The 72089-nt window shown below is 45.8% G+C and overlaps 1 protein-coding gene across 3 annotated transcripts; it reads right to left on the bottom strand.

Moving 5' to 3' along the window:
- Positions 1-12598: 12598 nt before the first annotated feature.
- On the bottom strand, positions 12599-45473 carry LOC135372508 (uncharacterized). 3 transcript variants are annotated; one of them, XM_064606110.1, is made up of 6 exons: positions 45341-45473; positions 41276-41343; positions 40861-41149; positions 30875-30930; positions 29052-29194; positions 12599-14944 (listed from the first exon to the last, which is right to left on the bottom strand). In XM_064606110.1, exons 2-6 carry the CDS (start codon positions 41306-41308, stop codon positions 14938-14940), a joined length of 528 nt encoding a protein of 175 aa, XP_064462180.1. In that variant the 5' UTR covers positions 41309-41343; positions 45341-45473; the 3' UTR covers positions 12599-14937. The 3 variants fall into 3 exon arrangements, 1 of the variants encoding a protein (XP_064462180.1); XR_010416013.1 differs by lacking the exons at positions 12599-14944; positions 30875-30930; positions 41276-41343 and adding an exon at positions 21902-22134; XR_010416014.1 differs by lacking the exons at positions 12599-14944; positions 40861-41149; positions 41276-41343 and adding an exon at positions 21902-22134.
- Between the last annotated feature and the right edge of the window lie 26616 nt (positions 45474-72089).

Below are 72089 nucleotides of genomic sequence, written 5' to 3'. Positions count from 1 at the left end.
GCCCATTCGGAGCAAAACCGCCGGTTGACTCAGGAAAGTGAGGGGGAGTAAATGACAGTTTGGAGGTTGTGACCGCCATGCAAGCGAACACAGAAACTGATAGGGGAGACGCCAATGTCACCGAAAACTCGGAAAATGGCGGACGGACCCCGTACGCACAAATAGCAAGACTAGGTCAGGGAGCTGGGAGAAGGAGTAACATGCCTCCCAAACACTCGAATGATCTAGGTCAAGACGCCCATTCGGAGCAAAACCGCCGGTTGACTCAGGAAAGTGAGGGGGAGTAAATGACAGTTTGGAGGCTGTGACCGCCATGCAAGCGAACACAGAAACTGATAGGGGAGACGCCAATGTCACCGAAAACTCGGAAAATGGCGGACGGACCCCGTACGCACAAATAGCAAGACTAGGTCAGGGAGCTGGGAGAAGGGGTAACATGCCTCCCAAACACTCGAATGATCTAGGTCAAGACGCCCATTCGGAGCAAAACCGCCGGTTGACTCAGGAAAGTGAGGGGGAGTAAATGACAGTTTGGAGGTTGTGACCGCCATGCAAGCGAACACAGAAACTGATAGGGGAGACGCCAATGTCACCGAAAACTCGGAAAATGGCGGACGGACCCCGTACGCACAAATAGCAAGACTAGGTCAGGGAGCTGGGAGAAGGGGTAACATGCCTCCCAAACACTCGAATGATCTAGGTCAAGACGCCCATTCGGAGCAAAACCGCCGGTTGACTCAGGAAAGTGAGGGGGAGCACTGCCGGAATGTCCGAAAAGTTATCCTAGTGTGAGACTCAAGCGTAAATAGAATTAAATCGTATTATCAACAAGTCAGGAAAGACCCGACAGTAAAGGTCATTATTCAACTGCATGGGCAGGGGAATCAAGGAAGCAAAGGAAGCCGTAGAAACAGAAAATCCAGATGGAGAAACAATGGTGATTCTACACACCACGCCGAATGATTGTCTAAACAAAGAACGACCAAAGACATATGTGCGCAGTTGGAATGCCTCATAAAGAAGTTCCCAAACACAGGCTTTCACTTGTGTACTAAGCCAGAGACGCCACACCTAGGGGAAGCAGTAACCAGAGATATAAGTACAACGTACAATGATGTGTAATGTGTAATATGTATAATGTATGTGTAATAATAATGTGTAATGAGTACAATGAAATGCTGGAGGAAATGGCGGCAGAGAACGATAATACGGAACTAGTGGATATGAGGTGGATAGCAGAGAGAATCAGATACTCCTATAACCTTATTCACTATACGAAGATATCCAGCGAGGCAGCGGCCACGCAGCTTGCGAAGCGTACACTTGCTTTTTTAAAAAAAGGACACCGAAAACAAGAGACGGCCCAATGCCCGACTCACACGTGGATGGAAAAGGCAGACGCGATACCACCGAAATTATTGATCAACCCAAATGAGTCGGCCACAGTGGTTACATGCCGAAACCCCGTGGACGTACCAGAAACCGACTGCATACGGTCCTTGCCGAACACCCTGGCTGTGGTAGTGCAACAAAACTCGCAAGCAGAGAGACATCACCAAAATGCAAAACGTACCAAAAAAACGCAGAAGAAATTTAGGGGGAACCACCCGGGAAAGTATAATCATGGGACGACTAAACCTACAAGGATCAAATCCTCTTAAATGGAAGGAACTACAGATGAATGCAGACGAAGAACAGATCGACGTATATGTGCTGACAGAAACACACCTACGAAAGCACGAAAGACCGCAGCTAGAAAACTGATGGGCTGAATTAGTATAAACCGTAATAATGAAGAAAAAAAAAGGTGGTTGAATAGGAGTTATGTTTAACAGAAGAACCGTAAAACTAAAGAAAGCCACACAAGAATGTGCAGAGCACCTGTGGGTGGTGGCTGAAATAGACCGACAAGAATTCTTAATATGTGTCGTACAGTCAAACTCGTTTACAACGAAACCCAGGGGACAGCAAAACAAATTTGCAGTAAAGGTATTTTCGTTAAAAAGGATGTCCATTATTGGACCTATAGGGCTCCAGCGGGACCGCAAAAAAATTTGCTGTAGTGGTATTTTCGTTAAAAAGGTGTTCGCTATAAAGGAGTTTGACTGTATATATGGCGACACAAAGTGAGGCACCAAACTGGAACCAATCCATCTACAGTTGCATTAACAAGGGTCTAACAGCCATGGACATGTCAAAGCCCATCATAATAGCGGGAGACTTCAATCAGCACATAATGGAGTAGTTCGACGGCAAGGAGGAAAAAAACGTGCTTTGTCAAGAAACTCAGCGCAAAGAACAACCTACACATCCTGAACTTGATGGACACCTGAGTAGAGAAGTACACATGGAGTAGAAAAGCTCATTAGACAGCCATTGACGAATCCAAACACTATAGTTGTACAAGTGACCATCACAGAATGAAAATTGTGATTGAGCCAGTCAGAAAAATGAAGAGATGCAGCAGAACACGTCGTCCAAAATCAAAACGAATAAGAAAATGGGGATTGGATTCTGACACCAACGTGGAAAACTTCGCCGCATGAGCACTTGGTTAAGGCGATAAAGGACACAGCAAAAACGAACAGTGAAAAACCTAGTTGCGAGAAAAAAATTAAAACCTACAATAAGGGGATCGAGGACATGGTTTCAAAATGTGGAAAAAAATCAGAAGAATATTTTCGGAAGTACATCACCTCCCTGCAAGACCAGAAAGAAGAGGAGGTTAGTGAACGCGTCATAATACCGGAAAAGCGGAAAGTACGGAAAATCGAAAACTGAAGCAGCAGCTTGCTGAATATTTTAACTAACAACAAGCAATGCTAAACGGTAGATTAAAGAGAAGAAAAGAAAATGAGCAGCAAGATGACAGGAAGACAAACTGAGACAAGGGGTATGCTCTCAGACTAGACGACACAATTACTGTCGGTGAACTTAAATCTCACATTTAAAAAATTCAAGCTAGGAAAGCATCAGGCTCAGATAACATCCCCAATGAATTCCTAAAAGCATTAGAAGGCACCGCTCAAGAAACGCTTAGACAGCGCTACAATGACGTCCTTTGTTCAAGATCTATTCCGAATGACTGGAATATCTCGAGAACGAAGCTCCTATGCAAGCCTGAAAAGCCAAGCTCCCAAATTGACTCCTATCGCTCCATCGCAATACAGAGTAACATGTGTAAGCTGTTCGCTTCCATCCTGAATACTCGCCTCCAAAGCTATTGTGAACACCACAGGATAATTTGTGAAATACAAAACGGCTTCAGAAGAAATCAGCGCGCGAGCGACAATATATTTACCCTAACTCAAATTATTGAACTGTAAAACAGAAGAAAGGAAAAGTTATTTCTGGGCTTTCTTGACCCCGAAACAGCATACGACGCCGTTGACCAAGGAAGGATAACGGATGTATTTTCGTTACCGTTTCCATTTTCATTTCCGCAATATTTTTGTTTCTGTTATCCGTTTCAGATTTTCCGATACCGGCCTTTCAATTTCATTTCCGTTATGTTTCCGTTACTGTTTCCGGTAATGAAACGGCTGTTACAGTGCTGCAGGAGGACAGCCCATCCGGCTCTATTAGCACCATGTTTTGCTCAACTGCTGCTTCGGTGTCACGCGTACACACTACATAAGTAATTTTGCGTCGTTGGGATGCGCACATCCTGGAAGTCTTAAAATAAATAATGTAGGAACATGTCTTTGGTCACTCGGAGTCCAGCAACTCAAGATGGGTGTAACCTTTATCCAATGTCGCATTCATAAGCGGACGCTCTCAGTGGTAAATAGTACTGCCATGGTCACGGTGAAATGAAAAAACAGTATGAAATAAGTAACTAAAAATTGTAGGTTCTCATCCTCGTGCTATGGTGGAGTATAGCCATGTGTTGATGCCATGGAGTTACGATGATTGGGACGAGGTAAATGAGGGATGCACCATCGAGATCCATTATTGTGCCTTCTTTCCATGCTCTCGTGTACTATGTAGAGATTACAGGGAATGGAGTCATCAAAATGCAAAAACAAAAATGAAAAGTCACTCATATTCCACCGAACAACAGGAATAGCCATTACCCGAATTCAATACCGGACAATAATTTTCGTTTTCGTTTCTGTTTCCGATAGTGGAGGATCGTGGTATGAATTTCAGTTTCCGTTATCGTTACCATCTCCAATTTCGGAAATATACCGTTTCTGTTTCCGTTAGCATTACAGTTACCCTTCCCTGCCGGTGACCACCAAATTATGACTGGAAAATCAAGAAGAGCAGGACTACAGAAAGAAGAGATTACTCTACTGGGTAAACTTTATGAAGGCATGGAAACAATCTACGAACTCGGCTGACAAAAGTCGATCCCAGTCCCAATCAGAGTTGGTCTAAGACAAGGCTGTCCTCTCTCTAAAAGCGATAAAAACCCCAGTGCAGGGGACATGGACAGACAAAATGTTCTTGGAGCAGGTGACTAGGCTTGAGGACGCTGGATATCCTAGAAATATAATCAGTGATGTCATAAATAGGTTGGTAAAGGAACCTTGTGATCCTTACGTGCGATGTGAACAGAGGGATTGGAGGGGGGTTGGAGTGATTACGTATGTTCATCAGGTCTCCCATCGCCTAAAAAAGGTAGCCTGTAGGCATGGTGTTGATGTGGTTTTTAAAAGGGGTTATTGGCTCAGGTCTTTGATGGCTAGGGTTAACCGTACAAAAACTGGGGGTTGTCATGTAAAACACGTAGATCCTTTTGTGACTTGCAGTGTTGTTTATTCAATTCCTTTGTCTTGTGGGTGCCAGTATATTGGTCAAACTAAACGTTGTGTTAATGTACGTATGATGGAACATAGAGCTTCGAGAGGAAAGGGTTATCGTATGCTGGCCGAACACTTAAGAACCTGTTCCGGGTGCGAGCCGCTGTTAAAAAAAACGAGTGTGTTGTTTAAAAGTCATAAGTTAGGTGTTCGTCTTTGTAAGGAAGCTTTATTAATAAAACACGGTGGAGATAGTTGTATTAGCGTGCCTTCCGTGTTGGTGACGGATAAAATTCAGCAGTTCATTGATAACTAACTCGAATTCTGGTTCTCGGGGGGGGGCCTTTACTTGGTGCTCCTGTTTGCGTGATAACTGTTGTGATTACAGCATGATGGCCTTGGCTACCACTAGGGGTCGGTTGTGTGCAGTTGGTGTACTTAAGCGATGTCTCTGCCATTAAAGGTGTTTGTCAGTCAGTGCTTCGTCTGTGTCCCCTGCACTGGGGTTTTTATCGCTTTTAGAATGTACCACGAAACAGCCCAGTTTTTATCACTTTTTGTCCTCTCTTCCCGACCTTGTTTAACCTATACATTAATAACCTACTACTGCGACTGGAGGGGGAGTCGGGGGGATCAGCCTGAAAACACTAACGTCAACTGGATGAAACAACAGTGTCACCTCTCGTTCGCGGACGATATCGTTCTCATTGCTCCATCTGAAGAAAGCCTACAACGCATGCTAGACACATGCACAGAAGAAGCTGAAAAGGACGGATTTAAATTTAACACGTCAAAAACACTTTGGATGCAATACAACGGCGAAGAACCCACTACCGCACAATTTACCCTTGAAGGACACCAAATAGCCCGTACCAACGAGTATAAGTACTTGGGTGTAACTATTCTTAGCAAAGAACAATACCTGGAGAAACATGAATTACACATCCTTAAGAAATCAAATCGACTCAAAGGGCACATATGGAATTTGGACAAACACTTTATAACCAATATACAGTGGGAAGGATACTATAGAAATCGACAGCGATACCAGCCCTCACTTATGCGAACGATAGTCCAATTTTCTCAACAGACACATTCAGATCCCTAGACTGCGATCAGTGAGAACTGGGGAAATGGATACTCGGAAATTTCGCGACAACGAATGCAGCCATTGAAGAGGACCTGGCTGGTCGATATTTTCAGCGCGGGACGCAAGGTCGAAGACGCACTACCTTGGACGACTAATTCACCTACCAGCAACTTCAATGGCAAAGAAAATTTTTCAACGTATTCGCTTTCTCGGCCTAAAAACCAGCTGGATCAACAAAATGAACCATTACGACAGAAGGTACAGCGGGGGAACCAGAAGACGCAAAGCCCGAAACGAAAAAGAATAGACAAAAATCACCACTGAAGAGAACAACCGGGCAGAAATCGACCAATGGAAACAGAACTTAAAGAAGAAACAGAGTCTCAAATGCTACAGCAAGCATAGAGAAAAACCAGAATTATGTCCTGAATACACAGGAGGTAGAGAAAGTGCACTCCTTTTCCAAGCACGAACCGGCTCCTGACTAATACTAGGAGGTACGAACTGTTTGACCAGGTAGACCCTACTTGCCAACTATGTGGCAAAACACCAGAGACCCTGAACCACATCCTGACAGAATGCGATGCATTGCCAACACATGAGTTGAACAAAACAGCGGAAGACGGCAAAAACATCATCGACAGGCTATATTGGAAACCAGAAACCGAAAAAGAAACAACAGAACAATCCACAGAATGGCTGCGGCGTATGCAGCGCCATCTGGAAAAGTGGGAAAAGCTGAAGAAGAAAATCGCTGAAAACTCCGGAGGATACTACCTGAACTGAATGCCAAACATAAAGTCGTGCTATGTTTTATTTATTTTTACACTGCACCTATGATTCCTCCTACGAGGCATTTAGTGTCTTTTTTTTTTATTGCGCCGCGAAGCAACTGTGGCTATGAGCGGCGTACAGATGTGGACAGACGGAGAGAGGACAGCAGGAAGTAGTGGGAGACGGGGAGTAGTATGCTTCCTGGGCCGACTTCAGGGGGAACTGTTCCGACATTCGTCTGGAAAGTCTTCGGAAAACCCAGGGAAAACCTCAGGCAGCACAGTCGGAGGTAGGATTCGAACCCACCACCTCCTAGTCTTCAGCACGACCTTGGTTACCACCAACGAACGGACGCCTTAGTCCACTCGGCCATGCCGCTGGTGACTTTAGGTGTCACTACTCTACTCTACTCTACTCTACTCTACCCCCATAGAGTTACGGAGAAGCTGCATGACCAGGAAGCTATCAAGGCACCGTGCCATAACTGGACTGTAACTGAAAACCGCAAAAAAAGTGGTATGTTTTGCTAAACCGAACCGTAAACATTTTTTCTCTCCACTTGAACGAACAGGAACTGAACCAAAAAAATATGATGCTGTAACCGATTCACCAGTCGGTACAAACACCTATACCTTCCAAGACGATTGCCGCGCACCAGCTCCCTGCATCACTCAGAATCTTGCCGAATTCATACAGCGGACAGATTGATAAACCAAGAAGTGGTGCATCTATGCACCTCCTACAGCCTCACGTCCAAAAGGTTCACGACATCCCTGTACATTTTTGTGAATCGAGGTACAAAAAAAAAGATGTGCTACACGATAGCTACACTTTGCATTGTTGCCTCGGCTGCTTCCTTTCATTCAGCATCACAGTGTGAAGGTGAGGTTAATAGTTCACAGTGACATCCACAAGCAACGCAGAACTCTAGCGACCACAGGAAAGAGGTTGACGTGTGGTCCAGAGCATTGAGGAAGGAAACACAGCAGCAGCCTTTCGCCCTCTTTTCAACAGGAGCACCGTGCCGGCCTGTGCGTGGGGGGGGTCTGGGATATTCCTATCTACCACGTTACTTTTTTTTTTCTTTAGAAATTGGCGATAGCTTTTTGCAATGTAGTTCAATGGTATGCTGTACGCCATTCCCTGCACTTTTCGGTACAGTAAAGGAAATTCTACTTTGAACTCCATGGTTCATTGTACCTATGAAGTGTAGAGGCAAGGGAGTAAGAGAAAGGAAGGAAGAGCAAGCCATCGCCGCAACATTATGTTACCTCTCAGATATGGTTAGCACTGAGCACTGATTACTGATTAGCACATCACACATATGGCAGTTGTAATCTATTAATATCGGTTCAAACCGTTACTTTGGTTGCGCTGAACCCAAACCGAACCGATAACCTTGAACTGGAACTTGAACCGAACCCCCAAAGAATAATTGTTCCCAGCCCTGGTCTTGATAATATATAATATGCAGGTTGAATCAAGAAGGATCTCAACGATGGAAAAACTTGTGCTAAGCACAAAGACGAAAATGTTTCCTATATACCACGAGCTCAGCAAGACCAAGAGAAAGTCTAATTGATGTGATAGTAAAAGGGTAAATGTAGTTGTTAGACATAAAGTGTGCTGCATGAGGAGTACAGTAAGGTTAGAAAGGTGAGGTGAGGGTCCCAAACACTGCCAGCATACTCTAGCTTCGAGCGAACAATTGTGGTGTACGCTAGCTGTGTAACAGAAGATGGAGGGTGCATCAAGTTCTGGGGAAAAGAAAAGCAAGCCTACAATCAGCATCGCTTACTATGGAGTTAATCTGGTTTGTCCAGCCGAGATTGGGAGTGATATGCAGCCTTACTTAGTATATGAAATTGGTTTATGAACAAAGATGACCAGTGAACCATCGAGAACGTGAAGAGGGGGTGGTCTCGGGAAAGAGACAAACGGAGAAAATATGCAAAGAAAAATTGGGAGTTGGTTTACAGTTTATGTGTGCGTTTATAGTTTATTTTATGTGAAAAAAGATATTTGTGAGAGTATTTATAGGTTCAATAATTGTAGTGGGCCTGCGTGGGTGTTCAAACCGTGAGTTGAACTGGAAAAGTCTTCAGAGACTGAAATTTTGCAATTAAAAAGGATTCACGATTTTCACGCTTCATGTCATTGTTATAACCCGATTCAAGAATAACAATTTGAGGTTTGTACCTAAAGTGTGTCCAGGAAGGTTAAAATGTGTAGAAACTAGGGCTGTGCCAGTAGCAAAATTTTCGAGTTCGAGTCGAGTTCGAGTAGTTGGCGTTCCATTAAATGATAGCTAATGTGTAGAAGCAGGAAGGTAGAAAATTTTAAGATGCTTTAGCGTCGCTTTTTGTTCAACTTCCCCTTAAAAATGTTCTTTTGTGCTACAGTTGACAACAAAAAATGAAATGAATGAAGATTATAAGAGCTTTATAAAACAAATGTGCCACCTAATGACAACATTGCTAAATGAATATTACAACCATAAAACATTTACAAGTTATGGGTAGGAAAACTGGTCTTTCTACAACAGTGCGGTTTAACACTTTCCTTACCGCCACAAAAATAGCCATTTGTGGGTGGTTTTACAAATATATTTTTTGTGGGTGACAGTATCACTTCAAAATATGTTGCTATATGGGAAAATGTAGCCAAATCAATGCCCTATCTAATGATGTAAGTTTCATAAACCAAGCTATCCATGTATTTCCAAAATTAATTTTGGGACACCAAAAGATTGGTGCGAACAGCAGAAACCCTTATGAATATACGCCTGTATCTTGAACAAAAATATCAATCTACAAGTTCTAAAATATTCAAAATGTGGCAACCTTTGTCAGAAATAATATCTGGAAATATCAACTCTCTGGATCAAGAAGTCCATGAGTTGTGAAAAATAACATGAACACTGCATGCTGTCCATGTAACTGAGTTCATTGAAGGAGTAAAACAGAAATTAACATCGTAATTTCCGCTGAAAACACTAGTTTCAGGCTTAACTTTCCTGTTGTACCACATATTGCTATTGCGAATCAGAATATGCTTAAAATGGGAGTATTGCGCATTTGTGAAAGAGTCCTGCCGGGGGAGCGCCACGCAGCAAGCAAGATAACGTCTCCACACTGCCTCCTTGGCGCAGGGCCAACTTCATAAATCGCTACCACAAAGAAAAGATAAAAGTGAAAATTTAACCCATTCTGTAGTGTTTATAGTATCCGACAAATGTGACCACTTGTACGAGTATACTTTAGGGACCGAGTAGCGACGCTCATAAAACGTCAATCACCGGTGATCGACTCTCTATGGGCGTGGTAAGGAATCGTTCGTACTGGAAATTTTCGTAAAGTAGTCCTACACAAGGCTTCCAGCCCTTTTCGGTTTTGTGGAGACGCACTTTCTTCACTCTTGTCAGACGTCTCCGTATGAGCTAGGAGAACCGAAACAGACTCTCCCGCCGAAGAAACGAAACTATGAAATGCGCTCCTCCCATGTCGGATACGCTTCCGCGCGCGCGACGCCTCCATGGCCAGCAGTAGCCAGTTGAAGCCACTTTGCCATTCATAGCCACTACTCAGTCTGTAGCCAAGTCGAGGTTAGCCGAAGCTAATACTGAAAACAAGATGGCGGAACTGTGACAGCAATCACGGCTGCGCACAATGCGTGTTTCCAAACGGTGGAATCGTTGTGACAGGTTATATCTTACATGTGATGGATTTTAATGTGGATCTAACGCGAACTCGAAACGATATCGAGTACTCGAAAGTTGTCGAGTCGAGTTCGAGTCGAGTACGAGATCGACTCCACTCGAACTCGAAATATCCATATCAGCATACTGCAGCAATAGACGCGGACAAAGGAGTTAGAACATAAAAGGGCCAAACTACCTGCAGACTCTGAACTAAGTGAAGTTTAAGAAAGAGGTGTATTCTATCCCGCTGAATTGCGGTAAGATCTATGTTGGGCAATCTGGTCCATGTCTTAATATCAGATTAATGGAACACGCGTCTTCCTTAGGTTGAGCCCCATCTAGTAACCTTGCACTCCATTGTAGGCAATGCTCATGTGCACCTATGTTTCACCAGGCTTCAGTGCTATCAACACATAAAGACGAAAACTGTGCGTGAAATAACGGAGGCCTTTGCCATCCACATGTTTGGTGAAAAATGTGTCAGCTCCCCTTCCTTATCACAAACTAACCAGGAAAATGCATTTCTTAACGGTGTACGTAATTTGCTGAATCTAGGTGAATCTGAAGCCTAGGTGATGTAATTATCCAATTGACACGCGGAAAAAAGTAGGAGACACCTTACACAAAGAAGAAGAGGAATAGAAAAGAAACTAACGGAAGAAAGTAAAAACCCCAAAAAGTGACCGGAAAACACTAAAAATTCGGTTTAAAAGTCACTACATCATCAAAACAGTACAGACTACCTCAGACAAGCCTTAACTGGATAGACTCATGCTGGAGTTACCCTCTACTAGAGTCAAAGCATAGATTCAAACCAGGAAAACAATCAAAAATGCCCAAGATCAACGGAGATGATAAGGGAAGGAGACAGGAGTCCGAGGAAGCAGGAAAAGAAGCCACAGGCACGGAGGTCGATGGAGACTCCAGTTCGGAGGAATCAGGAGAAGACCCGACCACGACCACGCACCAACCAAAGACCAGAAGCAAGAAGAAGAAGCATAAGAAACAAAAAGCAGAATCAAAGGAGGAAAAGGAAGACCACTTCCCCTCTCTTACCCAAGACCATACTGAGGAAATAGAGCAAATAAGCCTAAACACCCAAGAGGAAAACACTAACTCTGCAATGGAAAATTGACCAGACATCAACGACACCCTAAGAGACCTCTGTGACAACTACATTGACGCAGAACATGAACTACCAAAGGAAAAAAGACCCGCCATGAAAGCAGTTTTTCATAAGTATGAGGCTCTTATACGCTCTCTGGATCTCCAGAGGGCAACAGAAAAAGCCAGACGCAAAGAGGTTGAAAGCAGCCCAGGCACTCAGCCAGACACTACAGAACCTGGAGTCCCAGGGCAGCAACGTACCAATCTCATATGCAGAAATAACCAAAGGAAACAACGACAACCAAAAGAATAAAATCTTCAAAATCTTATCAGCAACCATCAGACCTAAACCAGGGGAAAGTTTGAGAAACCTCTCCAACACGCTTAAACAAGAACTCACCGAGGCAGAGGTTCTTCTAACTGATGCTACGATCCGACCAACAAAGGCAGGACTACTCATTGTCGAAAGTCGTAAAAAGGAAGATATAAACAAGATAGAAAAGATCTTCAACGACAGCGAGAATTTGACAGAAGACGGCAACTTTAAGGTCAAAAGACCACCACAGCCAGAAGTTAAAATCAAATTCATAAAAGAATGCATGGAGAAAAAAGACAAAGAACGAACTAGTCTACGGTAACGACCTCCAGGAATACTTGGACCAGATCGATGTTAAATATGTTCGATCTGAAAGAGATGGAATGCAGACTGCATTCATCTCACTACCCAAGGAAGCGTATGACACACTAACAAAGGAAGGAACCATTAAAATCGGTTGGTCTAGATGCATTGTAGAGGAACACTACAATGTAAAACGCGGTACCAAATGTCTAACATACGGACATGTGGCGAAGTACTGCAAAGCAACGCAAATATTCTGCCCCTTTTGTGGTAATAACCACAAGGAAGAAGAGTGTAAATCAGAAGAACCAAGGTGTAGGGCCTGTTTACAAAGCAACATGAACAGCCGCACCCTAGTAGACTTTGACCACAAATACTATGACAGGAATTGTCCAACTTACACAGCTCAGGTACAACGTATTCAAGAACAATGGTAAAGACAGAATACCACAAACCCATCACTTCAATAACACTTAAATGGCTTTATCCATACTACAATCAAATCAAGCACACTCAAAAGCAGGGGCCTTTACTCTCATAAAGACCCTTGCACAGAAAAATCCGAACATTGTTTTAATTCAGGAACCATATTATCATGACACAAAAATCCTACAATTGCCAAACAAATACATATTACAAACAACCGAAAAACCAAAAGTAACTACTCTAATAAACACAGACTTTTATGACATTTTACCCTTAGTGGTCCAAGACAGTCTAATAGCCATAAAATTAAAAAACAAAAATTGTTCTATAATTATTGTAAACCTTTATCTTTCACCAAGCAAAGATATCAATGACTGTCCAACAATTAATCTATAAGAATAAAAACACAGAAGTCTTAATAGGAGGCGATTTTGATGCCAAACATCCTCTATGGGGTGGTGGTCTAGATACAGATCAGCGAGGAGAGGATCTTGTAGACTTCATTTTAGCGAACGATCTAGCTATTGTAAACAACCCACACTCTAACCCAACATTCCATGGACCAAGAGGCCAATCCTGGATAGACATCACCGTAACCACACAAAAAATATATGAACACGTTACAGATTGGACAGTACTTAATATAGAAACAGGAAGCGACCATAACTATATAACCTTTAAAATTTTCAAACAAGAAATATGCAAAATAAGAAAACTAACCAGAAAAGGACAAATCAAACTCAACAACATAATAAAAACAGACCCGTGGTTCCAACACATTTTAAATAAATACACAACCACTACCCTAAAAGTCAACAAAACACAGTCACAGAATTAAACAAAAGAATTCAACACTGGACCAATTCCTGCAAAACAACTATAAACAATCATCATCAAACCGTTCCCTGGTGGAACGAGAATTTAACTGAATCGAGGTCAGGAGTATGACTGCAACACTTTCTAGGCTACCACGTGGTAATCCCCGAATTTCATGACGTATGCTGGGTCTGATATGCCCTATGATGACGTACAATGTTTCTTCTAGACGTACTTCTGCTTTGATTAAACTTCACTTAGTTGAGAGTCTGCAGGTGGTTTGTCCCTTTTATGTTCTAACTCCTTTGTCCGCATCTACTGCTGCAGCAAGCCGATATGAACTTGTACCAACTGCCCCGCTTTGTCCCTCTTGTGAAACCGATATAGTATGGTTATTAACAATATCGGATTTATGGCTGTAAAACCTTTCCCTCATAGTGTTCAAGGTTTCTCCAATATACTCCATACAGCATTTAGTGCACATAAAAAAGTAACATATGTTAAAAGAGTTGCAGTGCAACCCCTGTCAGATTTCAAAAGTAAAAGAATTTGAGGTGCTACAGAAAAATGTACATGGGCTGATGAAATGACATGTTTGACAGCGTTTGATACTACAATGGGAATACCCAGGATTTGGTCGGAATAGATGGGATGAACCTAGTAAGTTACGAACGTTACATGATCGGAATGTGATACTGTGGGCAGCAGGAAATATTAAGTCTTTCGTCACTGTGAAGTATGTTGAGATGGCAGGTGAAGATGGATCCTGTGCTACTCAGCGCTTTGTTATGAGCCGTAACAAAGGATAAAGCATTATGTTTCTGCCATGAAAGGCGAGACATGCCACGGTGGGAAGAGAAGCAAGGACCATCTGACACTGTTATGTGCGACCAACATGGATGGTTCCGACAAACGGAAGTTGGTCATCATAGGGAAGTCAAAGAATCTGCGATGTTTCAAGGGGATTCAGAGGCTGCCAGTCCAGTAGTACAGCGCCAACAAGAAAACGCAGCTCGCATCACAGCTGTTTGAGCAGTGGGTGATCGCATTTGACCGCGACATGCAGAGACAACACAGGCAAGTGCTATTGCTCTTGGATAACTGCGCAGCCCACAAAATCGCAGCGCCGTTACTGTCTGTTTGGCTGCTGTTCCCTCCAATGAATGCCATGTCGCTGCTCCAGACTCTCAACCAGGGCATAATTTGGTCCAGGGCATAATAATCATAATAATCCAGGGCATAATAAGGGTCTCAACCAGGGCATAATAATAAGGCTTTTACCAGAAACGACTTGTCTCCAGGATTCGACATGTACCAGAAGCAGGTGTCTAAAGCCATAACAGTAAAAACAGTGATAGAGATGTTGTATGGAGCGTGGAACGAGGTCACCACGGCTACAGTGAGGAACTGCTTTGTGAAAGCTGGTTTCGCTTGTGATATAGCGGCTAGAGGAAGAAAACCAGCAGCATCTTGATATGGATGTGTGGAAATGTCTGCAAATGGAGGACGTTGCCGTCGATGAGTTCGTGTCGGTTGATACCACCGTCATGGTGGTGCTCGCACTGACGAACAGTGACGTTATTGCTGGCATCAGCACCAGCGGCGTTGAAACACAGTGTTGACGACGGAGGCGCCGACGACAAAGGTGTTGCCCAAATCATGCTCTGCATGAAAAACGAAGAAGTGCTCAACGTGGGGCACACACTGAAGGACTTTCTGTCGGTGCACGCGACAGCGTCGGCAGAAGCCGTTTGCGAAGCCTTTCATGCTGACAAGATCACACTGTTTATTAGATGACTGTTAAACAGCAGAAAATAACAGATTTTTCACTGTTTGAAAAGGCCATCATGTACAAATTATCACATAAATATACCATCCATACAGCGGCACAGCATTCCTGAGTTCGATGGTCGTCTTTTGTCCTTCTTTACAGCGAAGTTTGGATATAAAGAACAAAGTCGTAGTTCCCAAGACACTTCGTTATAACGAGGTTTGACTGTATATATGTGCCTGTACCATGTTCATATTTTTGTGACATGAAGAAGTGCAGTCTTGTGCACGAAAGTCTTGTTTACCATGTGTAAACGGATAAATTGCTGCTACCATCTAATATCACTCTTTGATTTACTCACCACCTGCAACTTGACATCGCCCAGTTTTTTTTTTTGCCTTCGCAATTTGTAGTACAGTCGAGCCCGATTATAACGGTCTTCAATATAACGATAACTCTGATAATACGATCCATTTCTCGGTTCCTGTCAGACCGCCCATTGAAACACATGTAAACAAAGCTTTGTTTTGATGACCATCGCGAAAGCGTCTGCTCGGGTACAACGATCGGAATTCACTCATGTCACTGATAACATCACTACAATCAAGAACCTGTTTTGTTCGGCAGTGACACCAATGCAGCCTAGAACGCTTTTATGATCCACCTTGGCCGTGCACAATGCATGAGTCGTTCACAGCACAGGAGATAAACCTTGCGCGCGCTGCAAACCGTGCCAAGACGAGGAGAATCTTCCCTCCTCGCCCTCTTCCTCGAGAGTATGTACCGTACGTACCACTGCCACTTGGCGACCTGACCTGCCCCCACTGTTTTGGAGTACAGCTGTTGTGAGCAAAACATGTTGGCGGCAAATTCGGGGCATGTTGCGAAGAGGAAAGGCATCAGCTTGGAAACGAAGTTGTGCATCCTTGATGACCACCGATCCGGTGTTTCCGTGAAGCGCCTTGCAGAAAAGTACAGTTTGTGCAAGTCAACCGTCTCCACAATCATTAAGAGCGAGCAGAAACTTTGAGCCACAAGTGATGCAGCCTCCACGAAACGAAAGCGACTACGCGGTGCGGCATTGCTTGACGTGGAAGAGGCCCTCTGCAAGTGGTTTGTGGATGTACGAGGCAGGAACATTCCGATAAGCGCCGCGGCGCTCACCTCGAAGGCATGACAGCTGGCTTTTTTGTTGGGGCACGAAAGACTTTAATCCGGGAAACTGCTGGCTGCACCGCTATAAAGCAAGGCATAACATCAAGTTCAAGAGGATAGTCAGTGAAGCTGCAGCGGCGCCGGACGATGCGAAGATCGAAGAATGGATGGACAACAGTGCCGCAAAGATTCGGTCGTACAGGGAGTGCAACGTGTATAACGCAGACGAGACGGCGCTATTCTTTCAACTGTTGCCCTCACATATGGATGCAATGAAGGGCCAGACATTGCCAGACGGCAGAAAGCACAGCAAAGTGCGTGTGACGGTTTTGTTGTGCTGCAACATGGACGGAAGTGATCGTCGAAAACTTGTCGTCATTGGCAAGTCCGCAAAACCCCCCCGAGACTGTCGAAGCCTTTACAGCCTTCCAGTGCGGTATCGCAGCAATACGAAGACATGGATGACAAAGGCATTGTTCGAAGAGTGGCTGCTCGAGCTCGACCATGAAATGGCTACAAAGCGGCGTAAGATCCTGCTCATACTGGATAACTGCAGCACGCATCGTGTTAACCCATGGTTAACAAACGTCGAACTGCTGTTTCTGCCAGCCAACAACACTTGCAAAATGCAGCCACTCGACATGGGCATCATCGCAAACTTCGAGTTGTGCTACAAGTGCAGGGTTATAGAAAGGATACTTCATGGTCTTGGACCCAACCCATTGTCAGCAGACGCATAGGTGTTAAAGATCGCACTTTCCATGGCAGTGCAAATGATGTACGCATCGTGGCACGAAGTAAAAGCCTAAACAGTGCAAAACTGCTTTGCAAAGGCAGGCATACTTGTTCCGGATGAAGACTCAAATCCGTGTGCCGATGCCGTGGACGCTGCTTCGACAGAACATGTGAAAGCAGTGTGGAAACAGTTAGCGACAAGTGAACGAGTTCACAGTGAAAATGACTCTCTTGAGGACTTCTGATGGCAGACGGTTGTCCCCTGACTCGTGAAGAGCTGTCTGATTCAGCGCTTGTCGACGAGGTGCGCCATCATGAACCAGGATCTGAGGCTTCCGACAACAGCAGTGACGACGAGGACGAAAATGGCAACCAAGTGACTCTACAACGTGCTATGAGCGCGATCACTGACCTCAAGCGATTCGTCGCATCTCATGGCCTCGGGGAAGAGCTCGTTCTCTCATTGGACGCACTTGAAAACGCCTCTTTGCAAAGCAATCCACAACTGAAACAAGCTAATATATCTTCGTTTTTTAAATAAACATGCGTGTTCTGTTCTACTGTGCTTGTTGCTGTGTGATTCCTCGATAATGGTGATGTCGATCACCGATTTTGCTCGAACTTCAGTATAACGATAACTCTGATATAACGATAGAATTTTGCTTTCCTGTCAATATCAAACAGGCTCGACTGTACATTGATGTTCCATCACCGGCTGTGGTGCGCAGCTACAATAGTTGTATGGGTGGGGTGGTCAACTGATTGACTACCACAAAATTTCACTGAAAACAAGAAAATAGACATTGAAAGTCATGCTACATCTGTTACACTTGGCAGCTGTCAATGCCTGGCTGACATACAGAAATGACACCAGGGAAAACAGCATGAAGTTCTTGAGTCACCTCAATTTCAAGTTGAGCATCGGAGAAGCCCTGACAGCTTTTCTCAAGAATAAAAGGGTACCCTTACAGCATGGTGAAAACGTCCCAAGCCCTTACAAGCCTGCAAAAGTACCATGCGTATATAAGCGCCTGTATGGATATGACCACTTGTTAAACTTGGTGGCCTGTGGCCGACGACATACCGAGTGCACGGTTTCGCAGACTGGAAGTCTGCAAGGGAAGAACCCACACAAGATGTGAGAAATGCAATGTGTACCCTTATTTGTAAAAAAACAAAGGAACTGTACGAACTCTGTTTCACTAGTTCCCAAATCTCGGACCAACCGTAAAACGTGTTAGAACGCACGTGCGATGCACGATTTTCGTATTTTTCCGATTTTGTGGGTCCATGCTACCTTCAAGCAACGCTGTGGTGCCATCTAAACACGCCTTGTTGAAGCCTTTGAGAAAAGGAAGTGGAGATAAGCCATGCTTACTGAACAGCCTCTACTTCAGGTACAACCATCCAAAATATGCACGTAAGATATAGATTTTCGCACGGCATTACTAATGTGGATTACCGTACATCAGTTATAATCGTTCAGTAGTGGCATCCTAATGTTCTGAACGTTACACTGCGCACTACATGTTGTAATTGGTTGGTACCAACTTTCGCGCCCCGTGCGACTACACCATTTTCTTTGTTGCTTTCAGTGGAATGCATCCTTCGATGTTTTACTCGCAACATCGAACTGCTGTTGTGAAACCACCACCGGATAAAAGTGATGACTTGAACTTGGATGATTCCGACGCGATGATGTGGACTGTAAGTGGATGAGCACGTTGTTTACAAATTATGCGATAGTTTGTTGATTATTTACTGCAAAAATGTTGGCATAGGACAAGAGCACATTGTGTTCCCTGAACCTATCATGCTTGATTTTGTTTGATTTCTTCCATGCTCTTGATGCTCTGAACTGCTAGATATGGTGAAAGACCTGAAGACACCATTGCAGTTCTTCAACTACCTGTTTCCTCCCCCACTTCAGAGTGAAATTACTCTGCAGACAAACCTGTATGCCACACAGAGCTGCCTGGAAAGGCAAGCTTCAGGGAGCCAGAAATCAAGGCATTCATCAGATCTCTCATGTGGAGGGCTGCTGAAGAAGTGAAGCTGTCAAAGCAGCCAGATAATGACGGCTTTGTTGAATGTGGAGTTTCAGTCGATGGAACCTGGCAAAAACGAGGATATTCATCACTAAATGGTTGTGTTACAGCGCTGTCAATTGAAACAGGAAAGGTACTTGACTTGGAAGTTATGTCGTCCTTCTGTAATACATGCCGCAAGCTTGAAAGGCTTCCAGAGGACACTGAAGAGCGCCTTGAACTAGAACCTCATCAGTGCTCATCAAACTATAAAGGTTCTGCTCCAAACATGGAGCCTGTAGGAGCATACCGAATTTTTGAAAGAGCTCCCAGCAGGCACGGTATACGCTACATGGACTACTATGGTGACGGCGATTCGAAAAGCTTTCTTCGGGTGAAAGACGTATACGAAGGGAAGGAGGTAAGAAAGTTGGAGTGCATTGGGCATGTGCAGAAGAGAGTTGGATGCAGACTCCGCAAATTGAAGAAAGCCGTGAAAGGACTGGGGGGGAAAAGGCAAACTGACTGACATGTTCATTGATCGGCTCCAAAACTATTATGGCATAGCGATAAGGAGTAATGTTGGAGATTTGAATGGAATGCGGCAGGCAGTAATTGCTGCATTTTTCCACTGTGTCTCAAGAAGAGACAAACCACTTCATGGACAGTGCCCACAAGGCAAGGACAGCTGGTGCAGCTATCAGAAGTGTAAGGCAGATGGGTGTCTTGAAATGTACAAGCCAAAAGCAGGACTGCCAGATGCAGTGATAAATAAGGTGAAGCCAGTATATATGGAGCTCTGCGAAGAAAAACTTCTAAGAAAATGTCTGCATGGCAAAACCCAAAATGCCAATGAAAGTTTCAACGGTGTATTGTGGCAGCGGCTTCCAAAGAGCAACTTCGTGGGGCTAAACACATTCATGAATGGGGCATCTGATGCTGTGATGCAGTTCAACGAAGGTTTCATCGGCCTTCTGTGTGTGTTTAGGGGACTAGATATAGACCCAGGTTATTACACGGTGCAGGGTTACACCAAGCTAGACAACGAGCGAGTCACAGAGGCGAGAAGGCTGTCAACACCTGCTGCAAAGCGTCAAAGGAAAATTCGCCGGGCCCAGAGAAAGAAGAAAAATTGCACAAATGAAACTGAAGAAGGGTTGACCTACAAGAGTGGTGAATTCTGACTGTCTATTGTCAGTATTCTACAAGCACATTAGGAATAAATCTTTTTTTCTCATTCGCATTTTTCTCATTTCTAAGATTTGGCATCACCATGCACGCAACAAACATGATTACTCGAAAAGTATTAAATACATGCTGCCTATATTTTGCAGGTGTGTTACCATATGAGTGTAGCACGCAGTGAACTAATGATATTGTGCTGTCGGTAGTATTTGTGAAGCAAACTTATATCAATTTCACAAGACACCAGTCAAAATTGCAATTTTTCTATCAATTCCAATTGAAAATTCATTTAAAAAGAACTGCTTTAGTTTTAGCAATTTCACTGATAAATGACTGATGTCACTGATAAAACTTCCACGCACACGACTGTACTGGAATGCAAAGTTCTTTGTTCCACAGATGTGTCCACATGTGTCCCTGATGACCCTCAAGAAGTGGGAACAGATAAAGAAATATATACATTTCAACAACAACGAAAGCCAAGCAGCAAGAGACACCACAGTATGACAGTCTATTCAAGATACGACCTTTGCTCAACTCTGTGCAGGGGCGCACGCTTGGGGCACACATGAAGGAGAGGGAGGGGTGTAAAAAAAAAAAAAGACAAAATAGAAGTTACTGAATATCTTCACTAAACTCAGGTGATGCACTGTTGATAGAAATAGACTTCGTTTAGAATGACCTAAGAAACCATGCTTTAACATATTGAACATATGTATCAATTCTTTTCTCTTCACTTATCTGCTTTCATGTTTAGAGGTAATTTCCTCAGCAGAGCTTGAAACCCCTGAGTTGAGACAGCATGGCCAAGAGCTGCAACCCACTATTCAGAGTAGACAAATGCTGTGCAGCCTCCTTCTGGATTCCTCTTTGCAGCATTATCTTGCCTACCATTCAGGCTCTGTATATTGTTCACAGTTTTTCTTTAATTTTGCAATTTGATTTCAGTTTACCTTATCATATGCACAAATATGATATTCAGGGGGACATTTTCTTGCTCACACCTGAATAAGCTAGGTTGCTTTTAAGAGGTACAGACTTTTGCTCCTTATCTTATAATCATTACTCAGGTGGACTACATCCATTTGCATTCACCGGAACTGGAGTTGCATACTGTGTTATTCATTTTCTTCTCTCAAACCAGGGAGGCCCATGTGTATGGCAGTTAAAGTCTTTCACCAGGGTAACAACGCCAGAACAACTCCAGCAATTGCTCTGCAGGTCACCTCTAATTAAAGAAACTTAGGTTTGATGCATTATGTCCTCAGGAGATTTTGTTCCTGCTACAACTCTGCACTTTGTTTCATGTTACCAAAAACTAACCTTACCAACCATTACCATATCAGTAGTGTACTGCTGTGTTCAACCAGTTCAACTTATTCTGGGCATCCTGTAAAGCCTGTGCAGCTACTCCAGCCCTTCTTTGCTGGTAACACTAGTGCCAATACGGTTGTTAGATGAGCTGTGTGACAGTGTATAATAGAATACATCCCGTGTTTGCATATGAATAAAAATTATGCGTGTGTACCATATAATGTGTAGATGTAGATGTTAGGTCTTATATATGTTAGTTATTGTACTATTTGAGCTAAATGTCAACATTTCAGCTGTTTGAGGCTAGTGCGCTCATCCTTGACAAACATACAAGTGTGCCCACACCCTCGGTGGAGCCCGCACAGCTGAGGACTCTCTGTCCAGGTGGCAAATGGAATAGTTATTTCACGAAGAAAGCGGATTTCCGCCAGAAGACCAAAAAGCAGTTTATTTGAAATAGTACCAATTACTTGTCGTTTTTGTAATTGCAAAACATAGGGCATGCTACGTGACTACTGGGCCTTCTTGATTCTTCAGTTACCTGAACTCATGACTTCAGACTTATGTAACAGAATAATATAAGGTGACGCTGACGCAGGCGAACTGGTGTCGTTGGATTGTGTCCCTCAGTCTCAGGGTTTTCGATGTATTGCACAGTATTGGAAACCTGGTTGAACAATAAATGTCTTAAGCAAACAGTTATTAGAAATATATATGTGATGAACACTGGAACATCCGTCCCAAGCAATATCAGTTTAATGAATAATCCTGCCCATGCACGAGCGTGAGTTCGGTCTCTTCGTCGTTACGTCACATATACGATGTGCAGAATACTCTTACAGAATACGCTGAAGTTGAGTTTCTGTAGGCATGCTGGGTGTTAATGCTAAATGTTCAGATTTACGACAAGCTTGACATTGAATACCTCATAAAACATAAATTCTTGTGTGAAACATATTCTTAGGCAAACAACAGGTCCTTAGGAAAGAAAGGAAATACAGCCAGCCCGTCCCGTCTGTAGACCAAGCAATGCAGAGTAAATCAGAATCACTTGAAGGGGCGAAGCTGCTCTGAATAATAATAGTAATGATGACGAAGAACACGGGTTGAAACAAAGTAAAACAAAACATTAGACCACCCGGTCTTTTACGACAATTTGTGCAAACAAAACGAGCAACAAAGGGGGACGCCTTCCAAATATCACAGTCTCACTTCACAACGCACTTGTTGTCACATTGCCAACATGTAAATATAACTGCAACGCCAAGCAACCACCAGACAGTTTCCACTGGTGACGACGATACAACCAATACGACGTTACGGTGAATCGCTAGAGGCCCACGTAACGCGTCAACAAAAATCTCATAGCCACGGAGATGGGTGCCTGGGTTCCTTATTGTGAACAGCCACCGAGCAGAAGACGATTTCACTCATTGAAAAAGTACAGCTCACATGCCATACCTGCCAGCGCAAGTTTAGCACACGATTCACACACAAAAAGCTAGTCATTATCATATGTTATCCGAACGCTTTCAACAAATGAGGAGAAACTTCAGTTCTCAGACGCGACCAGAAACCTTGTGACCTTGTAGGTACGACCAGTAGGCAAGAACGCCACGAACGGGTGAGCATTACTTGGCCTTACGCAACACCGGTGACATGACGGGAGCCAAAAAGAGAGCCCAGGACAATGTGCAGGACAATGCGCGCGGGAGAGGAGGAATGCGAAAGAGACACTTCAAACGCGCGCTTCTCACAGAGTGGAGCGATCTCGCCCGGAAAAATTTTTGGCACACAGTTAAACCTCGATGTAACGAAGTGCAACGAATTTCTCCATGTAGCGAAGTTTCTTGAAGCCCGCGTTTAGCTGCCATACGGTGCAGTGTATTCGGGTGACCCGTATAACGAAGGTACTTGACCCAAGCTCTCCATGTTACGAAACCTCCCGCGCGGAGAACAAAGAACAAGAGTGCGCCTTTGTACCGCGGATACGACGCCTCTTATCATCCAAGGCCAAAAGCAGAGGAGGAAAGGGCGCTGCACTCTGTCATGCTTCCCCGTCCCCGCTCTCCCATTTCCCCCATGTGCATTCTTTCTTCTGGTGTGACTTACTCCACATCGTGAGATAGCTCCCGGAGACGCTAGCAACGTGCGCAAGCGGAAGACGCTTTCAATGGATGCGAAGGTGGAAATCATCAACGCTGTGGCCAACGGCGAAAGGAAGAAGGATGTCGCTGCCAGGTATGGCATTCCAGCGAATTTGTTGTCTACGATTTTGAAATCCAAGGACAGCAACTTTGCGGCTGTTGCTTCGGGAACCAGCACTTCACGGAAGAGACTGAAGCTTGCAACGTATGAAGACGTAGACAAGGCAACCTTCGCGTGGTTTATGGAGATGTTGGCGAAAGGGGTTCCACTTACAGGAGCCACTGTGCAGCGTCAAGCTATAAATTTTGCGAACATGCTCGGCTCCGATAACTTTAAGACTAGCAGCGGTTGGCTGGAAAAGTTCAAGAGGAGGCACGCGATAGTGTCAAGGGTTTTGTGTGGTGAGGCTGCGTCCGCTGACGCCTCAGGGCCGCATCGTGGCTCGAAGAGCACCTGACTACTATCCTAGAAAAATACGCCCGGAGCACGTCTACAACGCCAATGAAACAGCATTGTTTTATCAAATGCTACCAAAGCGTACACTCATGCTCAAGGGGGAGTTTTGCGAAGGCAGAAAACACAGCAAGCAACGCTTTTCTGTTTTGCTCTGTGTGAACATGGACGGAACAGACAAGCGTGCTCCTCTGGTTATAGGGAAAAGCAAAAACCCGCACTGCTTCAAAGAAAAAAAAGTCCCGGTGAAGTATACTTCCAACAGTAAAGCATGGATGTCTCGAGCGATCTTTCGGGAGTCGGTGACGGACTTCGTCCGAGACATGGCTAAGAAAGGCAAGCATGTCTGTCTGTTGCTTTTCCTTTTCCGTTTCCTTCCCCCGAACTGCACTTCCCTTATCCAGCCCTTGGACCAAGGAATAATAAACAGTATGAAGTGCGGATACCGTGCGCAAGTCGTCGATAAACTCCAGTTGGACATTCGCCTTGAAAGGGAAACGAAAGCGAATGCGATCCAGGCCCTTGAGATGCTCGCAGTAGCGTGGCAGAGAGTGAAACGCGAGCTAGTCATCAATTCCTTCCGCAAGGCAGGATTCTACCACAGATTCAGGGAAGAAAATAGGGGCTCCGACGAGTTGGAAGAAAGCGAAGACGCTGCGCCTGCCCTTGTGCACCAGTGGCAGGCGCTGAGAGAAGGCGGCGGCGTACCCCTAGACATCGAGCTACACGACTTCCTGACCGCAGATTCGTCCGAGGTGTGTACAGAAGAGTTGCGGGATGAAGACATCGTCGCAGGCCTGCGGGGTACGGCAGATGACGGGAGCGACAATGGTGGCAGCGACACCAAGGAAGTGCTGTCCGTGCCGACGGCGCGCGAAGTGCTAGACGCTATAGATGTGCTACGTCAGTACGCGGGGTGCAAATACAATCAAGAGGCAGCACTGGAGGCTCTGTCACCTTATGAAAGGAGCATTGTGCTGACGTTCTGCAGTGTTCAAAAAAAGCTCACAGACCTTTTCGCGAAAAAATAAAGTCATTTCCACAAGAGGTAAGCGACATTTCTCTGGCGATCTATATAACGAAGTTCTCCATGAAGCGAACTTTAACCATGGGTTTTTCAACTCTCGGCAGGAAGAACAGTTTCCAGCAAAAAAAAGATATGGGGGTTCGGGAAATTTCTTAGTCCCTTTAATCATTGTACAATGTGGTAAGCGGTGTCCGCTCATTGGTGGTAACCAAGGTCATGTTGAAGAACGGGAGGTGGTGGGTTCGAATCCTACGGCCGGCTGTGTTGTTTGAAGTTTTCCCTGGGTTTTCCAAGGACTTTCCAGATGAATGTCGGCACATATCCCCCTGAAGTCGGCCCAGGACGCATACTAATTCCCCTGTCCCCCACTCCTTCCTGCTGTTGTGGTTGTGAATCGGGATATCCCAAATCCCGAAATCCGGGGATCCCGGCCAATTTTTGACATCCCGAGGTGCCGGGATTTCTTCCAAAAAATCCTGGGATTTCGTGAGAGCAATTATGACAAAAAAAATCCAACACCTGTAGGCCATCAGGCACAGACTCACTCTTCGTAAGCAAATGATGCTTTTTAGGACTGGGGGTGCCACAGGACCTCTTTCTACACGTGCGTACAGATATTTGCTGACTGTCGTTTCCTCTGGTGCAAAAGCTGAACAGACCTTCAGTTTGGCAGCCAGTATTTGCACAAAAGTTGGCTCCGAACTCAGGGCCACCACCCTCAACGCTCTGTGCTTTCTGAGGACGTGTGTTGATCAATGTACAATATGATAAGCATGCAGCGACAGTGTTGTAAATGTTTAGTGTTTCGTTTCTTTCCAATCGTTTGTATTTTTATTTTTCATTTTCTCTTTTTGCTGTTCCCCATTCAAGTGGAATGTCACACCACTTGAGGTAATTATAAAGTGATATTTCCTGGTACTACAAGGGTAGCGGGACTTGCCTTCTTTCCACGTGCAACAGTGAAGTGCACATGAATAGGAAAGGAGTGGCATTGTCATAGTAGAAAAAAATAAGAATAAAATGGGAGAATTTCGCCGTCACTATTTTACCGATGTGGTTACGCTGCAAATTTTCGACTGCTTACCTTCAGGAAAAGGTAGAATTGACAAAGCGCACATCAACTGCGCACAACACGCCGATATAGTCACTGGAGTTAAATGGACTTGGTGAGATATTGGCGAGCTAGATAATTCGACCCGCGCAGGACTATACTTCGAAGCACCACCTGAACTCATCACAATCCCGAAATCCCGTCCCAGGATCCCGGGATTGACACCAAAACATCTCATAATCCTGGGACAGCAAAAATGGCTCGAGACTGACACCGCATCTGTACGCCGCTCATAGCCACAGTTGCTTCGCAGCACTAGCACACAATAAAAAATAAAAAAACAATGTAGTAAGCACGTAGTGACTGTCTTGTAAACCGTTTAGTGTTCGTTTCTTGCCATCAATATTATTTGTTGTTGTTGCTGCTGCTGTTCTTGCTGTTCATCATTCATGTGGAATGTTATACTGTTTGAGGAAATTATAAAGTAATATTTCCTGTCACGTCAAGTGTAGCGGGACTCCCCTTCCTTTCGATTGCAACAGTGAAATGCAGAAAATAAAAAAAATGGTGGCATTATCGTAGCAGAAAATAAAAAAATTAACAAGATGTAACCATTTTGCCATCACTTATTTATCAACCTGGTTACACTGCGAACTTTCGACTGCTTTCCTTGAGTGAAAGGTAGAATAGACAAAGCGCACATGAACCGCACACAACACGCCGATATAGTCACTTGACATAAATGGACTTGGAAGTAGAGTCCTGCACGGCCTGCTGACCTGCACGTCCTTGTGGGAGGCAGGTCTATGCTTTCAGTGTGGTGCAGGTAGTGGGTCGGGTGTGGTCGGTGCATTTTACCAAAAAACTATTAGAGAGCGCACCGAGTTGCTCAATTTCTTAGGTGTCTGTACTGCGGTCGCTCGAAATATGACGTAAGACATTGCTGACTGAGCGCCCCCTGCGCTGATGTCGTGCAAGAAACCCTGCACACCGACACATCTAATCATCGGGCGTAGACCAGGGAGAGTACCCTCATTTTACTCATCAACATTCGTCACGTTGCAGGTGGCAGGTCAGGTGAGCTTCTCGAAAAAATATGCGGACTGCGAGCGGATACAGGTCTCAATTTGTAAAGAGGCGCGGGTTGCGTGTCGGGTGCCGAGGGTACCTGGGGGTACAGGTCGGACGTGGGTGAGATAATGCTGACACCCACGCAGGACTATACTTGGAAGCGCCATCTGAATTCGTCACAATCCTTAAATCTCGTCCCGGGATCGATAGCAAAAAATTCCAAAATCCTGGGACCGCAAAAATGGCTCAGGATTGACAACCCTACGTGCAACCTACTGCAACATTACACGTGGCAGCTCTGCTCCGCTGCACTCATTTATAGTCAAACTATCTTAAAAGGAAACTCGGGGAACAGCAGAAAAAATTATCAGTAAAGGTATTTTCGTTAAAAAGGATGTCCATTATTGGACCTGTAGGGCTACTGTGGGACCGCAAAAAAATTGCTGTAATGGTATTTTCGTTAAGAAGGTGTTCACTGTATTTTATGTCACTTCTGTCATTGCAAAACTTTAACCTTCAAGCAAAATGTCAACTGGATCAGTCCTATAATTAGTGTACAGTTTGCGGTGGTCAGTTCAATACATGCTTTCTTTTGTGACATCACATGGTGATACTTCTTCGCTGGGAGCCTCCCATTTATTAAAGTAAAAATCATGTGACGGGCAGAACACCAACCTGGATCAGCGGTAAGACACACAGTGACTCGTGCATTTTACACCTCCAAACATAAATGTCGCGATGTCTGCTGTCACCTGCACAAGACACTGTTATGGTAGTGAGGTGAAACTATTGGTAAACTATCTATGGCTATAGCACAAGACGGGTAAGGAACGGCCAACAGCCGCTATTTTTCTCTAGCCTTGGCTAGGCACACTACAAACTATAGATAGTTTTACGGTAGCAGACTATAAACAGTAATGTCAATTTTTTTTTTTTTTTTGCTAGATTTGGTTTTCACTATCGTCGATTTTGTATCTGTCTTCATTTTTCTACTCTCGCATCAGCCATCTGTAGTAACACAAGTGCAAAGGAGAAACTTACAGAATGACTGAGAGACCAGGTCCTGACCGGATACTTTGTTTGGACGAGAGTTGGCATACTTCTTCATCACTTTTTATTAGTTGCACTAGAACTATGATAATTCTATCGTACATTTCTAATTATTTTGATTTATAACTTAATGGTAGTTGATTTTTGTAATGCTTTCTTCGGATTGTCTTGTGACAGGTACTGTGGGAGACAGCTGGTATATAGTTCTGCGATATTCCACTGGCGATAGTACTACACCAATAGTCTTACAATAGTGGACTATTTATAGTACTATCGATAGTTTTTGCAACAACTGAACATGTAATGAACTCTCTTTGTCAGTCAACTTTCCCTTTGTTTGTGCAGAGCTACGCTTCCCTCGAGCATTTTTGCGATTTTCCTGAGATTTTTGTGAGGACCCATTTCACAGTTTTCGAAGGCATACACAAAGAAAAAAAAAGGAGCGGTGTCACTCGTATGTATTGCGCTTTCAAACGTGCACCAGCATGCACCTGTCTTTGCAATTGTATGGCAGGAGAGACAATGAGAGGAACAGAAGACGCATTTTCTTGAAGGCTCCCCAGAGACGGGGAACAGACACGCAGGTCCCGATTACGTCACTTCCTCCCAGCGCAGGAGGAAATCAAAACAAATAAATTTTCCGGACTGTGCTGCCACGCCTTCTCGGGGGCTAATGTAACTTGATCGCGTGAGTCCGCCTTAAACACATGCATGCTTAAATTTCTTACGTTTTGGAGACCCGAAAAAGAAACCTTGAAGAAATCCTGCATGAGTTTGAACTTACCTCAATTCCACATCATGTCCCAGTGGCACAAAACATGCATGACTCTCCAACATCTTGGCACGCTCTTCCAAAAATACTCTACGATGGTTGTCCATCCAAGGCAGAACAGATAAAGTCCATGCTAAACTGCACGTTGCAACAGACTGAAAGAGACAAATTTTGAAAAATAACAGATATTGGATCTCACAACAAAAAGCTACAACCTCTGCATCTTTCGAGACTCCATCATTTGTGATACTAGTCACGATGTTTCAAAAAACGTGTCATTCTGACTTTATAAAAAAACGGGGCGAAGGAAAAATACGGGGTAAATGGCATTTGTGTGGCAACTGAATTTGCCACCCTGCAAAAATATTTTCATTTGATTTTAATTAAAAAAAACTGAATTGCTTTAATTGAACTCAAAAATGAGGAACATGTCCTCCTCTCCACGCATCTTTGGGACTGGTTGGGCGCGCCGTTGAATACCCGAAACTTTGAAGCCTCAATTTCGGGACTTTTGGGGGGCAGTTCCATTTGCAATACTGAGCGGATTTCTTGGTGGATCTGACTAAGTTTGCTACTGGCTCTCTAATTCTGTAAAAAAACGTTAGGTTGACTTGAGAAATTTGGAGTTCAATTAAAGGAATTCAATTTCTTTTAATTAAAATCAAATGAAAATATTTTTGCAAGATGGCAAATTCAGTTGCCACACAAATGCTGTTTACCCCGTATTTTTCCGTCGCCCCGTTTTTTATAAAGTCCGAATGACACGTTTTTTGAAACACCCTGTATACATATATGTACCATGCATTATATATATATATATATATATATTACATGTGCATGCTCATGAAACAATCGTAGTCAGCAAATGCTTAAAATCATCACTTTCCAGACGAGGCGATAGAGAACAACCGTGGACCACAAGGAAACATTCTTTAGGAAAATAATACGAAGGGAACCCAGAGACAGGGGAAAGAAAAAACACGAAACACACACGATCTCTGAGATCGTGCGTGTTTCCTGTTTTTTCTTTTCCCTGTCTCTGGGTTCCCTTCGTATTATCATGTACCAGCTCGCCTGCGCCCTTGCACTTCTTCCGTTATTCTTTAGGAACATCTCACGAAGTTGCTGAATTGTTTCTCTATGACAAGATTAATTTTCGTTCAGTAAGGAATGGCAAACATTTAAATGTTTATTAAAATTTGTTCAGGGATAATACCCTTTAGCAACTCATACAGAGAAAAATGTCAGGAACGTGCATCAGCCACTCATCTATTAGAACTGCACACTTTGGGAAAAGTCGAACAAATGTGGGGATGTTTCCCCAGTCCTGGTAGCAAACCAGATATGCAACCCAGAATGTACTGCACATAAAAGTGTCCACACAAGTAAATTCTCACCAACTGAAGGTTTGAGGATTTAAGCCAATATCTACCAGCCAACCCAGCTACATTTCAGTTTTAGACAAATGCACTTCACCAATGCTACTTCACCAGCTACCTTCACTAGTAACTTCTGCCACTTTGTGAGCTACAAACTTTGAAAAAAGCATATGAGGGTGCAAGACTAATTTTATCAGTTGTTCCCAATCTAAACACTCGAAACGGCTTACTAAAAAAGGTTCTCTGTTCACTTACACGCAAGACTAGAATAAATGACTTGACTTAGTAAGTACGCTAAACGGTTTAAGTAGGGATGACAAAAAATGACAAGTTAACCGCAATAGAATACATACAGTATCTACCAGTTGTCAACACATACAAATAAAATAGAAAAACAATCTTTAAATCTGACAAATTCTTGCATGTCTTAAAGGAACTGTGAAGTGAATGGCAAACCTGTAGAAACTGTATGCTTTTCTGAAAGCTTCTAACTTCATGGTTCCTACTGAATTCTGGAACGAAAATTGAAGGATCTTTCAAAGACCTTTCAAGGTTAAGCCATACGTTTGCCTGGGATATAAAACATACGTTATGGCAGGGTTAAACATTCCACAAAAATATGTAAAAAAAGGAACATAAAAAAACATGTATCACACGAAAGGATCAGTTTGTGAACGGATCACTGTTATGATCCGTTCACAAACTTGACTGCTAAGTCCTGAGTATATATATATATATTTAAAAAATTATAGGATTGAAAAGCAAGGCCGATGAATACTATGGAAGGTGATGTTCATTTCTTGTGCTTCTGTTTTCTACTGCTGATTCCTACTGCACTGAGTGCTAACCCCTCCTAGTGTTTGTGTCGTCCCTAATTGTAGTCTGCCTCAGACAAATCTTTGTTGTTTACGTTGCTAACTCCTGCAGTTTCAAAGCTACCCCAGCCCCAGGAAAGGGCCCCAGGTGAAAAGAGTCACCTTGCACCCTAACCTTGTGGGATTTCGAGGCTGGGCCTAGTCCCAGTCTGACATTTTACCAAAAAAGCACATCTGTTGAAGAAAATTTATTGTTGCGAGGCATGAAATGTTGATAATAATCAGGTGTTTATGTCGCGAGACAACTGAGATCATGAAATGCTGAGAAAGTACCAATGCTTCTAGAGTTCTGTTCAATGAATGGAATGCAAAGACACACACACCATATTGCTGCTGAGTGCTAAAAAGACAGACATAAGAGAGGGACACGACACAGGCGCTAACTTCCAACACTTTAATGAAACTTGTCGCTTCGGCTCAGCAGCAATATGGTCTCATACCAACCCCAAATTTTGTCACAGACACACACATTATGACACTGCAACTGGCAGCACAATGACTTGGTCAATCGTCATTTCAGTTCTCCCAATGCATGGTTCTAGTGCTTTTTTTATATTGTTTGCTTCACTGGCAATAAATAACCATTCTATACCATACCGTAAAGCAGACAAGTATGTAGTTTTACAGCTTGTTGCCTCTAAACACATCACAAGTTACACATGGAACAAGGAACACTAAATATCTAATTCGCAAGTAAAACTGCAGTAAAACGACTCACAGTGACATGTGGTGGCAAATAGCCCTCAACTTGTCAAGCAACAGTGTATGTTTCTGCATGGCTTATTGTTTCTGACGGCTACGTAGCTGACATATAACAAACTTATTTTGTTTTAGACACAGTGTTACGTGCATGCAATGATCTTTACTGCCGTACTTGATGAGCGGTGCACTGTTGCTGCAGTCTTCAACACATTGTTGCTTGCAATTTTCAATTTTAATTTTCTAAAGAAAACCTACGAGTGCAATTGGGACAAAAGTTGTGATGCAAGACTACTGAGGGCCTAGGAAGTTGAATAGATAAATTTTCTGAGATTGCATCTGTACTGCTTTACAGTAGTACTTTTAACAGTTTATTTTACTTTATTTTCAGATACTATTAACATCCTCTAGGCATCATTGTAGGAGTGGATACGTTAAAGGGGCCGTAAACAGATACACAACGTTCACATTTGTTTGTGTTATATTATTGCAACTCAGGCAGTGAAAACTCTTTGCAATTCCTAGCGTTCCAAACCAAAAGGCACATGCATACGGATGAAATATTCACTGCACTCTTTCGCATTTTAGCTCCGCCTCACACTATAACTTTACGTCATTTTTACGTAGCGCTTTCCTCACCTCGAGATCCTCACGACCGAGTGTTCCACGTGTGATTTTATTTCAAATGCGGAATTGGACTGGATGAACGTGAATCCTATTCTATTCAAAATACAAACAGTTACAACCTCAAACTGAAAAAGAAATGAGTTTAATTTAGGTACCACATGCGCACTAAGTTTTCTGGGCAGCAGCACGCAGCACACCGCGAGCAGTTCCGTAATCTTAGGTAGGTGCGCGGTGGGACATCTTCATCATCTTCTAATGGTTCCGACAACTGGGCTGCCGTACTTTGGTTTGAGCCATGCGGCATCACGTCACCAGCTCGCAGGCACAGTGGATAGCGTGCTGGCCATGTCACGTTGTGACTGGGAGGAGCCCGGGTTTGAATCGCGTCATGCGATAGCAGCCCAACTGTTGACGTTTGTGCCAGCCTGAGATGTTGAAGATTGGAATTTCGGAACCACGGAACGCGAAATGTAGTTTCACACAAACTGAGTGCCCCGACTCACAGCTGATAACAAAGTATGTGGCTGGCAATTTGAAACGTCACATGCGCAGCTCGGCACTCCGATTGGATGGCAAAACGTTACATAGCCATGTGACGTATGTGTGGTGGAGAGAGGCTCGCTGGTTACTCATCTTTGAAAGCAGTTATATGGGTCACAAAGCTGGCACGAGTCGAACAAAATGTATATTTGGGTATAATGATCTGCGTTCTTTCGTGGGGTATCATTACTTATGAAATGTTTGGTGGCCCTTTATGGCCCTTTTAAGAGACAACATGTGTCAGCATACAAAACAAAAACAAACACTGGACATAAAAATAAACACATTACACTTGACTAAAATAGTTATTCACAGATTACAGAAATAAGACTGGATGCTCGAACCGGAAGAGGATAACGTTCTGGACGTGACAGTACTATCTGGTAACTCATTCTATTTTTTAGCAACTCATATAAAATAAGAATACCTCAAGAGACATTGCAATAACATCTGGGCGTAGTATGCATAGGATGTTTGTTTCTTTGAACTCTTGTCGAATGATATGACATGTATTGGTGCATGTCAAGTTTAGTGTTTCCTCCCAACAACACGAAAAAAAATCACTTTAATCTAGCAATTTTCTATGTCTCTGACAGAAGGGGAAGTTGTGAGCACTCCAAGATGTCGGTTGTAGTTATTGTGGATAAACCTGACAGCGCACTTCTGAACCTGCTCCAACCTGCAACAATGTTCATGAGTGAACAGAAACCACACTATACTAGCATATTCCACGATGGGGTGCACTAATGTTGTGTAGGCTGTAAGCCTAGTATCTTGCATGGTGCACCCAAGAGTTCTTTTAGACCCCACAGCCTTTGGTTTGCGCTAGCTGTTACCATTGTGATGTGCTTGTTCCAATGCAATTCTTTTGTGCGTAATAACCCAAGATACCAATGCTCACCAACTGCTTCCAGTCCAGCACATCCGAAGGTGTAGTGAAGGTTATAGCGTACTTTTTTGCGGGTATATGCGTTACAACAGTTTTATAGATGCTAATTCAATCAGCCACCTTTCACACCAGCCAACAATGTTGTGAAGTGCATCATTGAGCTCTATTTGGTTGTGGATGGAAACAATTTTTTATAAACTGTACAATCTTCAGAAAAAAGTTTTACCTGCACATCAATATTGCAGACTGCAACGCTGATGTGTAACAAAAGCAGTAGACGACCAAACGTTGCGGTACCCCGGAATAAATAGAGCGTAACGAAGATGTTTCGCAACCGAAACATGCAAACTGCATACATGAAAGGAGGTATAAAGTTAACCAGGTATACAGTTGCGTGCTCTTGCATATGCAATTGGTTTTATATAATAGTTTAGGGTGAGAAACTTTGTTGACTCTTTTGCATAGTCAGGAAACACCACATCTGCCTGTGTTCTGTTATTGATAGCCCTGGAAAGGTTGTGTACTACGTCCGCAAGTTGAGCTACAGTAGACAGTCCTTGTCGAAAGCCATGTTGTGCAGGTGATATCACATTATGCTCTTCCAAGATATTGTATCGTGTCAGGTGTTTACATATATGTTCCAAAAGCTTAGACGCTGTACAAGTCAGCCAAATGGGCTTATAATTGCTGACCTTTACTCACAGGTCTAAACACTGTACGTTCTGTTTCAGCTATTGCACTACGTGATTATTATTTGTACAGTGCTGGACCAAAGTTTAGAGAACATGCTGCCAGCTTTGTGTTTTTTCTCTGGGCAGAGACACCCTAGCGGCTGCTGCTGATGATGATTCAGGTTTTCTTGGTGCATAAGCAACGAAGGTCATAATGTGCCAAGACAATGATAAGGAAAGTACTAGTTAAAAGTATAGTGATTCAGTTAAGATAAAACTGTACAGTTACAGAATCAGAGGACATAAAAATCAGACAGCTAAAACTACAATGCGTTCAGAAGACCCATGTCTTGAAAGAAGTTAAAAACCCGTTCAAATGGTAGAAGAGCCTCATCCCCCAGCAAAAGGGATGGATGTAGAGGTGTGTGGTATGTGTAGATCTCGTAAAAATGGTGAAGGTCGGTGTGTTTCATGTGATCAGCATGTGATAAGCATGTGAAGGACAGACTTCATCTCGTCGCATCGAGTGCAATGCGGAGCCTCTTCATTGCAGAGGTGACTGTGGGTCAAATGAGCGTGCCCAATCCCCAACCTGGCAGAAACAACTTCATGAAGACGACTGTTAAAAGTCTGTGTCTGTTTTACAATGGTGGGCTTAACCAGGTGAAGTTTCTTGGAGTGTAGTGTATTCCAGTGCTGCTGCCATCTGCTCTTGATGGTCCTCATAAGTGTAGGTCGGAAGTCCTGGGACGGTACATCAAAAGGATTCACCTCAGATGAAAGAGCAGCTGTAGCAGCTGCATCATCAAGTTCATTCCCGGGTATACCCACATGACTGGGTACCCAGCAGAATGTTAAAGAGAGACCCTTTTTAATTACTTTACCAGCAAGGCACTGTGCCTTCTGCACAAAGAGGTTTTTGGACATCACTATGTTGCCTATTGCTTGAAAAGAGCTCAGAGAATCTGTGTAAATGACTGATGACTTTGTGTGACTTTCTAAGATGTAGTTCAGTGCAAGGATTATTCCGTATACTTCGGCATTAAAAACTGAGAGCATGTGATGTAGACAATATGATTGTGTGAGTCCATCGGTTACTATTGCACATGATACTGAGGTGCGTGTTTTGGAACCGCCAGTGTAAAAAGCTCTGTATTGCCCAAGACTTTCTTTAAGGGACTCAAACTCCTGTTGGAGCACAATAGGTGGTGTGTTCTGTTTCTTGAACATAGTCAGGAAGCTATTGAAACATGGAGGTGATTGCCACAGCAGGAACCGTGGACTAGACTCTACTATGGTGAAATCATTATGTGGGAAATTGTAATCCTCACATCCCTGAAGAACACGCATGCTAAATGGGAGAACGCTGGTATTATTAAGAAACAGCTGCTTGAAGCCTGTGCCTTCAATGGAGGTAACAGCTTGGTTATTGGGATAACCCTAACCCTTAAAGAGTACGAAACAGATAAGTAAAATCTCCTTCTTTCGAGTGACCACTCGTTGCTCTTAACATAGAGGCATTCCACTGGCAACGTGCTGAAAGCACCAGTTATCAAACACAGTCCCTGCTGATGTACTGGGTCTAAAATCTTCAGGACAGATTTCCGAGCAGACCCAAAAACAACGCATCCATAGTCCATTCTGGACAGCACTGTGGACACACAGACCCTGTGCAGAGTGTCACGATCTGCTCCCCAAGATTTGTGGGACAGCACCTTCAATATGTTAAGTGACTTAATGCCTTTTGTTTTAAGGCTCTTGATGTGGAGTAAGAAAGTGAGCTTGCTATCAAAGATGACACCAAGGAATTTGTGTTCACCCCTAACAGCAAGGTCCTGAACGTTCAGCTTAAACGTAGGTGAAGGAAACAGCCCTCTGATCCTCGAGAAGTGAACACATACGGTTTTGTCGTGTGAGAACTTGAACCCATTCTCGAGGGACCATTGGGAAAGTTTATTTAAACCTAACTGCACCTGTCGTTCACATGTTGCTAGATTCGTGGAAGAGAAGGAAATCTGAATGTCATCCACATACAATGAATAAGACATGAAAGGTGGGATTATGCTAGCTACTGAATTGATTTTTACGAGAAACAGAGTGACGCTAAGGACAGATCCCTGCGGCACCCCGTTCTCTTGGATGAAAGCACGGGATAGTGTCATTCTGAGCCTTACTCGGAACGTCCTGCGTTGAATGAAGTTTGTTATACACCTAAGAAGGCACCCCCTGATCCCGAAAGAGTACATGTCTTGTAGGATGTCGCACTGCCAAGCGATGTCATATGCCCTTTCAAGATCAAAGAACACCGACAGGCAGTGTCGCCTTCGGACGAAAGCTCCACGAATCATTGTTTCTACCCAAACGAGGTGGTCCGTTGTCTAACGTCCAGCGCGAAAATCACACTGCAGTTCGGAAAGACAGTTGTTTTCCTCTAGGAAATGGACTAGTCGAGCATTGACCATACGCTCAAACGTTTTACCAACGCAGCGCGTGAGAGCGATGGGTCGATAACTGGCCGGCCTTGAAGGTTCCCTTCCGGGTTTCAATAGGGGAACTACAGTGGAAATTTTCCAGGCTGAGGGTAATGTACACTGAATCCATTCCTGGTTGAAAAATTTGAGTAAAACCACTTTGGATGCCTCAGACAGATGACTCAACATTGAATACATCACCCTGTCTGAGCCTGGTGAAGTTGCTTTTGTACACTTTAAGGAACGATGAAGCTCTACTTTCGTGAAAGGTTGTACATCAGATTGTCTCCAGAATGCACTGGAATTTTCTTCTTCTCTGCCCTACTCTTTAATTTAAGGAACTCATTAGTGTAGCTGGAGGAAGAGCTTTCAAAATGCTCACCTCGAACGTCTGCTTGTTCCTGTAGGCTTTCACATGGCTGACCATTTACTACTAAAAGAGGGGCACAGCATGGCTCCTGAGTACACCTCTGATCTTATGAAGGCGATCCCAAATAAGTTTAGAAGGAGAATGGGAAGACAGAGATGATATAAAACCGTGCCAAGAGGACCGCTTGGCTTGCTTGCGCATTCACCTGGCTTTGGCTCTTGCCTTTTAAAAAGAAAACAAAGTTTTCACTGGTGGGGTATCTTCGAAATCCACCCAACGCGCGATTTTGGGCTTTTTGTGTTACTTCACACTCCTTGTTCCACCAGGGTTTTGGTCATTTAGGCAAACGACCTGAAGTTTCAGGAATACATTGTGTCAAGGATGACATTAGTTATGACATGGTTTGCTTCGTCAGTTGTCATCCTATCAACAGGGATTAAAGACAGGTCGCATTTTTCAGAAAAAGTGTTCCAGTTGGCTTGTTGAAGTTTCCACCTCTGGGGACACGTGGTCAAGATATCTACTTGAGGCAGATACTTCGATACCACTGGAAAATGATCACTTCCCATTGGATTCTCTTTTATTGACCACTCTAAAACTCCAAAAAGAGATGGACTACACAGAGACAGATCTAATGCCGAGAAAGATCGTGTAGTGGAATGTACATACCTACGTGACCCTGTACTCAAAAGACAGACGGAAGATGATAGCAAGAATTTGGATTGTGCGCATTAAAATTGCCCAGAAGAATGAAAGGAATTCGAAGTTCGTTGCTAAGATGTTCTATGTCGTTTTGTGTGATGGATGCTGTTGGCGGCAGATAGACGGAGCAGACAGTGGCTACTCTGTCCAGGCACACCTGAACTGCTACAGTCTCCAACTGTGTATTGAGGTTTACTGCCTTGCCTGGAACAGACGCCGCGTCAGGGGTGCTATGGGCAAAACTGATTTTGGTGCACTTTTTGGAGCAGTTAAATTTGACTTTTGGAGCTCCTTGGAGCAGTAATTTTGCATACTTTGGAGCATACTGGAGCACAAAAATGTCATGTCCTGGATCAACTTGGAGCACAGCATTTCACATCTTTAATGGCACCAAGGAAAATAACCACATCTGAAGAAGCATAGGTTTGAAGATAGCCTTAGTCCGTGTGAACAAGAAAGGACTCTGCTAATACATTTCCCCCATGTATTACGGCCATGAGTGTGTCCGACAGAAAGTAGAAAGCATAACTGGGTGAAGAAAGTTAGGAAACGTTGTTAAGTTATTAGCAGACAAATGCACACACCAACATCAATCCTTAAGTGGGTCTGTACCTCCAGAAAGTTTCTACAAACCATTTCGCTTTTTTGCGTGGTTGTTTGTCCAACTGTCCAAGTCTCTGAAGTGCACATTCAAGACTAGCATTTCCTTCTCGAAGTACATGACCACTTTACACCTCGTGCAAGTCATTTTCTTTAACACCTGAGCTTATTAGCTGCTCTGCACTCAGGAGAAGTGCTTTACTTGATGCCACCTTCTCTTCCAAAGCCTTCCTCTCCTGTTCCTGAGTGGGTTGATCATGTCCATTTACACCCTCTGCAGCCTTCCTCTTGTTGTTTTGTTCCTCAATACTGAGCCTCTGCTCATACTTGGCACGTGACTGCTTTACACTTTTCAGCAGGTCTAACGTAAGGGGCACTTTCGTCGCATCTCCATCAAATCGGTGAAGGTAACTTTTGACGTGACGCATTCCATTAATGCTAGCGATGCTCAAGGAGCTACGACCATCAAGAAGATGCTTATTCTCACTAAAACCCCTTTCGCAATCCGCGTTGCCATGTGGCAAGCAATGGAGTCCCTTGACCACCTTGGAGAGCAGGGGGTATTTCTGTACTCCTGTTGTTGACTTCAAAGAAAATATTTTTGTCCAGTGGATATCGATCCTTTCTTGCAAGCACAGAGCATCCCAGTCATTGCTGCACTTGAGCATGTGCCACTGGTCGACAAGCGACGATACCTGATCGTCACCCAGAATCGCCCTTCACGATGTTCAATGTACAATGTGTCCTCACATTCACAGGAGTATTCCCAATGATGTTCAGTGTTTGCATTGCAGTGCTTTGTTGGTTACTTTGTACTTCACCCTGGATGTCTCCATTGTTTCAGTTTTTTTTGCGCTGTATGCTTTACCAATGACTCTTTCCAGCTTCTTCACCGTGGCGAAAGGAGAGATTTTTGCCAATGGTTTTCCATCTTCGCTTGACTGGATTACAAGAAACTTGGGAAACCAGGGATCTCGAGTTAGATCAAGAAGATTTAGTTCAGTTCTTTCAGCGCGGCTCCTTTTCAGGCGCCGATCGTTTTTTTTTAGTGCTGATTACCCATAAACAGAAAAAATATTATTCGGTACAGCAGGTGCGTCGCCCACCATCGAGCCCAACTGGGGGTGTGCCAAGCACACTAACACTTTCCTCTGCACAATATCCTAGCACAGGATTCAAGAGAGTGAAAAGAGTGCACAAGGTTGGCCCTCGCCACCAAAGAAGGTGACAAGGGAAGGATTAGAACGAAGGACACAAAGGAAGAAAGTAATGAGCGTGGGAGATGGCGACTAAGGTGAATGGTCGTGGCTGGGCCTTCCAGGACCACCCGTCTATGAGAAGCAGGGGCCAAAACAACATCTGGGTCCACTCAACCACCAGGATCCCCCTTTCCCCAGACACGAGAAAGCCACGCACAGCTATACGTGGGGGTCTCCCTCCTGCGGTGACCCAACCATGAGTGCAGTAGGGGGCTACTGCGGCTGCTGCCGGCCGATGGGGGCGCCACTTTCTAGACGTTGCCGGATGCGGGAGGGTTCATTCGTTCAGAGCGATGGAAGAGTGCACTTGTGACGACCCATTGTTTTGATTTGATTCGGGTTTTATTGGCGCATCAGCTACAAAACGACCCATTGTGGTAGTAGTGGTAACCTTGCTTTCGAGCGTGAGGAATGGCAAAATGGTATTGTTTTCGCTCTACTGCACCGAGCACGAGCAGCTATCGCGGGAAGGTAATCTCTCCGCTGTCATTGAGATAACGGCGATGAATCGATGTGACACCCAACTGTGGTGCCCAGCTTTACTTTCATATTTTTTTGTTCGACAAAAAAAGAAGAAAAGGGCATGCACCCTTGAGCAGAAACACACAAACAAAAAGAAAAAGTGGGAGACAATACACTTTCAATGCTTTGTCACCCCTTACGCAGCAATCACGGAGGCTATGCGCTCAGGAAGGGAAGCATATAGCGTCCTTATACTTTCTCTACCTTTGCTACATACCTGCTCCAGTACGTCCACAGAATGTTGTCCAGTGCCCGGCACATGGTGAGTGTCTGGTGCACCCTGTTGTACGAGGGACTCTGGCCACGGACTCGAGTGGACATTGCCTACGTTTCAATTCCATGGCGTACCCTGCACAGAGGTTATCGAGAGGGCACTGCTTCCCTATGCTCTGGATGGATCGTTCCTGAATGGGTGCTACAATTTTCAGCACGATGACAGCTCCGTCCATCGAAGCAAAACTGTCCAGCGCATTCTCGACGTCCTCGGCTAAATGCAACTGACAGGCCTGCGCAGAGCCAGGACATAAACATTATCAAAAACATCTGGGATATCCTGAAGAAGAGGATGAGCAAGATACGGATGCCTACAAGGAGCAAAGATGCTCTCTAGGAATTATAGAAGTGGTCCTTACTATGTGGAGACGTGGACCTTGTCCACTGGCCATGCACTTCCTTATCTGAGCACATGGCCTCCTTATTGCTGCGAAGGGAGGGGGGATGACAAAGTATTAAAGGAGTGTTGTGTCCCCCTCTTCCTTTTTATTTATGTGTTTGAGCTCAAGGGTACACCCTCTTTTCTTTTGTTTGTGAAACAAAACAAAAAAGATACAGAAGCTAGTCATTACAACTGGTTGTTGCCTCGATTCATCGTCGCTGATCGGAATGATAGCGGAGAGATTCGTTCCGCGATAGCCACTCGCGCTCAGAGGAGTTGAGCAAAACCGATACCATTTCGCTGTGCCTCACATTAAAAAGCAAAGTTACTACTACTATCACAGCGGGTCACCACAAACGCACTCTTCTATCCCTGTGAACGAAGAAAAGAGAAGAGCAGAGAAGAAGCGAAAGCAGAGAAGAGCTGAAACAGAAGAGCGTCGGACCTGGACCTGAGTTGACCAACGACAAAACACATGTGCGTCTCTCTATATTCAAGCCAAATTTCCCTGCGGGGGACTGTGTAGGCCTACCCCCATCGCCACTGACCCAGTTTCGAAAGCTCCAAGAGTCCAGACTAATCCCCCCTCAATGTCGAAAGAGGTGAAAACTGGCGAGAGTATGGTGAAGAAAGGAAGGGGAGCGAAAACAAAAACGGACCCAGACAAAGAGGACCCCGACGTGCAGTGCGATAAGTGCCACTGGTGGCTGTTTCTCCTAGAGACGGATTTCCAAACCATCGAAGAGGCACAGGATAACAGCTATCAATGCAGGCTCTGCGACCAGATCGAACAGGGAATTAGCGAACTAAGACAGGACTTTTTAGAGAACCAAGAAACAACACGAGCGGAACAGAGCCGCATCAACGAAAGGCTTACCTCGACACTGATGAAAGCTATAAAGGACCTCCAGGAAGAATGCGAACAACTACGCACACAACTCACAGAAGTGACTAGCCAGTCAGAAGACATCAATAGAGAACTGAGTCAACTAAAGGAGCGTGTGAATGATATCCCGCCAACACCAAGCGAGTCCTCAACGGCCCCAAAAAATGACAGTCCAGAAGAGACAACCCATGGGGACGACACACGCGGTCCCTCCGAGCAAATGACCCGACCAGCGACAGTGGGACAGGTCCCAAGTCGAGCCCAGAGGAGTAGTGGAACGGAAGGTGACCACAGCCAAAGATCCGTCCTAATAATCGGTGACTCGAATGTGCGACGAATGTCCAGAAGTATTGGTGAACACATTCAACAAGGAGAAAACATAAGGGTGATTGGCCTCCCGGGAAAGGGCATCAAAGATATACGAGAAACGATGAACCGGGAAAACATCCAGGACCGCGGTGAGAAAACGTCAGTGATCATTCATGCCGGATTGAATGACGTCCTGAACATGTGCGATTGGAACTTCATCGAACATGAAATCAAGGCCATTGCTGCCACCTACCCAAACGCAGCCCTCCAAATCTGCACACTACCAGAGATAGGACACCTGGGAATGGAGGTACTAATAGACATCCAGGCCTACAACGAGAACCTCGAAATCCTACGCGGATCCACCGGGCTAGAGTTTGTAGACCTACGAGCAGACCCGCATGAGTTCATCAACCCTTTCTGGCAGGTACATTACTCCCCATTGGTGAGCAAGGTTATTGCCGCAAGACTGGTAAAGAGGGCGAGAGCTTTTTTAAGGAAGGGAAAGCGGACACCACCCCCAAGAAGAACGCGATACGAGGTAGCCAGTTTTCTATCTGCAAGAAACAGAAATACAGCCCACATCCTTATATACCTACCTCAGAATACGAATACAAAACGAGAAAGACTACCTACACCGACATGAAGAGCAGCTCCTCCGGAAGATGAACCGGAAAAAAGGACACACATGGCACATAGCGAGACACTCGTTCAACCCGAATGACATAGGCAGACTTCATTGGAAGACCACTGCCGTTCCTGTTGCAACGTACGCCAACGACGTAATTTGCATTAACACCGCAAGAACACGGTCGACCAACTGGAGCACCAACAAAGGGAAGTGGGTAGATGGCTCCTGCAAGGATCTTTCGCCACACCCAACCCAGCCGTTGAAGGGGAACTAGGCTGGTCCACGTTCTCGTATCGCGAAGCCTGCTCAAAAACGCGGTTTCTTGGAAGACTAGTGCATGGACCAGACCTGGCGTACACCACTCGCCTCTTTCGCTACTTCCGCTTCAGTGGCGTCCGCACTAACTGGATAAAAAAAATGAACCAACTAGACAGGATCTACAGCATCAATACGAAACGGCACACAACAAAGACCGGACGGGAGTGGGATAACATCATCAGGAAGGAGATGAGACTGATAGAGGAGGAGAGATGGCACACATCCACAGCTAAAAAGATGAGCATGAACCTCTACAGTTACAACAAGTGCACACCAGCACCAGAAAGATTCTACCGAGGGGACAGGGCCAGCGGCCTCCTCTTTCAGGCTCGAACTGGTTCCCTCCTGACAAGGAAGAGACGAAGCGAGCTCTTTGACACAGACAACGCCCACGGTCTCCTATGCGATATTGGTCAGGACGAAAACATACAACACATATTCTTGGTTTGCCCGGCGCTACAGGAGACGAGAGACCGCCTACCAGAGGCCCTTGAAACAGCACTGGGTTTTACTCCCGAGTGTGTAGTGGAAACAATCACCGCCACAAAAAGACATCTCATCGCGTGGGAGAAGGCAACGGCCAAGACCAATGAACGGACCAGAACACACGACCAGACCAACACTAACCCCGAAGATGACCAAACAAACGCGGACCAACACACCATCTCAGTCAATCCACAGCGGCAGAGGGAAATTGCGACGACAGGCAACGCCCCAAGCGACCAGAACGAAAAGGAATCCCACAACGCGCCGATAACACTCACCCAGCCCAGGAGCGACAAACGATCAGAGCCAATGACATCTATTGACGGAGCCTCGAAACACAACGCACAAGGACACCTAGAAGACGAAGGATGTTTACCAGCTAGGTGGAATCCTGTGGAACAGTGACTCCATTTTTTATGTTGTTTCTCTGTTGTCCTTTGCCTGTGGCTCGCGTGCGGAGCCCGCCCTGATTCCAAAGGGTTTAGGCAACCTGAACCTGAATGAACTCACCCGCCGCTAGGGTGTCTCTGCCCAGAGAAAATGCACTGCTCGCACATTCCGTAAACTTTTGTCCAGCACTGTACCATACTGAACTAATTTCCGCGGTTTTTAATGCTAATAGTCCTCTAAATAGCATATGGCAGGAAACGAAAACCAGAACCAAAAACTTCGGGTGACTTACATCATGGCAGAGATTTCGCATTTTCAGAGCTGGTGCCCTTTGGAGGGGTGACGTCAGTTAATAAACTCTCCACATCTGGCTTTTGATCTAGTTGTCTCGCGACGTAAACACCCAATTATTTAAACATCTGGTTTTGTTCTTAGCATCATGGAAAGTGGACGGAACTCGGATATGACAGATTGCACAGCAAGGTAACAAATCTCTAAATTTGAAGTTATACTAATCCGGGCTTTCACATCCCTGGTTTTTGCTGCCCTTATCGACGCTATCCGAACCTATCTTGGTTAGCAGGCACAGGTTTGCTTTCACAGTTCAATACAATTCAAACTTAAGACGAGACGCACAAGTTCGGGCGTGTGAAAACACAGCCTCAACGTGTGGGAAATCATTCCAGCTAGTCCCCAGCACGTATGTGCTTCCTCGAATCTTTTGAGGTGCACGTTTTACGAATCTTCTTCCGTAACACGAAATTATAGTCGTTGCTCTTGAGAATCTTCTCCGTTCCTTAGACCTTAACACGTTGAAAACGCCGGTTGTATCTATTCTACGCGCTTTGCAGCTCTATTTCGAAGATGTAGTTACACCGTAGCCTGTCCAGATGCTAAAATGAAGCGCATGCACTTTTCTCGAGACAACTACAACAAGCACTGAAACAAGCAAGGACCACGCCGATGCAGCGACAAACACCACGCGAAACCCGCTAAAGAAACAATGTCACAAGGCTACTTACACACTGAAAAGATCCGAATGATTGCTTCTGCCTAAAAGCATGACACGTTATGTGAATGATACATTCCGCACCACTTTCACAGCAAAGTCGCTGAACAAAACAACCCGCACAATCACAAAAACACCAACCACGTGACGGCACACGGCTTGGATTGGATTTTGCCACAAAAAATGTACACCGTGCCGCTGTCGGTTAGTGGCTCTGCCGCCGCCGAGATTCGATCGCCGCACGTCGTGAGAATAAACTTCGCATGGTTTGTGTGTGTGATTGTTCAACAGTCCTTCGGAAAGAAGGAATATGAATATTTGGCTTTTTTTTTCTGTTACTGCTGTTATTTCCTTTTTGTTCATGCCTCTCAGGTTGCGTCTACTAAAGCAGCGCCGCTGCCAGCGGATGTCTAATTTCCGTCTACTAGAGCAGCGCGCTTGTTTGGTGGACAACTTGCTGCGACAGCGCCGCTGCTCCCGCTGAGCAGCGCGGGCAGCAGGTTGGGAGCGTTGGGAGGTGATGCGCGCTTCTGCTGTGCTGCGTGACGTCACACTAGCAGACGATGGAGAAGCTTTACTGGCGTCGTTTGAAAAGGCGTCCATTTTCGACCGCCAGGCTGGTTACAGTTTTGCATACGTGCGCCAGATGAATTGCTGATCAATGCACTGGTATCGTCACAGGAAGTAAAATGACTCAAACCTGGAATGTATAAACTCATTTGTTTTTCTGTTGGTTTGTTGGTCTTTTCTCTTGGTTTGTGCTTTTCTGCTAGCGTCCCACCTCACCGCTCATGACACCGCCTATGATACCCCATCTCGCTGTATGCACAAGTATTAGTGTGTGAGCGTCCCCAGGATATCAGCTGCGTGGGGGGAGGGGGGGTAACGAGCCCCCCTCCCCCATCTTGGAGTTTTGGCTAAACATCTGGCAGGAACGTACTGGAATCGCGGCGGAAGAAATGGTATTTGAGGTGCAGCACAATGGCTTCTTTATTTTCATACGAGACATATTTGCAAGAATTCATTTGGATACACATTTGCATACAGGTCCTCACTTTCTTGCTCCATCGTCTGTTTTATATTGACTGTGGAAACCACACCATCCAGGCAAAGCTCTTCATCTTCCTCGAGAACTACGCCTACGCATCGTCTGCAGCGGAGACCGAAACACATCTACTAAACAGAGCAAGTGCTGCCCCTAACAGCGCCCTCTGCACCTGCTGCCAGCGCTGTTTCATGGCGATTTCGGGTGATGCATTTGGGGCACTTTTTTCTGCCCCGAACCCGAGCGGTAAATTCGGGTGGTGCGGTCCGAGCAAGAGCCGCGTGTTCGGATGATGCACTACGGAGCAGTTTGCTCGCCCCAAGAGCACTTTTTTGGCTCTTGCTGCGAGAGGCCGAGCCAAAACCGCCCTCAACTCTCTTCTTCCGCTCTCGACGGCGAGCATGCGCATATATGCGCCTCACGAGTGTCGTCTGCTACGTATTGCTCCTGCGGCTGTCTGCCTGTCACATGTCTTGTCATCTGTCTCTTTGTTGCGTTCACCATTGACGGCACGGATCTTTACGAAAGTAGTAGCGATGAAAGTTCAATTGACACCGATAATGTGAATGATAAAGAGGATGATGTGACCTGCTTCTCGCAAGCTATGCTTGTGCTCAGGTGAAAGTGCGCGACGACGCCAACGGCGCTGCCGGAAGTTCACGAACACGACGAACGCACAATGCTAGCGAGCGCAGCGACCCTCGTAGAAGAGCGGTAGAGCGTCCGACAAATTCGGGTGATGACTGCCCCAGAGCGACTCTCGTGTAGAGAGTGCACTGGACCTGGGCGCTCTCGCTCGGATTACCAGGTGCATCACCCGAAATCGCCATCAGTAGACGCAACCCGGGATAGGAAAATGAATTGCGCTGCGCATGCGCTAGAAGTGATGTCACGTGTCTTTTTTGCCGCCGCCTTGCCGTCTGCTCGCTTCGAGTACGCATGCGCTAGCAGACAGCAGTTTGTTTGCTTGAGCGGCTTGAGCATGGCTTGAGGATGAGATTTGTGGTAGTGGTGAAGCAGCTTTGCCAAATATTCCGTTCAAGTTCCCCGCTGGATGTCCCGCTCGTCCGTCGATGTTCAACAGGTGAGGGACGTTTCAGCAACGCCTGCGAGTTTCATGCTCGCGGTTCAAAAGGTGAGGGCGTCTGTACAAAATTCTAAAATGGGCCACTCTGTTACTACAGATGCAACAAGTGCCAGTCCACTTTTTCTCAGTCCAGGCAGCAGCAGCACAAGGTGAATGCACACAACTTCCAAGTGAATGAAGACTCACGAGTGCAATAAACCTTTACCCGACAAACGTCATGACGTTGGTAGACAGACCGAAACCAAAACAGATCGGAAGGGGAAAGCTGGGTTCCACGAATGAGCAATTGTTCGGCTGAAAGAAAGTAGGACCGAAGGTCGCGTCCCTTTCAGAGACCATCGTAATCCCCGCTAGACCGTGGCTTTCAGGCGCGACCTTGTTCGCCACTAGCTTTGTACAGGTCCCGACAAAAGTTTACGGAACACGCGAGCGGTGTATTTTCTCCTCGGTACGACACCCTAGCGGCAAGCGGAAGCTGGCGAAATCAGGCCAGTTCACTGCCTCAGAGGGGTGGACGACTTAGGGAGCCTCCATGGCCGCAGCAACCCATGGAGGCTCCCTAGGACGACTGCGCTCTTTGCGACACACAACGGTAGTTTCGGTATGATTACTGTTGCATATGCCCGCGAAGTGAGTTGGATTTTACTGTTGTGCTCGCCAACAACATGTGATTCAACGATTGTTGAGACAGCCGCTATCATCGTGATAAGGATGAATCATGGTGTCAACACTTTACAGTGTATTGCTTTTATTGGAAAGCTATGATATGTACAGGGTGTGTGCAGAAAAACGTGACCCGCATTTAGGCACATAGCTTGTTGCCTACCTAACTAACGAACTTCCGGTGGCGCATTTATGCGTGCGAAATCTGCAGAAAAATTGTGGAAGCCATACACAGCTTAGAAAATAAACGGAACAACGAAAACGTCGGCTTCCGTGCATCAAAATAGGGCAACATGGTGGACAACAGGGTGTATGTGAAAGGGCAACATGGTGGACGTAGGAGAGTTGTGTTCAAGTATCGCTAGGGGAGCTATCGGTGCATAAATCGAAACGATGTCCCACATGGATGCTCTTCGGCAGTACCCCTAGCGGTGCCTGCACATAACTCTCCTGAGACCGAAATGCACTACCATGCACTGTCATGACCGCCCTATTCTAATGCATGGAAGCGCATGTTTTCGCGGTCTGTTTATTTTTTTACACTGAGTATGGCTTCCAGAATTTTTTGTAGCTTTCGCACGCATAAATACGCCGTCGTGCGCCACCGAAAGTTCCTCGGCTAAGTAGACCAAGTAGACAACGAGTTACATGTAAAAATGCGGGTCACGTTTTTCTGCACACACCCTGTAGACAAGAGAAAGAAAGGTATCTTGTAAACAGTTGCTTTATTATGGACGACGCGTGACGAGCTGATAAACAATTGACGCTGACATTGATAAACAACTGACGTTAGTCACGAGTTGTTGACGAGCACAACAGTTGAATCCAACTCACATCGCGGGCACATACAACAGTAATCATACCGCTGTGTGTCGCTAAGAGCGCAGTCGTCCACCACTCTGAGGAAGTGAACTGGCCTGATTTCGCCAGCTTCCGCTTGCCGCTAGGGTGTCGTACCGAGGAAAAAATACACCGCTCGCGTGTTCCGTAAACTTTTGTCGGGACCTGTACGTAGTTCAACTCTACCAAACTCGTGGCGCTGTCGAACATTATGACGTCATTTGTTTACAAACAGGTAGAGGTCTATTCTGAAGCTGGTAAGTATGCGTCTCATGCTCTGTTACACTAGTACACACATACCATTCGCGTTCAACGCACTTATTTTGCATGGTTGTAGCAAATGATTCAGTGGCATAAACCGGCAGACTGGTGCGTAATGTACACCCTGTGGGGGAAATCTTGTGACAGCTTATCGCTATCTCGGTACGTTCGCCACCGACGCCGTACGGGGGCGTGTCTTGTTGTTTGGACTTGTTTTGTGTGCGCGAAGCCAGCGCCCTCGAATTTACTTAAAAGGGGATGCTGCGTGTCAGATAGGGGCTTTTCCCTGTTTGCAGGCTAGGCGGTGCGGAACGGGACATTGTTTGGTATGTAATAAACCATTGTTTGCATTGTATTTCTTGTGCGGCACCTCTTTGGCCGGGAAACCGGCGGTGGTCCTGGTGAATGGGTCTCGCCTGCCCTGAGAAGGCAGTAGGATTCCCACAAACTGGCGCCCAACGTGGGGCCCACCGCCCCTTGGCTAAAGAGTTGTGCGGTTTTAGGTTAGGCGCGTACTGCCGGCATTTTAAGCGACGTTCTGATTTTGGTAGTAGTGTCTGTTGTAGTGTTCTGGGGTACTTTTTTGTCTTTTGTACTTCCCTAGTTTCCCGCCCGCCTAGCCGAGGACTCCACATACGCCACCGTGGGGGTTGGCAGTGCGACTATGATTGAGGGCTTCTCAGACCCTGTTCCAGGAAAAGCCGGGTGCTGCCATTGTAGACATGGCAGGACGCCCTGACAGTGCCTTTTCGACACCTTCACTTCCCAGTAAAGGATCCCTTCTGGCCCACAGCCGTAAGGCAGAATTACCTCTCAGGATGCAAATTCTGAACGCACGTCCACGTGCCGGCTTCTCGCTTACTTCGCTCGAGGCCTTCCCTTCCCGTGAGGGCTCGGAGTCTTTGCTCTTTTTCTTTGCGACTTGCTCGCACTGCTGGAGCGCCCACCGGCGCCGTCATCATATATAGCGGGAGTTGCGACCGCTGGACGCAGTTAGACTCTGCTGCATGCGTCACTAGGAAATATCATTCTCAGATATGAACTGAAGATATGGACAGAACTCAAACCACCCAAGGATGGACAATCCTTATGAAGATAATGACTTGTTTCAGGGTGTAATCGCCGATACAGACGATTTTACATCCTGGGATTATGAGGATGAATCTTATGTACCTAGACACAGATCGTTTGAGAAAGAAGCATTTCCATTGCTCGAATATGACTACAATCTGGACTCTCCCCTGATAGCTGATCGATTGAAAGCTACTTTGGATGCACTTAGTAAACACCAAGTTGAGGAGAGATTTCTTAATGACCCTAGACATAAGGAGAGAGTCTCTATTCTCGAGAAGTTTCACAAGGCCTCTACTTATCTGCTATCCACGGATGACATACACAAATGGATTGCTACAGTCCCATTTCAAAAACGGCTAAAATACCATCCCTTTCATGGCTATCTCAGCCAGTTTGCCTCATTGAACCATGTTGCCAGCTCAGTAACTAGATCTTTCTGGAAAGGCTTAACTGGTCTACAATTTGCAGCAGAAGAATATTTGTTGAAAGAAGATTGGCTTAACATCAACACTAGCTTGCCAGAGAAGAAAAGACTTCTGGACGATGGGGAAATGTTTTGGAAATTTCATATGCTCACCCTCTGGATGAACAGTACCAGTATGGAAGAACGGCAGGAACTTCATAACTCAACAGCAGATTTTTGGGTGAGCACAACAGAAGAACTACCCAACAACGGATTCTTGGTTAGCATGCCTTTACCAGACATGGGCTTGACCTATGTCGGCCCAGGATTTGTCTATATGCAGGATCAAAAAGTGCTGCTTGACAGGAATTTAACTCTCATGATAAAGGATGTGTGTGTCGCGAGGTACTGCGGGAAGCTAAGTGTTCTAGGATTTGGGACAACGGAGGAGGACTTTCGACTACTCAACACATTGACAAGATTCTACGAGAAGGGTGATGAGCTGATGAGCCAGATTGGGAACAACACATACCATGCTCTAAAGTATCTGGAGCCATTTTGTAATCTCAGATTGGCCACACTTGCACATGGATATCGACCATTGATACCCCAACACCCAGAATTCCAAACATTTCTTGAACAGGAGCAAGAGGAACTCGTTCACAAATTTGGAAGACAAGTACGAGACTTCTTTGACGTAGTTCTTGTGGAAGAGAATCCGCATATAGTGCTCTACTTCTATGGATCCTTCCGCCATTGGGGTCATCCATTCATCGATTACTTAGCGGGTTTCAAGACACTTCACGACCAGGTACACCTCCCCAAGGTTATAGACACCATATATGCGAAAGCACTAGCTAGTGATCTAGCATATATAGTGTTAAAGTCCCAATTTGACAAGAGAAAAGAATGGTTTGTGGATGTTTCCAAATTGGAACCACAACATGTGCTAGTAGAACACATCCACAATCGAACATGGCCTACTCCAGCCCAAATTCAAGATCTGGGCGACACATGGGCTGACCTTCCACTTAAACAGTGCTTTGAGGTTCCAGATGTTATAGATCCAGCCACCCTCTATGCAGACAAAAGTCATTCAATGAACCGGAGTGATGTTTTGAGACACGTAAAGCAAAACCCAATGAAGCCGATTCCCTCTAAGAGAGTGCTCCAGACTGCCCTATCAACTCCAGCACTGCAAGTTCCTGAGTTCTTAAAAGAAATCGACAAAAATGGACTCGACAAAGAGGATCTAGTCATAGGACTCAGAGGAAAAGAGACAGAGATAGAATGAAGGTCGGTTCTTCTCTCTGATGAGCTGGAAGCTTCGTATGTATTTCGTCATCACTGAGTATTTAATCAAAACCTACTATGTACCCTTGTTTTCTGGATTGACTATGGCTGATTCACTGACATCCGTGATAAAGAAGATGATGGACAGTTCAACCGGGCAAGGAACAAATGATTACAAGCAAGTATCCATGTCAAACCATCTGGACTACACCAAATGGAACAACCACCAACGATTGGAGTCTACCAGCCCTGTCTTCACGGTAATGGGAAAGTTCCTTGGACTGCCCAACCTATTTGCGAGGACTCATGAGTTCTTCCAGCAGAGTATGGTATATTACAGCGACCGAACAGATCTCATGGAAGTCAAAGTTGACGAGACAACCGGTGAGGAAATTCTCGCAAACAGAACAGACAAGGTTGATTGCTGGATGGGCCAGGATGGGGGGTTTGAAGGACTTAGACAGAAAGGATGGAGCGTGCTTAATCTCCTTGTCATCCTTAGGGAAGCAAAAGTCAGAAATACCAAAGTCCGCACATTGGCTCAAGGTGATAATCAGGTCATTTGTACTCAGTATCGTGTTCCAGATTGTGAGAATGATGAGCAACTCACAAGATGCTTACAACAAGTGAGTCACAACAACAAAGCCATCATGAAAGCCATAATTCAAGGGACAGAAAAGTTGGGCCTTATCATCAACAGGAAAGAGACTCTGGTATCATCCGACTACTTGACCTATGGCAAAATCCCAGTGTTTCGAGGTAATCTCCTCTTACCGATGTCTAAGAGGTGGGCCAGAGTGACATGTCTGTCCAATGACCAAATCCCAGCTCTCGCTACAATCCTCTCTTCAGTGGCCACCAGTGCTCTAACAGTAGCACAGTTTAGCCCCTCAATACTTCCCTCTCTAGTGAACTACACCTTTTTTGGTTGCTTTGCCTTAGCGGTTGTAAGAGTGCACGACCCCTGCTGGGACGAAGCATCACTCCAGAACTGAACAGAATCTCTCTTGATAGACAAATTGGGTTCTATGTACGAGCATTGTACCTTGATCCATCACTCGGGGGCATCTCTGGCACTGCTCCAACTAGATTCTTAATCAGACAATTTCCTGATCCTGTAACAGAGGCACTTGCATTTTGGAAAGTCCTCTACAACAACTCTGCAGATTCCATCGTCAACAAGTTGAGTCTTCAGGCCGGCGAACCCACACTTGGTAGTACATCGATTGAGGCTTGGCAAAAACTTGTCGAGAAACCAAGCTCCATTAACATCCCAACAGGACGCTCTGCTGCTACCATGGTTAGACTCGAAATCAGATATGCACTCTATGAGAACATGCACTTAATTAAGAATGAGGTCTTTTTCCATGCAGTCCAGTACATGCGTGACAACGAAGTCTCGGTCTTGTTGTTTTTGAAGAGCATAAGTCCCCTGTTTCCCCGATTCCTCAGCGAGTTTTATGGGGCAACATTCCTAGGGCTCACCGAATCATTGGTTGGCTTGTTCCAAAACTCTCGCACCATCCGACGTGCTTTCACTGTAAGACTAGCAAAGAAAGTGACAAAGACACTAAGAGACTCAGAAACTCTTGGATTAAAGGTGTTGACAGCAGCAGTAAACCCAGTCCGAGAAGAAATCTGTGCTTGCTCCTCATCCCTGGCAGATGGGCTGCGAGAGAGGCCTTGGGACAATGAGGTTTTTGGAACCACTGTCCCTCACCCTGTTGAGTACTTGAGCAGAATTACTCATGGGACCTCGTTATGCGATGCTTGTCAGGATAAAGTGCCCAAAAGCCAATGTGTCTCTATCTATTATCCAGAAGGTCTCTCATCTGACATTGGCCGACGTGGTCCTTTACCTGCATACCTAGGATCTAGGACATCAGAGACAACATCTTTATTTCAACCATGGGAGAAAGAAACCCACATACCGTTGATCGAACAGGCATCTAACCTGATGATAGCACTTCAATGGTTCGTTAAACAAGCATCCAATCTCGGGCGAAGCATCATTAACAACTTGAACAGTCTCACTGGGTTGGACTGGGCAGAAGAAGACACATTGTTCTCACGCACTGGATCGGCACTTCACAGATTCCATTCTTCCAGGCAAAGCAATGGTGGATTTGCTTCAGTCAGTCCAGCCTTACTTTCTTACACCTCCGTAACAACTGACACCATGGGATACTTGAATCAAGGGAACTATGATTTCATGTATCAATCCTCCATGCTGTATGCTCAACTGACTAGTCTTGAAATCAACCTGGGTTCCTATGGGCCGACAAGGAATCATCACTTTCATATCAGTTGCAAAGATTGTATCAGGGAGGTAAAAGATATCACTCTAGAAAGTGAATGGGAGTACCAACCAGAATCTTGTGCTGAGGTGATAGAACGTATGGTACGAACTGCACCTTCAGACTTCAGACTAGCCGAAGGGGTCCAAATCCCCCACGGGAACTGGGGAAAACTGAAGAGGTACGAGAAGTCATTTTACATCGGGGCTTGTCAAGGTGCACTGTATGGAATGCTACGACTAGACAATGACTCACAATCAGAGGACTCACCTCTATTCCCAGTTGTACTGATCTCAAAGGTCGACCCGAAATGGTATCTAATTGGATTGCTCAAGGGGCTACTCTGTGCAGCTTCTTACGGGTTGTCCTTTAGACGTAAGATTATGGTTAACATAAGACCTGAGAGTCTAGTCAAAGGAGCTTGCATATACCTGGTTTGCCAAATGTGCACACACCCTGGATTTTTGAGCTATTTGAGTTCGGAACATTTTGACTTGGAAATCACCTCAGTATGCCACAGGATACCTCCATCTTACCCTTCGTCGGCAGCAGATCTAGGTTCTCTTGGGAGGACATATTTGATTTTCTGGTTGATGAGAGGAGTATATGCGCAGAGGACGTTTTATGCTTACAGTCGACAACTGTGGATCTTTGCAGATTTTAAAACTCCTCGCTTATCTGGGCTGCTGATCTTGTCACATAAGCTATCCTCCGACACGAGGTACTTGGCAAGAGCCAGATCCAACACATTTTACATGTCAAGAAAGTCATCTCATACTACTCGAGACTAGAGGGAGAAGTGTGCACAGACACTAAAGATATCAAGAAAATTCTGAACAAGACAATGAAAGGACACCAGAAATGGGCCAAATGGTGTGCTCAAGAGATTCGACATGCCATATCGACAGATGCTCCATTGCCGATTCCAAAGCATAGCCAGGGAGGATGGGGTAAAGAGTACGTAGGAACAATCGAAGGAGTAGAGATTATTGTTACCTCTACTCCATGTGCACCGCCTTTCCCTCCAACTACACGTCGGATCACAGATTCACTCATATCTGGTCTAAGGACAGGACAACTGGCTACTGGCGCTCATTACAAGTTAAGGTGTATTTTGAACACATTGGGACCTCAGAATGATTTCATCTGCTGCGGAGATGGATCGGGGGGAATGACGGCTGCCATACTTCGATACTATCCTTCCCCTCGAGGCATCTTCAACAGCTTAATCATGCTATCAGATCGGAACCTGAGGGGTGTTGCACCAAGTCCACCAAGTGCACTCTCCTGTCTCCCAGACTCCGCAAAGAGTAGATGCGTCAACTATGACACATGTTGGCAAGACCCAAATGACTTGCGGGAGATTGACACATGGGATCATTTTATCAATTTAACAGCAAAGCATAATCTTGCCGTGAGTCTCATCGTGCTTGACATGGAAGTGACCTCATTTGACGATCGGGACAAGACAGAAGCTCACTTGAGACATTCCATTAACTCTTTGCTTTTGCCTGGAGGAACATTGATTTTGAAGATGTATGGATATGATCCAACTGGGAGACTCCCCCGTGTACTTGGGATGTTTGCAAGTATGTTTAATGTCGCTTATGCAGTGACAACTATGATGACAAGATTTCCCCACAACCCATAGTGCCGAGTTGGACTAATTCGGGTGGCGTGTTCGTACAGTCTGTGCAATCGGACTGTCTAATTATCACCTGGGGAGCTATTCTCGTCAAAGTAAGCTACCTGCTTACTTTCTTTGCAAGGATGTTATTGGTCACCGGATAAAGAAGGCGTGAACAATGGGAATGTCATTGGGAATGGTTTTTTTACGAGCCGTTAGCCAATTGTCGAGCATTTGATTGTCCAGCCTTGCTGCTGTGTTGGCGCTTTCACATCGCGATACCGCCCATACCACTCTCAGATTTTCTCGCCGGAAACGGAAGACTACAAAGTGAAAGAGAAGGTTGAAGGAATGCTGAGGAAAGTGGTTATAGACTAGTCCACTTGCTTGATAATAATATCTGAAAAACTTCCACGCGGTAAAGATAGGAAAATAATCTTGCGTGTGGATCGCGCTGTAAGCGAGGAAGTGAAACAGCGAACAGTGGGGTGGCGCGAAGATTTTGAATAAGCGGAGTGGCGCGAAAAGATTACTATTCTCCGTACGTTCTTTATGTCGTTCCTTGGTTAAGTACAACGCCTGTGCGACGCCAAGTTATTAAGTGAAACCGACGCCGCTGTCTTTCCCTTGCATTCGAATTTTTCAGGGTCCACAACCCCGACAACGCCCCCCCTCCCCCCATGTAATGCGTTGTGTGAGTAAGTTGCACGAAATGAGCACTGCATTATTTGTCCGTGTAAAGGGCCGACTTTTACTAGTCTAATGATAGACGTCATCGACAACCGTCGATATGACGAACGCCGCTGCATCGGAGAGCGAAGCATGGTGGTGAAGCACGAACCACGGTAATATAATGGGATCGTTTGATCATTGTTCCAACGAAATGCAAAGATATGTGCACTACGCGCGATTTCCACCGCCGTGTAAACGTATCTGAAGTCAAAATAAGTCTTAGCCCGAGGCATGTACGCCAAACTCATCATACTACCGTCTCCGTTGAAATTAATCACCCTCCCTTCGGTGCTTACTCTTCAGCGCAAAAAGTAAGATACTACGTCACTGCCCACGTCAAAATGACGTACGTCTTAACATGAGCCCGTGAGCTAGGGAAAATCTAGGGACACCGAGGGGACAACTTCAACGAGACCGGTAATCCACAAGATGTGGGTTCGAGTCCTACAGCTGGCTAACCTTTTCAGGGACTTTCATCTTTCATCGTTCATTTCTTAGGCAATTTGAGGCTTTGTATGTATTTGTCCTTTCTATGTTGTTCCAGCCTCAGAACATCAGTTCTCTCTTGAGCGATGTTGTTCGTAGAAGCACGATATTGGGCGTGGCGCCACTGTTTGGCAGCTAACAAGACATGCCTGCCGCCGTCGCTGTTATTTTATCAGCCGCCGCCTTTCTGCTCTGGTATAGTGAACTATGCACAACACTGACTTTGCCGGACCGGCGGGCCAATGTACCCTTCCCATTGCTTGGTTTGAGGGGGGTTGACACCCCTCTTGCTATATTTGGTCATTTTTGGCCTGCTTTTGGAGATGGTGAAGATGTGAAGATCTTAGGGTGTACCCGGGGTGCACTGAGGACATGTCTAAGGGAATGCTTCGTTAAAGATGGGAATGCGCGTGGAGGCTACCATAGAAATCAGAAGGAGAGAGGCTCCCTCCTCCACTGAATGCTCTCTCCTTGCGATTTCTGTGGCGGCTACGTGCGCGTGCCGTTCATTTTCTTTTCACTGTCGAACACTGAGTGTGCGAAAACATAACGTTAGTTACGCTACGTAAAAATGTTATTTTTTCGCGCGCTCAGTGTTTGCACGCTCAGTGAGTAGAATCCATATTGCGTAAGTTACGCAACGGATTTTTACCTCCAATATATAATATATAACAGTACCCAAGTCTTTGCGTTCTGAGTTTGATATCCCTTGACTTTTTGTAGGTTAATTGTACTGGTGCATAGCACATGGCGCAACAATAGACCAAGGACACTTCAGCAGCGCAACTTCTGTTTCGGTGCGGTACAGGAAGTATTACAATTACTGTATTATAACACTGTACCTCTTGAGATGGTGACATAAATGGCATGCTGCCTGAAAACGCTCTTGGAGCATTCCCTGTTAGTCATTCCTGAGTTTTCTTTCTTTAATTTTATAATTAATAATTTCAAATTCTTTATAAAATAATCTTTATGGGAATCGGATTCCGAGGCCCACTACACCCTCGATAGGGATTAAACCTTTCTAGGCAGACACAGGATTTTGCGTCATGTGGTTTGAAGTGAGACGTCTGGTATTCCACTGTTTTCGGTACAGTCCAATGATCGACGAAGTGACATTTCAAAATGCTGTTTCGATACCCTAGTGATGAGTACAGTAGACCACTTGTTGTGGGTGGCCGGGGACATCCCGTCAGAACACGAATAAGTGTTACCCTTCCAAGCAGGGCCCGCGAGATAAATTATGGGGCCCCGCGCGCGGGGTGTGTCCTGCCCGGGCCCTGCACCTCACGTGTCCATAAAATAATGTCAATATGTCTTGTTTGTATGATTACCCGTGTCTGAGTTACGTGCAATAATGCATATGCATACTACTATACTACTGATACTACATGTATCAGCCTGGCCTCTGTCGCTTGCATCGAGTCAGAAATAAAAGATATTTGCATGCAGCAGAGAAGTAAAAAAAAGAGAAAAGAGAGCTGCCGCACATTCGCAATCGTTCAAACTCTGGCCATCTATTGCAGCATTGTGTAAAGCCACAGTGACGTGATTGTAAGAGAAGTTTTCATTTCAAGTGAAGCATCGATACACGTTGATGGCAAAAAATGTGCAAATTAGTGCTGGTGGTGGTGGTGGTCATGGTGAAAGGGCTTGCCGTTGTCGGCTTCACGGAGGTGGGCAACGGCACGACTGACGCCTCGGGGGTATGTGCGCCCTGGGCCAACTTCTAAGGGGACTGTGCCGACATATGTCTGAAAGCGTGTGAGGGAAAACCCAGGAAAAACCCCAGACAGCACAGCCGGCACCGGGATTCAATCCCGCGGGTACCTCCCAGTCACGACGTGACATGGAAGTTGTGCTTATACTCGTAGTGCTAACATTCACACCACTTACGGAGCCACCCTATATCAGAATGGGTGATGAATGTGCTGAAAAGAAGAAAAAAATGCTGATCCGTGCCTTGTTTTCAAATTTGCGACTTCAAAAATTTCCAGGACATCAGTGTCGCTCGACGAAAACGGTGCGATAAGAGAAGATATAGATATACACAAGAAAAGGAAGAAGACAAACACAACGACAACCTATCAAGAGATCACAAAAGTTTGGCAGCGTGATGCCAACTACGTCAAAGCAATAACTCGATTGGCTGATCATGTTTTCGGAATTATTATCGTGAACACCGTGCGGTTGATACCCGTTTCTGCTTTTATATATAAGCCGGCTAAGACGTATCTGCTCATTCAGAACGTTTGCGTCGTGCAGTATTTCAAGTTGGCATTTTCGCGTTACCGTCTGTATATATGGTATTTGAAGAGCTTTATTTTGTGCTGTGTGACTCGTGTGCGTGTATGTGTGTGCATTGAACAATCTTTTAACTGTCTAATGTTATCTCTCTTTTTGTTTGCGCTCGTGTGCTGCGCCTTTTTTTTTTCTTTTTTTCTTCATCTCTTTCCAATGGACGACGCTCTAATTCTGCTGGAGGACGACATCCAGCGGACATCCACCGATGGATCTCTTGACACGGGCTATCTCTTGACCCGGTTGGATCTCTTGACTCGTCTGAGGGTTCGCCAGCCTTGGATTTTTACCCGTATCGAAATACGAGGGACTTGTTTTACGTGCGGTATAAATAGAATACAAATGCAGGTGGCAAATCAACATCTCATTTTTACTGACTTAGTTACTTACTTTGTAACACATAGCGCAGTCAAAGAAAAGCCGACAGTTATGTTATGTCATTTGTGTAAAAAACAGGTGGTTGCATTGTAAGATCGACCTGTTTGTAACACAGGATTTATAGAAGTGCTGTCTTTTTTTTTTTTTTTTTCAGCGCTTCGTGTTAGAGATTATTTCTATAGTTAGCGTGGGCTACATACACTCACATTGGGTGGGCCGGCTGCTGTTTCAAACACGTTGATTATTCAAACACTTCTCGTATCACAGCAGGTTCGTAGTCGAAGAGCCAAGTCGCTGTTGTGGACACACGTTCTACATGGCGGAACCGTATGATCATGGACTCTCTCAGGGTACGAAAGATAGCTTCATATGCCCGAACACCTTTTTTTTGTTTGTTTGTGTGTTTCGGACAAAGACAAAGCATTTTAAGGCTGGGCCCATTATTGCTGGTAACAAACTTCAGTTCTGGCATAACGTGGGGACGGCTGCACAAATGGACACAAAAGTACAAAGAAAGCTCTGAGGAGGAGGAGGAGGAGGAGGAGTGTCGTTGGCAGGAAACCGAGAGGGCTGCCTGCCTGATTAGGCGGCATGTTTCTCGGGAAGGGAAAGATGGTGGAGAGGAGGAAAGGGTGAAGTGGAAGACCGAGCGGAATAGCTGCGTCCATGGGCCGACTTCAGGGGAACTGTGCCGGCATACGCCTATACGCCTATTACACATCTGAGGGAAACCCAGGAAAAACCCCAGACGGCACAGCCGGCCCGCGGATTCGAACCGCGGACCTCCCAGTCTCCAAGCGCACGCGTTACCGCTGCGCCACCGGAACTGGTAGAGCTCTGAGTCCAGCAGTATACCCTGCATTTTGGGGTTGAGGTCAATGAACGTGACAGGTCAATGTTGACTGGAAAACACAGTCGGACAGTATTTTCCGGCACGGTCAGTAAAATAATAGAATAACGTGACAAGGGTGGGGGCCAATGAAAAGAATGCGACAAGGATAAGTTTGAAGGGCGACCCGCATACGACGTTTTCTCGACGCAAGGAGGAGGAGAAGTGTCGTTGGGGGGAACCCGAGAGGTCTGCGTGCCTGATTAGGCGGCATGTTTCTCGGGAAGGGAGAGGTGGTGGAGAGGAAAGGGTGAAGTGGAAGACCGAGCGGAACCCGCTCGGGGGGAGGATAGCTGTGTCCATGGGCCGACTTCAGGGGAACTGTGCCTGCATACGCCTATTACACATCTGAGGGAAACCCAGGAAAAACCCCAGACGGCACAGCCGGCCCGCGGATTCGAACCGCGGACCTCCCAGTCTCCAAGCGCACGCGTTACCGCTGCGCCACCGGAGCTGGTGCACCCATCGCACGCCAAGCGAGCGCTGCATTCTCTGGGCCAGCCGCCCACCTCGCGCCGCCCACCTCGCTCCGAGCGCCCGGCATTTTTACGTTCAGCTCCACGAACAATAGCCGTCGAGCGGGGACGCCGACATCTGAGGTGAACAGATCGGAGCGGAAAGCGCAGGAAGCGACGTGTCGGTCTTGACCAATCGCATGCTTGGCCGGAAACGACCGTCTCCACAGCCGGTCACCTGTGTGGGCATAGACGGTGTGGTCGCGAAGTACGCGCAAGTGGAAGGCAGAATGAAGTGGACCAGGCAGAATTGGCTGGAAATGAAAATGAATGCGGACACGGGAGCGACAAAACACATACCATCCCACTTGCTAGCCATTGTTCGATTGTCGTTTCCCTCTGGCCTAGATATCGCTGCACCCAGTAGAGTGTTCTGGACGGTCTTCTTCAATCCTTCTACCGCAACAGCTGTCGCTTTTAGAGAAGAAGCAGTTTTTTTTTGTTTGTTTTTTAACAGCAGCAGCAATTTTCGCCTTTGGTCCATACTGGGAGACGCAGGAGAACAGCGGACGGAAGCGGAAGTACAAGCAAGAGATTTCCACGTTGTTGGTCGGCGCGCCTTGGTTATTGCCATTGGTTACTAGATATTGTATTTATACAAAGTTATACTTCATGTTTTTCAAGTGATATCTGTCGCGTATGTTATGCCAGCCTATAAGAACTCTTACTCATGACGAGAAATGCCGCCAGGGGCCTCGAGTACAAACTTTGCGCCGGCTCCTAAGCTGCGCCGGAAAAACGCCGTTTGCGGGTGGGCCCGACGTTTCTCCATTTGGATCGAGTGACGTCACGACCTCAAAGCTCGGCGTATCTGCGTCGAGAAAACGTCGTATGCGGTTAAGCTCTGCGGCCTACGATTCTTTGTAAGTTGAGCTGAATATTCTTGGTAACAAGCATCCGTTCTGGCATAGGGCTGTTGCGCTAAAGTTTGAGGAGAGCGACTGGAGCGGCACTCTGGCCCCTACCGTCGGAATGCTACGACACGCGGCCGCTCCCGCCTCGTATGCATAACTGATAGCAACGGGCAGGACGCGTCAGAGTTCGCCGTTTTTTTGTTTTTTTTTCGGAATCGAACTCTGCTCGAATGGAACCGAACTCTACTAAAAATCGCAAACTAGTGTTGCGTACGCATAGCAGTAAGAAGATGGCTACGGCAACGACTTGCCCGCCCAAGAAAAGCCCCCGGAAAAGGTGTCCCCGAAAGAAATTTCTCCGACTGGCAGCGTTATTCCGGCTGCTAGCGATATGCAGGCTGCGGTATCTTTGTTGTACTCCAGATCTAGCTAATTCCTAAAATATGAAGCCCTGAAATAATTATTCCTGACTACTGCCGCGGTTTACCGTTTTCAGTCATAGACTTGCATTGCGGCTATGTAATATCCCAGTATAATTATTGCAGTAGACGAATATCGGCATCCGTTCTAATGAAATAGAACACACAAACTTTGACCAGATATACTTTTCGTCTTCTTGTATGTGCTTTGCACTTTTCCGCTTTTTATACTAAAAGTCGACTGTGCAGCCGACGCCTCGGATAATTGTCGTTGTGTGACAGTAAGATCTCGGGTCTAGGGACGACGAAAACAGACACACACAGACAGAGTTTGGAAACATCTGTATGTGTCTGTTTTCGTCGTCCCTCGTCTCGGGGTCTTACTATCATGAATTACACTCACCAGCTCACTTGTTTTTAGCAATTCTTTCACTGGATCATCGTCACCAGAAACTCCATATATACATATACAATATAGCCTCGTGCATGTATACGTGCACAACCTCTGGTTCCGTACGTATATCAGAAAAAGTTATAGACGTCTGTTTGAACGAGGTGGACATATGATAGCTGATTCCAAATCTAAGTACTCGAGAAGTTCGCTCACGCTGCATGCTGTTCCCGAAAATGCTTCGAAATCATCGGTACTGCGTTGCCCAATGGCTGATTATTCTGTGTTCATGGTAGCGCCGTGAACATTCGGCACGCGGAGAACACAACCAAAGGTTCCAGGAAAGAGCAACTATTTGTGTGTTGAACCATAAAACAGTTTGCGTTTCTTTTAGAAGTCCCGTTATTATTGTTCAACTGTCATCAATTATAACGACGAACGTTTTGTTAAGTCCCCATTGAATTCACCCATTAAGCACCCTGCGAATTAATCTTTGCCTCGTTCTTATTAAGCCTGATTTTTCTCAGAATGAAATTTATACTTTGGCACCCCCAGTGCACCAGAGAAGCACACTAAACACCCTAACAGACAGCGTCATTCGCGACATACACACGTTCTGCATATGTACATCGTGCCGCACATCGTACACGTGTTTCATTAACTTTTTTTTTAAAATAATTTTTCGACCTTTTCGACTTTTTTCTATCCCTAAAACAGATGATAAATGATAACGCCACACAAAGTTAGCCAGCGTAGACTGAGTGTCGTCTGCTAGGGTGCGGCCGTGTGTTGAAAAGGTCGCCACTAGCGGCGCTGACACACAAGGTTTGCAGCGCCACCTGGCCCAGCGCAACAGGCCTATAGCGTGTTACGGCGCTAGGGGCAATGGACATAAACGTGCAAAGGCAAAAAGGGGGACTCGACTCGCCGCCGTAACCTACAGCGCAACCACAGTATTTTCTCGCTTACTTTTTTGTGAGTGTGTGGGTTTCTGTGTGTACTTTTGTGCGTGCGTGGTAAGAAGAGAGAAAACACCGAAAAGTCTTCACTGTTACCGGCCATATTACTTCCTAACTTGATACTACGTACAGCGCAATCGTTCTGCAATGAACATGGTAAGGGGTAGACTTTCTTTTCTGTCCGGAATCCTGACCAGTATGACGCTCTGACTGGTTGGATCTCTTGACTCGTCCGTCACGTGACCGGTTGGATCTCCTGACTCGATGGATCTCTTGACCCGTTGGATCTCTTGACCGGGTTGGAACTCTTGACGCTTTGGATCTTTTGACTCGCCTGTCACGTGACCGGTTGGATCTCCTGACTCGATGGATCTCTTGACTCGTTGGATCTCTTGACCGGGTCGCTCGCACACTGGCTGTGCGAGCAGCTGAGGCCAACTCTACAGCCCCGAAGACAGACGCGAACGACATTGTCCGTGGAGGAACAGGTCCTCATCGCCCTGAGGTTCTACGCCACCGGTAGCTTTCAAGGAGCCGTTGGGAGCGACTTTGATCTGTCGGTAACCCAGGGATCAGTGAGCAGGGTTCTCTTCAAGGTCACAAACGCCATTATACACCGCCTTGCACCATTGTGGATACGATTTCCTCAAGATTCTGCAGACGTCAGGGCTGCAATGAGGGACTTCGAGACCAAATGGCATATGCCTGGCGTGATTGGTAAGCATGTTAACGAGGAGGGGGGGGGGGGGGAGCTCGTGGTATATAGTGAGAGAAGTTTTTTGAAAGCGCTTGCGTTATGTCACCACTGCAATATGACATTGTGTGAAATCTCTTTCGCAGGATGCATCGAAGGAACGCTGATATCTATCATCGCTCCTTCAGAAAGCAGCGGCCGGTACCAAAAGAGTGCGTTTTTCAGCAGGAAACAATTCTACGCACTCAACGCGATGATCCTAAGTCAACTCTATCCCTGTTCACTGAGTAGGCGCTGTCCCAATTACAGCGTTTAGATAAACTAATAAAATATCCTGTGTAACGCCATGTCGTTGTCGTAGGTTTGTGACTCATCCATGCGGATCGCGTCCGTAGACTGCTCGTTTTCGGGAGGGACGCACGAAGCGTACGTCTGGCGCCACAGCGAGCTGCGCAAGGGGCTCTCGCGAACGTATTCGCATGATGTAGACCGGTTCCTTCTGGGTAAGATTATCAAAACGTAATCATGAGATGCGACAGGTGACGTTTTCCGTTTTATTCAGCCGACAGCGGCTATCCACTAGAACCGTGGCTACTGACTCCGTTGCCAGGCCATCCCCCGAGGTCAACGCCAGGGGCACGATACAACAATCGCCACAAAAGAGCGCGTGGTATCGTAGAGAAATGCATCAGGATGCTAAAGTCGAGGTTCCGGTCTCTTCAGCGGTATCGAAGCCTGCAGTACAGTCCGGACAGGGCAGCAAGGATTGTCGTAGCGTGTGCCGTGCTGCACAACATTTGCTTGCATGCACGGACACCCGCAGTTGACAAAGGTGACGGCGACGGCCCTGACGACGACGGTCCAGATGACGACGATGACTCTCGAATGATGTCCCGTCACATCAACGACGATGACAACGTGTATGACACAGGAGCGGATGTGCGAAGCAAAATTATTGAGAAGCTGTGGCGATCTTAAGGTCTCTCTTTTGGACTTCCCAGCATAGCATGGGGGAACTGATGTTCTGAGGCTGGAACAACATAGAAAGGACAAAAAAGGTGTGTTAGCTTAGCTCAATTGGCAGAGCCCTGGATCAGAAATCCAGAAGATGTGGGTTCGAGTCCTACAGCTGGCTAACCTTTTCAGTGACTTTCATCTTTCATCGTTAATTCCCTGCAAAGTCTCTTTTCCATTGCTTTACTTTTGTGCTTGGAGTGGTACGATGATTTTGTCAATTCGTCGTGCTCAGGTGTTGGTGCCTGTCCATATTAAGTTATCAGCTTTTTCATTCGGGACAATTTCTTCAGCAATATGGAAACTATGTTCCATGATGCTAATGTGTACGTCTGCAACGCTTCGAAGTATGGACAGTGAAAGACCATTTGGACTACACACAAAAAATTTGACCACTTGACGGCAGGGTTGCGTACTACCCTGGCAGCCTCAATCGTCTTATATTTTTATCTATGCAAAAATGAGCTATGCTGTAGAGGAAGTTTGTACAATTGCTTTCAAATATAGCCACCTTTCGTGCTTTTCCGCATATCAGTTTATCTGTTCGTTTGTCCTGCTTGCTGCTTGTTTCACTCAGTGTGGATCGACTGCCCAGCTACCTTACCGTAGCCCTAAAAAAGGGTGCCCTTTCTGTAGGGTCCAATTTTAAGTACGCCGAGGTTGGAAGCGTGGTGAGGTGTTCGGAAGGGGCATCCTATACAGGGTGCCCCAGAAAACGTGTCATTGAATTATATTAAAAAAAAAAAAACTACGCCACCTAGAATCATGCGGTCAACGGCTTTTGTTCTTACTAGGTTTATGCCACCTCCTGATGTGCATGTCATGTGGGTGTATCCCGTTTGGAACCATTAAAAATAATCTTTCAAAAATAAACGCGTAATTACCCACTGTTAAAAACATATCTCCCAGAATATACGCTTAATATACGTAGCACAGGCGTCGGAAGTGCTGCATTACGTCAGCATGTAACAGGGCATCTGTTTTCAGGTACAATGCATTATAATCCCTCAGATTCGAGCATCCAAAACGTTCAAATACGTGCAGTGGCGTATCTAGGGCTACCTGCGTCTATGGCAACATGGTTAACATGATGTCCTTGGGGATGCCTTTTCGTGTGGTCCGCACTAGGTTTCACACTACAACCTCTCTAATGGCGGGTGTTTTAGATCATTTATGAATGTGCCAGGTTGAGTGCCCTACCTGGCACATTCACACCCGACCACATAATGGCGCCCCTGTTCACCTAGCGCCCATGGCACCTGTCCATACCTGCCACACCCTAGATACGCCACTGAATACGTGCTGCGCGCACTGATAGTCTTCGTCGCTTATATCCTCCCCCGTCAGATCGTTTCGGAAAGCGGATTTTGCCGGCAGAGCCAATTCATCGTAGACCCCGAACGAGCTAACGTGGCTGTACGGGAATACACCTTTACGAAGCAAAATTTCGTAGTCGTCTCCAAATACCTGTTTCAGGCATTGGAACGCCTCCGCGCCCCCCATGAATTTGACGGTTTCCACGAGCTCTCCCAGCGACGAATTTAGGTACTGCATGGTATCTCTGAATAGGAAGGTGCCAATTTCGAACGATCGGATTTTTTCCATGGAACTGGCCACGATGAAGGGAGCTCGCTTCCACCCGAGAAGGTGAAATTCCCGCAGCAGTCCGGCCAAATCGTAGGCCAGATTGTGCACCATAATGGGCAGTTTTTCCCTCGTCGTGCACGCCACGTTATAGGAGTTGCACACCGGTGCGATGTAATTACACTTCAGCATATTCCAGCACTTACTATCATAGTTAACCATAGCATTTCCCCGTGGTAATTCGCCAAAACTAGCCAAAAGTTCAAAGTCGTTCTTTTGACATCGCGCTTTCCGAATAGGATCCCAGGTGGCGCACCCATCTCTCCTTTCCTCTTTTTTTTTCGTAACTGCTACAGTTTACAGCTTTTCTTAACTTTTCCACACCGTGGACTGGTCCCTTTCAAGGTATTCAATTTTCCCTTCCTTCGGGTCAGCGCTTGAGGCGCATCTTTCATTTAGGGCCCCGTATTTGTACTACTTCTCGTAGTTTTGGGAGAACAAAGGGCACTTTCGCTTCCTACAATCACATCGTCTCCGCGCTTAGCGGAGATCTCATATCAGTATGAGCCCCCTGAACTTCGCTGGACGTCCGTTCATAACCTTTCGACATTACTTAGCACCAGGTAGTCTGGGGATTTTCTTAATACCAGTACCTTCCTGTTCGAAGGGGCCTAGCCCTCACTGAATGAACATACAAGCTGTCGTGGGGCCTAACGCAGGTCGACACACCTACACCACTTGTGCTCAGACCCGCTTAGGGGCACGGATACGTGCCTTAAGGGCGGACTCCTTGCAGCTCGTGGGAGCCTAGTTCTCCCTAAGCGAGCATGCAAGAGGCGGTCGTGGCGCCTAGCGCAGAGCGGCACGCTTACACAATTTACGCTCACGCTCGTTTAGTGGTACGAGTACGTGTCAAGGAACAAGTACCTTGCTGTTCGTGGGAGCCTAGTTCTTCCTGAGCGAGCACTCAAGAGGCGGTCGTGGCGCCTAGCGCAGAGTGGCACGCTTAAACGTTCTGCACTCACACTTTACACGGTACGGGTAGCTGTTGCAGAGAACAGGTACTTTGCGGCTTGTGGGAGCCTAGCTCTCCCTGAGCGAGCACTCTAGAAGGAAGCGGTCGTGCCGCCTAGCGCAGGAGCGACAGGCTTACACCGCCGCCGTTCATATGGGGATACTAAAGGACCGTTAGTAATAGCTTGTTGTGACCCTAAATTTCCGTTCGTGGCAACTAACTTGATCACCCTTGTCTCGCAGAATGTCGGACGCCACGCCTTCACGTTTTAGTGCCCTCGAAGGGACAGTACGAACGCTCCAAGGCGATATGTCCAATATTGCATCCCTGCTGCAAGAGCTGTTAGCAGACAGGGCACGTAACCTGCTGCAATCACCTTTGCGGGTAGAGGGAGACAACCCTCCTCAAGGCCCGAACATTCTGGCACACACCGAGGAGGTGGAGGGCACCGAACACACTGACGACATTCCTACCAACCAGGACCAGGGGATGCCTTTGAGCAACCCCCAAGCGAAAGCAGAAGACCCATCACTGAGGCTCGACTCTTAGGAGGACCCGGGTATCGCTTTTCTACAGACTCCAGCTATGCAAAAACCTCCAAAATGTCCGCCAGCTGTGGTTAGCTTTTTGGAGGAACACTGGAAAGGCAATGACCGACTGCAGGGCTGCAAAACGGCAAGGTAGATGTTTCCCGACCTGGGGTTACCTTCCCTTCAGACACCTATAATCGCGACCTAGGTAGCAGTTAGACCTATAATCGACAGGGAGATTAAGGAGTTCGGCTCAAGCCGTGCACTCCACATCAACATTACAAGAAACAAGAACCTGAAAGGCCTGCAGGCAGCGATCCTGGCGGTCGTGCGGCCCTTGACCAGCCTGCTTGCAGACTCTATTCAAACGCCTCAATCGAAAGCGGCAGTGGCCAAACATATTGGGGCAGCATTGAGCCTGCTAGCGCAGGCGAATTCCTAAAGGTAATGATCTACTTCCTAAAGTAGATGAGGTCATCCTTCATTTTCGCGTACAGAATCCAGTGCTCCCCGGCTTGCTGTCGCCGATCGGTGTTGACCACGATTATACCCGATCTTTCCAGCGCGGGCAGACGATCGTCTCGAGCGTATACACCACGGAAGAGTGCCCAAGTGTAATCGTTGTACTTCAAGAGTCTCTCGATGTCTTGCTCGAACATCACTAATCCAGTGTGACGTTCCTGTTCTTATCGATGGACACGATTCTCACACTCTCGGACAGTATCAATATGGTCGTGGGTTCGGCAAAGGCACGTCGGAACTTGAGTTGCAGACGAACGTTTCCACGCCTGATCGGTGACAGGTGGACGGAGGATTGATCGGGATCCAGGTCGTAGTACAGTAGGAACTTGTTTCCAACGTAGTGGTCGTATTCGTAGGAGACGTGCTTCTCACACAGCTGCTCCAAGAGGTTGATGATGATGATGATGATTAGGATTTTTCTGGCGCAGCGACTACAAAGGTCATAATGCGCCAAACATGGTTATGAACACAGATGAATTAAGTTATAAGAATAAAGTGAATGAAATTCAGCCTAAAATATACTGACATAATTAAAAGAAGTGTGTGTAAAGTTCTCTTGCGGAAAGTAACTAAAAAGTTATAGGCTCCCAAGCAGGCCTATGTCCATAAAAATGTTCTCGACATTATCAAAAGAAATGACAGGCTCATCACCCAACAAGAGTGCTGGGTGAAGAGGTGTACAATGCTTGTAGCATTCAGTGAAGTAGCGCTGGCGATGAGGTTCGTGTTGTGGGCACGTGATGAGAATGTGAAGGATGGAGAGCTGCTCGTTACAATTGGTGCACCACGGTGGCTCCTCTTCTTGAAGTAGGTGGCCGTGCGACAAAAATGTATGCCCAATTCTGAGCCTGTGTCTCAGCACCTCCTGGAGACGTTGTTGAATTGCATGTACCTTAAGCCCTACGTGTGGTTTTATGAGATGAAGCTTGTTCAAAGCTTGTTCATCCCAGAACTGCTGCCATTTTGCGTTAATAGCCTTCTTTAATGTACGTCTGAAGTCATGGAAAGGGATGTCGAATGGGCTAACTTCTGATGAAAGAGCTGTTGCTGCGGCTCGGTCTGCAAGTTCATTTCCTGGGATACCCACGTGACTGGGCACCCAGCAAAATGTTAAGTTATAACCTCTGTTTATTGTCCTACTGGCCAAAGAACGTGCTCTACGGACTAGAAGGTTCTTAGCCCGCTGCAGACTACTCATAGCATGCAGAGAGCTAAGAGAGTCCGTGTAAATTACTCCAGATTTAACATGCGTTTGCAATATAAAATTAAGTGCCAAGATGAGTGCATATACCTCAGCAGTAAAAATGGATGCTGCTGGATTTAAACGGTGTGACCGCGTCACCGCTGCAGATACCATGGCGCAGGAAACGCTGTCCGCAATCCGTGACCCATCTCTGTATATTTCAGTGTGGTCACCCAAGGAATGTTTTAATTCGAAGAACTCTTGCTGAAGGGCTAGGGGCGACGTATCCTTTTTATTGTACTTAGTTAAGGAGTAGTTGAACTGTGGCTGTGATTGCCAAGGAGCACATTCGTCACCCTGTTCTAGATCCAGGAGTCCTGATACAAAAAGTTATAAAACTCTTGATACTGCAAGGCTCGCATGCTAAAAGGCCGTACCACTGATGGTCTGTTTACAAATAGTCGCTGAAGCCGTGTGCCTTGGACACAAGGCATGGCGGGATTCTGACGATGGCTTTTGACTTTAAGACCACAAAGAATAGTAAGGTAAGACCGTTGTCTGTCCAGAGACCACTCATTAGACTCGACGTACAAACTTTCCACTGGTGAGGTGCGGAAAGCTCCAAGTGCTAACCGGAGGCTCTGATGGTGTACTGGGTCCATTAACCGGAGGACTGACGTACGAGCAGAACTGTAAACAATACAACCATAGTCCATCTTCGACCGAATTACTGATGCATATATTTTGTGGAGGGTTGTTCTGTCTGCTCCCCAAGACTTGTGAGCGATAACTTTCATGAGACTTAAAGACTTTATGGATTTTGCTTTTAGTTGCTTGATGTGCGGCAAAAACGTAAGCTTTCTATCAAATACCATTCCCAGAAATTTGTGTTCTTCTCGGACAGCAATGTTCTCAACATTCATGTAACATGTAGGGTTCGGAATAGTCCCTTTTTTCTCGTGAACAGAACACTGATAGTCTTTTCTGGGGAGAACTTGAATCCGTTCTCGTCTGCCCATTTAACCAGCCTGTTTATCGCCTGTTGTAGTTGCCTCTCACAAGTTGCCAAATTTGCAGAGGAGTATGAAATTTGAATGTCATCAACGTACAACGAATACGATATAGACGGAGGAATTGCAGTGGCTATGGAGTTCATTTTCACAATGAATAATGTCACACTGAGCACGGGGTCCTGAGGAACTCAATTCTCCTGAAGAAATGGTTGTGATAGAGTGCTGCAGAGTTGGACCCTGAAAGTTCGATCTTGGAGGAAGGTAATGATGCAGCGTAAAAGCTGGCCCCGTATCCCTAAAAAGTATAGATCCCGGATGATCCCATACCTCCAAGCGGTATCATATGCCTTTTCTAAATCGAAGAATATAGAGGCACAGTGACTCCGCCTGACAAACGCTTCTCGGATTGCGGTCTCCAAACGAACAAGATGGCCTGTCGTTGAACGTGCAGCTCGGAATCCACATTGGTACTTATCAAGACAGTTATTGCATTCAAGATAATACACTGGTCGGTTGTTCACCATTCTTTCGAATGTTTTGCCCAAACAGCTGGTGAGGGCAATGGGCCTGTAGCTGGTGGGATTTGGTGCTTCTTTGCCAGGTTTCAGAAGTGGAATTACAGTTGCTACCTTCCATGCTGTTGGCATCTGCCCCTTATCCCAGACTTTGTTGAAGAAGTTTAGAAGACACCCT

The sequence above is a fragment of the Ornithodoros turicata genome, unplaced genomic scaffold (assembly GCF_037126465.1).
Source record: "Ornithodoros turicata isolate Travis unplaced genomic scaffold, ASM3712646v1 Chromosome15, whole genome shotgun sequence".
NCBI lineage: Eukaryota > Metazoa > Arthropoda > Arachnida > Ixodida > Argasidae > Ornithodoros > Ornithodoros turicata.
This window is presented reverse-complemented; position numbering and strand designations above follow the sequence as displayed.

Excerpts from the sequence above, each read along its gene's own strand:
- LOC135372508 (XM_064606110.1), bottom strand. The coding sequence starts at position 41,308 with ATGGCCAGTGGACAAGGTCCACGTCTCCACATA. Across the intron at positions 41,150-41,275 it reads AAGGTCCACGTCTCCACATA|GCCTGTCAGTTGCATTTAGC; the intron begins GTAAGGACCACT and ends GGCTCTGCGCAG. Across the intron at positions 30,931-40,860 it reads CTGTGGACGTACTGGAGCAG|AATTCAGTAGGAACCATGAA; the intron begins GTATGTAGCAAA and ends TTTTCGTTCCAG.